At 37.1% G+C, this 72,089-nt stretch overlaps 3 protein-coding genes across 5 annotated transcripts; 1 reads left to right on the plus strand and 2 right to left on the minus strand.

Moving 5' to 3' along the window:
* Positions 1–2,225: 2,225 nt before the first annotated feature.
* Positions 2,226–5,672, minus strand: ptges3l (prostaglandin E synthase 3 like). Its single transcript, XM_079594476.1, has 7 exons — positions 5,297–5,672; positions 4,981–5,094; positions 4,148–4,214; positions 3,061–3,159; positions 2,880–2,969; positions 2,677–2,736; positions 2,226–2,581 (listed from the first exon to the last, which is right to left on the minus strand). The coding sequence occupies exons 1-7, from the start codon at positions 5,323–5,325 to the stop codon at positions 2,573–2,575; spliced, it is 468 nt and encodes a 155-aa protein (XP_079450602.1). The 5' UTR covers positions 5,326–5,672; the 3' UTR covers positions 2,226–2,572.
* Positions 5,673–6,963: 1,291 nt separating this feature from the next.
* kat7b (K(lysine) acetyltransferase 7b) lies at positions 6,964–18,104 on the plus strand. Its single transcript, XM_079594473.1, has 14 exons — positions 6,964–7,208; positions 7,600–7,747; positions 8,973–9,218; positions 9,406–9,488; positions 9,652–9,735; positions 10,036–10,134; positions 10,876–10,986; positions 11,798–11,989; positions 12,074–12,163; positions 13,429–13,569; positions 14,822–14,915; positions 15,155–15,301; positions 15,389–15,495; positions 16,784–18,104. Exons 1-14 carry the CDS (start codon positions 7,194–7,196, stop codon positions 16,883–16,885), a joined length of 1,659 nt encoding a protein of 552 aa, XP_079450599.1. The 5' UTR covers positions 6,964–7,193; the 3' UTR covers positions 16,886–18,104.
* Positions 17,408–21,676, minus strand: LOC306989121 (uncharacterized protein; the record flags this gene model as incomplete). 3 transcript variants are annotated; one of them, XM_079594479.1, is made up of 6 exons in its annotated part: positions 18,546–18,788; positions 18,246–18,330; positions 17,965–17,997; positions 17,805–17,855; positions 17,619–17,690; positions 17,408–17,530 (listed from the first exon to the last, which is right to left on the minus strand). In XM_079594479.1, exons 1-6 carry the CDS (start codon positions 18,657–18,659, stop codon positions 17,490–17,492), a joined length of 396 nt encoding a protein of 131 aa, XP_079450605.1. In that variant the 5' UTR covers positions 18,660–18,788. The 3 variants fall into 3 exon arrangements, with proteins under 3 accessions (XP_079450605.1, XP_079450604.1, XP_079450603.1); XM_079594478.1 differs by lacking the exon at positions 17,408–17,530 and adding an exon at positions 21,588–21,676 and having other exon boundaries at positions 17,545–17,690; positions 18,546–18,603; XM_079594477.1 differs by lacking the exon at positions 17,408–17,530 and having other exon boundaries at positions 17,545–17,690.
* Positions 21,677–72,089: the final 50,413 nt, after the last annotated feature.

A 72,089-nucleotide genomic window follows, 5' to 3' on the forward strand; every position in this document is an offset into this window, starting at 1 on the left:
AAAGATTTGATAATGAAACTCCAGTCATGTGGTGGTGATTAAGTGTCCTATTGCGTAAACAAAAATCTTAAAACACTTGCTGTCGTCATGCCCACTTGAACACTTTGGACAATCTCTGGAAATATGTCATATAAGTGGTCAAGTGTGAAAAACTGCAAGTGTGGGTATTTGGCCAGACCCATAGTCATGAAAGTGGTCCCACTTTTAGTACACTTAAGCCTTTTCTTCTATAAATGTTATATTATCTGAAAGTACAGTGCACTATTTTACTTGAAGTAAACAAGTGCACATTCATTACAATTAAGCACACTTCTTTTTCACAGGGGCAAGTACTGTAGTAGTGTCGTTTCTAAGCTTCAATCTAATTTTGGTTCTGTTTACCGTTTGAATTCAGGTGACTTGAAATATAGTGCACAAGTCCGATTCACTAAATGTATGATACTTTTATTTTGGTTTTGTGACCTTAAAAGATTCGGTCCTCATTCATTGTAAAAGCAACGTTCTTCGAAATATCTTCTTTTGCATTCTTTAGAGGAATGAAGGCCATACAAGTTTGGAACATTATAAGGGTGAGTAAATTAATTTAAAAATGTTGCAAGAAATCACGATACAATAGCACTGTAATCATGGGATATTTTCCTTCCACCTAAGCAATCATTCTCTCCTTATCGTTCTTTATCGCTGTGGTTCAGAGTCTTGAGTGGGTCTCTTCCTCTTTGTAAGCAGTGATAAACAAGATTTGGCCAATGGACTCCTGCTTGTAGAATGATACAAAGAGTAAGTTAAGAAAAAGGTAAGGTTAACGACTACTTGACCTGTTTTCCGGTCCATTGCATGAATGATCTGCAATACAATAGCAAAGGCTTTTCCTCCACACACACATGCTGTATACTTACAGACTTACTGGTCAAGTTTGCCTAAGTCGAGGGGTCACCTTTGTCGCCTGACGTATTTAATGAAAGATGGCACAATCCTGCGTAAGAGTTGAGCAACAGTTGTCCATGCGTAACAGTGAACGCCTGAGCTCACAGACCTGCTGTGCTTGCAGGAGAACAGGCTGTTCAATGAACAAAAGGTGAACCTTAAAAGCCTTCAATGGAAAAAAAAAGTCTAAAAAAAGTATAAAACAACTTATTTAAAACAATAAATTGCATATTTTGAGAATGTATGATCATTTATTAGCATCAATGCCCCAAAAAATATCTGGACAATTATACAAATATATTTGCAATTATACAAAAGAATAATGTTAAATTTTACATAATAAAACAATGAACACTGGTAATAATTAAGACCAATGTTTTTGGAGACTTGGTAGTTTTCAAACTGGTTGAGACTGGTTGAATAGTGTTTTTTGTTTGGTTGGTTGGTTGGTTGGTTGGTTGCTTGTGAAAGAATACATATAAAATTTAATTAATTATTTTGTATTTAAAAATATTTTTAAGAGGGACCAATTACTTCTATACATATCAAAATGCTAAAGCGTTGGGAGTACATCCTTTGCGAAAGGTTATTCTTCCAACTGATAATTGTGCTTCCTCTGCTTCAAGTATTTACTCTTTCTCTTCAAAAACTCATACAAGCCACTCTCTGTTGAAACTATCTGGTCTAAGGACATCAATAGTGACATACAAATGTTCTTTATTGATCAAATTTGGGAGACAGTAACATTATCCCCAAATCCACCATGATCCGTTGGAAACATATGCATTCACTCTATACCCTTTTCAAACGGTTCTATCACCTTCTCTGCATTGTAATTTATGTCTGCAAAGAACACTTGGCACACATTTTTCTATTTTTTTCTGGGAATGCCCTGCACTGTTTTCCTTCTGGTCCCAGCTTGCCCACGACATATCATTCTTGTTAAAGAGGGATATGGTTTTGATGGTTATGGAACTTTTCTTCCTAAATAACTTCTCTGAATTGGCATTATATTTACAACAGAAAAAACATACTTTTAGCTACTTTCGGCAAGAACTAGACCTGGAGTGCTGCTTTTGATATTGTTAAATCCTTTGTTTCTTCTTTTTAATGTAAAATGTATTTATATTTTCTATTTATCTGCTGATTATTATTTAATTTTTGCTTTCTCCTCAGCAATGTCTTTCAATTCCTCAGAACAGTCTATCTGGGGGGTGGGGGATGCATATTTTATTGTAATGTATGTTGTATCATTTTTATATTGAACTGATTATTCAATAAAAAACAATTATTCACAAAAATACTAAAAGCATGAAGTCTTTAATGTAGAAAACATATATTACATTTTATAGCTTATGAATACACGTAATCTATTTCCTTATATAACAACACAAATAGAAAATAAATACACATCTAATTTTGTTTCACACAAAGCAACAATGATTTGTTTTGTAAGGAATTCAAGAAAATCAAAGGTAAACATGTCACAGTTATATATTACATAAGTCTAGTTCACAATGCCAATGCGAGAGTTTATGCACTGATCCAAAAAAAAAAATTTTTTATTTGGGCAATGTGAATTGGCTTTTACTGCGTTCATAACATTTTGAAAAACTGAACTAGATTAATCTTGACAATGCGTTTCCACTCAGTCACTCTGTGGAGAGAAAAAAAAAGTGTTGTGACGACCTCTAAACTGAAATGAAATGACTAAAGACTACATAACCATTTGATACAGTTTCTGGCACTTACAAGGTCGTCCAGATCATCCATGGCAGGTGGCTCTCCTTTGTTCTTCATGTCATTAAGCATCTGCATTACAAAAGAGTCATTACATTTCATAAAAAATTTAGGAATTTATAATGATCTCAACAAACTGCAACGTCGTGACAATAAGTGAAATGATAACAATTCATCCAGAAGGATAATTGCATTACCAAGGTTAAGAGACTTACATCTACATACTGCTCATATTCTGCCATGCCATCTTCCTCCTCATTTTCCCAGTCCCTCCAGTTATCAAAGTCTACTAACAGCCATGCTGGCTGAAAGGGCAAGGAGAGAAAACTCAGAGGAATGCAATAGATAGATGGATTAAATGACAGACAGACAGACAGAGATGATGGAGATGGATACCTTTGCTAGATCTTTCTGGAGTCGAGGCCATGCCACATGTTCCTTTACTTTCCTTATTAATACAGTAATTGTTCGGTCAAAGACCTTCTCCGTTGAATCCTAAAAGAGCATCATCCACAAAGTTGTTTGGGAAAGCTACAGAAAACTGGTTGTCATGGATGTAATTTAAAGCTGCAGTCCGTCGTTTTTCCTCTTTGTCGCCATCTCTGTTCGAAATCTGCAATTGCAGTTATTCGCGGAATTATTAACTGTGCGTGGGTAGTAAATCGGCATGAAACAGCGCGGATGAACACAATGTATTGAGGAGAACCTGTCGCTGCCGCGTCGCTGTGGATACTGTACTGTCATCAGCAATCTCAGAGTATACTTTTTGAAAGTGTCAACATTAGAATTTTCATCGAAAAATGTCACCTGAACAAGTAAGTAACATTCACTTTTGTTCTGACCAAATTCGGGGGGTGGGGGGAAGCATTGCAGTAGGCTATAGCATGCTGATTAAATCTAACGATTGCTTATATCACGTCAAAACGTGAAAAATATATTTTTTCTGAAGTCCGAAGTCTTTAGGTTTTACAACTGGTGAATCTCCAGTTGTCACTGGTGATTGTCGCTTTAAACTTTCGGGATCCGCCATACCAAGTGCTAAGCTAAATCTCCACCATCATCCACACACGCTATAATAGCCGACTAGCCGAGACTCCTCCTCTATGTGTACAGAAGTGACGTAATGACGCAAAGACATGCTCGAAATTCCCGCGGAAATCCACCAGTACCACTAGAATTAAAATCATTATTACAAGCTTACCGTTTTGAATCGAGGTAAGGCAAGCAGATCGTTTTGAACACTGTCTGGTTACGTTTTTTTTTCAAAAATGTATTTTTTTATATTTTTAAACCCAAAAAAGTGCCGGACTGCAGCTTTAAAATTTCATTTACATATTTCACTTATTTCATGCACTGAGGGTCAACAAAACCTTTACTTTAAATAAAACAGAATAATATGTTTAAATGTCCATGTATGCTATCCTGAATTACATATACTATAGCTTCAGGGTTTATGTCACAAAAAGGATGGTAAACTACTTACAGATTTAAATACGCGGTCATAAAATTCAATCTCATTGTAGATGTCGTTGTCTTCCACATCTTTACAGCTGAAAAGTAGTGAAATATTATTATTATTATTTTAGACATTTTCTTACTTTTAAATAGTGAAATACATTATGTACCTGAAAGTTTCAGGGCCCCAAAAAACATATATATATATATATCACTATATAGCTCAGATGTTGCTCTTTTTAAGCTCAGGAGACTTAATGGAGTTAAGTTCAGATGTTTCTCCTAAAATTATTTTGGATAAATGCTAAGTTTGTGTTTAGCAAGAGTAGAGCTATACAATTTGATCTTTTGATCTATAAAATTAAGTCATTTGATTTTGTTCCAATGTGATGAGTCATGTTTGCATCCATATTGAGCACAATTTGAGACATTGTTGAGATCTCCTCTGAACTCCAGAGGAGACGCATATGAGATTATAGTATATCTCAAGAGAAATTTTGTTGATAAGCAGGATACACATAAAAATAAAGGTTCTTAGCATTGAGGGTTCCAACCTTTAACATGCATGGACACTTTTCAATGCACAAAAGGTTCTTTACACTTCGGGGGGAAAGTTCTTTAGATTGTAAATTGCTCTTCACACTAAGAGAAAAAAATAAAACAGTTCTTTGCAGCACTTGTATGTAAGCCAAATTCAGAATTTGCTTTGTACTTAATCTCATTGCTGTGTCTGAGAATCATTTCAGTCCGAATTTCATAGGGTATTACTGAGAAAAACTGAGAAACTCAAAAACAATCATACAAATAAATAAATATTTGATATACCGGTAATAGATATTGGAAATAAGATAATTTTCTTACCTCATAATAATTTTTGTGTCCTGAATATCTACCAGAACATCTTTTGGGTTTTGAACCACAAAGTTGATAGTAATGTACTTTTTCCGGTCATACCACAGTGTTCTGGCTGGTTGACTATAAAGAAACGAAAAGAACCAATTTAAGCAAAGTATTTCTCATTTGGTTACTCTTTAAAAACAAATCTTTCTGATCTAACATGATGAAACCATTTTAAGTTCAGAGATCATTGTGACAATCACATGTACCCTTCGTAGAAGACATGAGCATGCGGTTTCTACCATTTCAAATAAACATCCGTGTTCAACTTCACACCTACCAGTTCTCTGGCCTCACAATCTTTGGCATCTTGATTCTCGTAGATTTGACGTAGTTTGTGTAAATGTTTTGACTGATTTTCCTTACACGTGTAGAAAAGACTTGACTGGAGAGAGTTCTGTGTGTGGCTTGCTGGCTGAGTGATTGACTCTATTTTTAGGATTGATGGTATCAGCTGCTGGGAGAGGAACATACCACTTCACCCCCACCCCCCTTTGCTCTTCCCATTTAAAGGAGGTGGTGGAACACTCGGGAAAATCACTGAAGCTTCTACCCTCACCCAGACATTAATATTCCCTTTACACAAGCCCTCCCCCGGGTGAGAATCTGCCAGAGCAACATGCAAACCTCAACCAATGTTTATTTGAGTCTGATGCAAACATCACAGTAGCTTAAGGGCTGTTTTCAACTAAAAACAGAAAACTTGCTGCCGTTCATGCAAGCGAAAAATGAAAATGAAAAACGTCTTTGTTTATAGTGCAGCATTGTCGCATAAACACCCTTAAAGAAAAATAAAGAGTTAAAACACAATTCAGCTCAATAAACTTTACACATATTTTGCCTATATCTGTTTTCTTTTATTCGTGATCAGAATCGTGCAGATATGAAGCAGAAAGAGATGAAAGGCAGAGGGTGTAAATGCCTTTGAGGAAAGAGAATCCAGAAGGAAAAAATGTATGTATAAAATCATTAATTTATTTGCATTTAGTTTTATTCTTGTCACAATCAATCAAGTGTTTTGTTTGTATGTTTGCTTGTTTTTCACATGGACTGGAGAGGATATGCAGGGCTCTTTTAAAATAAAATCAATTATACCCCATACATAAAATCATTCTCTCATTTTAGTGATCCCCTAGCTACTTTTTTTTGTTGTTGTTGTTATTTACGTTCTTAGGCTACTTGTCCGGTAGGGCAAGTAAAATTATTTTTCCACTTGTCCCATAGGCTACAAGCGTTAATGTCGAGCCCTGGGGATATGTAGCTTATTAAGAGATTCCTGTGTTTCCCCTCGAAATGCTAATGAATCCAGTCATAAATGTCATTGATAATGATCTCAAAGTGGGGGTCCTACAGCGCCATCTGTAGAGATTGTGTGCATTAAGTCAATATTTTGCAATGTTAAATGTAGGATATATAATTTTTAACTTAGGCTACATTTTTCAGTAGAGTGACGGTAGCTTAGCAAGTAGCCTAACTAAAAGTAGCGGCACTAAATATATATATATAAATATATAAATAAATAAATATATATATATATATATATATATATATATATATATATATATTTATTTATTATTTTGATTTTTTTTCAGCAGCATGTCAATAACTTATTATTTATTAACTTATTAAATATATTGACTTTACTAACTTAACTACATTCAAATAGTGAGACAGAGAAGCTGCTCTTTTCAAAACAGTGTTCCTGTACCAGAGCTATTTTATTTATTAAGGCTCGTAGTTGATCTGTGAAGGGATTCCTTGATTAATTTAAGAATGTTATGTTTTTGACATATTCCTAAATGTGAAAAATGGGATTTTACCTCAGTAGAATGAATCCAAAATTTAGATGAAATTTACCTAGAAGTCAAAGCTACAATAAAATACAGCTAATACAATAAAATATTTAACACCAATTTGTTAAAACATAAAAATAAAATAAAAAAAATTGACATTCCCCACATTGGTCGGCGCTTCAGCATCGCCATATTTTTAGTTTCTACGTCACTTCCGCTGTGATCCTGTGTGGCGCGAGTCGCGAGAGAGTGAACAATTGGCGAGAACAGAAACACACAAACTTATGAACACACTGCTGCTGTATTATATCAGATAGCACAGAAGAAATATACCCGTTTGACAAACCTGTAAAAAGGACAGAGTTTGGATTTATTAGACGCAACATGCCGCGGAGAAAGGTGAGAGAAGATGCGAGAATTGCCCAGTCGCCTCAGCGCGTGCTAAATGCTAGCTCAATGTTTATTTACATTCTCGGGCAAAAATAGTGTGTTTTCAATTACTTTATTGAAACTTTTTATCAACGCTATTAGCGGCTAACATTTTATCCCGTGAGAATTGAAAAATGCCGAAATGGTGTGTTTTAAACTGATAATGAAGCTAACTTAATTAGCAATTTCGCTTTGAAACACAACCCAGACTGTAACGTTACAATAGTAAAATATTTCCGTTTGACTTTTGTGCTATATGCATGTTGTGAGTGTGTTGTTGTTGGTATCTATATTTATTATTTTTATTCTGACCTGTTTACACGTGCATGTTGATATAACTGTGTTGACACCATGTTTGCAGAGAACAGCAGGCAGTAGTTCAGACGGGACTGCTGATTCTGATGACTCTGGAGATCATGAGAAGACCGACAGCTCTCACAGTGAAGCCAATCAGCGCAATAACACCCGTATGACCCGAGCATCACTGCGCCTGAGCCAGAGCTCTCAAGGTATAAACACACAGCTGGTGATACATTGGTTTCTTATACAGTGTGTGTCAGTTTATGGGCTATCAAATTTGAGTGTAAACTTAATAAGTGTGAGCCTTGCCATTCAAACCCTGGTACGCATCAAACAAGTGGACTCTGGTGTGGTTTGACTGAAATAAAAATGCAACATGGACCAAAGACATCTAAACAAACCAACAACAGGACGTGGTGTCTCAAGATGTGCCCCTAAAAAAGAAAGTACTCAAGGATACCTGTTTTTTCCTCATCATAGTTGCGAAGTTGCCGGTGTCGGAACTGCATCTTCTTGCTGCAGATCTTCATTTGTGTGTGACGGAGGAATTCCTGGTGCTGTTTTGACTCCTTTACACATTTTCTAAGATGGTTGTGAGTTCTCAGTTGGTAAAAAATACAGCCATATGTACACGCATACAACGAGCATTTAGTCCAGCACACAGTATCATTTTGGTTCTGTTGCAAAATATTTGTTTCTTGTTTTGTATCTTTAGGTTTGGTGTTAAAAATGACAGCGTGAATGTTAAGTGAACCTGGACTAAATGCATGATTTTCTTTTTTGGTCCGAAATCAAAAAAACCAAGAGAACCGAACTACAAGTGTGAACACCCTTTGAGTCACTTTGGATAAACATAATGTATGTGTTTGTTTAATAGATGCAATTACAAATGTATTGTTTAAAGTTACTTTAGAAAGTACTAGTGTTGTTTGGTGAATTTTTGCTGGGGAAATCCAGGCATTTCACTAGGAATCCACGTAATCGGAAATTTAGCATGACAGCAAAATATTTCCCAACACACATTTTGCATGTAGATTTGCTGCGTTGACCAACAGAAAACTGCTCGATTATTCTTCAATTAATCCGAAATCCTGTAATTTATTCCCAATAATAAATAAAAAATATAATTATAAACATCACAATATAAATTGCAGACAGTTTTTCAATTTTCTTTTGAATAAGAAAAATTAAATCAAATGATCAAAAAAGAGACCACTCAAATCACGATCATAGGTGAAAATACATTAAGAAAAACAAAGCACAAACTAAGTGTTAAATGGTATGACACTATATTCTTCAAGGACATTTTTCTTCTAAATATATTCAATTATAATTATTAAAAGTGACTGTTTTTATTATTCCCTGCTGCAAAGCTTTATGTATTATATTTTCACCTATACATATGTTTATAAGTTAATTGTGTTCCTGATCTAGATGCTCCTCCGGATGTGAAGCAAGCAGCAGAGAGAGACGAGTCTCCCCCCAGGACGCCCACAGGAAACGCACCCTCGTCCGAATCAGACATCGACATATCCAGCCCCAATGCATCCCACGATGAGAGCGTGACTAAAGACCAGAAAGACTCAGGCAGCGATCCCTCTCATCGCCCAAAACGCCGCCGCTTTCATGAGAGCTACAACTTCAATATGAAGTGCCCCACACCTGGGTGCAATTCTCTGGGTAATTGCTCTTCAAATTAATTTCCTTTTGCATTTGCTTAATAATCAAATTCAGTGCAAATGGTTTACAAGGGCTTAATTGAAAAAAAAAAAACAATGTTCGCCGTGTTTTAAAACATTTCACTGGATTGTTTATAGTTAAATTTAAAGCTAAAATCTGTATATTTTTCTGAATTTCTTTTATACAGGACATTTAACAGGGAAGCATGAGCGACATTTCTCCATATCAGGATGCCCTCTCTACCATAACTTGTCAGCAGATGAGTGCAAGGTGCGTTTAGCCCAAAGTATACTTTATTTGCTATTATTAAATTGTATCTTTTGGTTGACTGCTATATTGCAATGATTTTGCTATATTGCAATGCTTTATCCTTTTCTAAATTGTTTAGCAATTTTTCTGTTGTTTATCTTTGTGTGCTTTTCATCTCGATCAGGTGAAAGCCATCGAACGTGAGAAACAAGAGGAGGAGCGCAGTCAGGGGCAGAACGAGGAGAACAGACACGCTACTCGACATCAGGTTCTCACCAAACAGATGTTCGCTCAACACTAAACAAACATCACACCAGTGTGTTAATGCCTCTTAAGTGCATGCATGCTTTTGTACAAAAAAAGAGACACTTGCATGAAGTCCTCACGTCAGCAGCGTGTTGCCTTCCATTTTTAAGATGAGATGTGATTGTTTGCAAGCCATAAATTCTGTGGTTACCACAGTGAAGTTATGCCTGATGAGCTATGCATGAAGAGCTTTATCTGGATGAGACACAAAGTACCTTTTAATAAAAGTGGTATGTAATTAATTTGCATTGCTTTTCTACAGGCTCCAACTCCAAGGCAGGTTCGATATAAAGAGAAGGTCATGGAAATTAGGAAGAGGAGGGATTCTGGCCTGACAAAAGACCAAAAAGAAAAGTACATGGTAATAATGTTCTCTCAGCGTTTTTCTAAAATATCTGTATGTTAATGTGTTTGTGTAGTCATGTAAGCTAAAAAGCGCTGCAGTGATGACTTTTTTTTTTGTTAGCCCAGCCCGGAAGTTAAAATTAACCTGGTTCCTTTGGCAAAAAACTAATAGTTTTTCCATTGGCTTTTAGATAATTACAGGAATTAGCTCTGGGACCAACAATAGTTTGATTTTTACCCATTCTGTTTTCATGATCATTTTCAACAATGAATACAACTTTTTTGAATTTATATTGTGTATAATTTCAGGCATCAGGGAGTCGCTATCGATATGCAGTGTAATATCATCACCTTTGAATGCGCGCTTGCTTTTTTCTTTCGCTCTCAATTTCATGATCACAAGTAATCTGTACAGAGAGTGGCAGTACTGACTACACATTTTACAAGATAAGATGTTTTTCAATGATGTTAAGGATCTGTTGCACACATAATCTTGGGCATCATCCTGTCAGTCATCTCTTCTTACTCTGGTCATAGAGCAGAGCAGACGCTTTGTTTATAATTGTGTTGTCCAACTGAACTAAATGGTTTTTATATCTATAAAAATGCTAAATGACAGTGGGGGGTAGAGCCACAGTGGGCAAGTAATTGAATTGGTGTTCGGCCAAACACTGTCTGTAACACACTACTGCAATAAGCCTATGGGGTATAATTGTTTATGTGATTCAACTACATCTGTTCATATTTTATGTATCAGGAGCACAGACAGATACATGGCACCACTCGAGAACCACTGCTGGAGAACATCACCAGTGATTATGATCTGGAACTCTTCAGAAAAGCTCAGGCCCGCGCATCAGAGGATCTGGTATGATTACACATGCCTCGCAATTCACACTTGACACTGCAAACTCAACTCAACTGACAACGGGAACACAATTTACCCTTTGGCTTGCAACACCTCAAAAATTGTAAAGAAAAAGAAAATAATCATTTGAGATGTAATTTTCAAAGTATCTAATTCACTGACATTACAATGTGATTATGTAATATGTGACCCTGGATCACAAAACCAGTCACAAGTCACACGGTATATTTGTGGCAATAGCCAACAATACATTGTACGGGTCAAAATTATCGATTTTTCTTTTATGCCAAAAATCATTAGGATATTAAGTAAAGATCATGTTCCATGAAGATATTTTGTAAATTTCCTACCGCAAATATATAAAACATTTAATTTTATGAGTGAATGCAGCACAATCGCGAACATAAATGGACAACTTTCAAGATGATTTTCTCAATGTTTAGATTTTTTTGCACCCTCAGATTCCAGATTTTCAAATAGTTGTATCTCGGCCAAATATTGTCCTATCCTAACAAACCATACATCAATGGAAAGCTTATTTATTCAGGTTTCAGATGATGTATAAATCTATCAATTTCAAATAGACCCATCTGACTGGTTTTGTGGTCCAGGTTCACATATATAAAACACTTTTTGTTGAATTTAGCAAAAATAACTATATGATGGTATACTGTAACTGTGATATAAAATGACTCTCTAAATTTACTGTGATTTTTGGCTTTACTGCCAAAGTTATTCTTTACTTTAATTTACTTTAGCTGAATTGTCTGTATGTATATATTTGATATCTAATGTTTTTTGGTGTTTGCAGGAGAAACTGCGTCTGCAGGGTCAGATCACAGAGGGCAGTAACATGATCAAGACCATCTTGTTTGGCCGTTATGAGCTTGACACTTGGTACCACTCTCCCTACCCTGAGGAGTACGCTCGTCTGGGGCGTCTGTACGTCTGTGAGTTCTGCCTCAAGTACATGAAGAGCCAGACCATCCTGCGCAGACATATGGTATGAAATCTACCTTCCTACTTGTTAAATATATTTGGAAGGAAAGTTAAGTCTGACATTTTCATTCCTCTGTGGTATATGCAGGCCAAATGTGTGTGGAAACACCCTCCTGGTGATGAGGTCTATCGAAAAGGTGCCATCTCTGTGTTTGAGGTTGATGGGAAAAAGAACAAGGTGAGGAATTTGGTAATTAAGGCTGGGCAAAATGGCCAAAAAAAATGTATCACGATAAAATGTTCATATTAGTCGACATCGATAATTATCACGATAAATGTCATCTTTATTTCTTTCAATTTAAAGGTAGATTTTTGCTCCTAAGTGAAAGTTGTAGAAACCAGACCATTATTTGTGGTTTTAAACTACTCTTTATTGTCAGAAGATGACAGACATTTGCAAAACTGGTGAACATTTCACAAATCTAAGGTAGAACATTCAAATTTTTGAATTCTTTAAATTTTTCCAGTAATTTTTCCCTCACAAAATAAATGTTGTAATAGAAAAATGTTTTTCTTAGTCTCTGCATGTTCAAACAGCTTTTATATTAGGCTACATGTTTTGTCTCTTAGAAATGCACAGTTGACAGTAGCTTGAGTTGGGATGCAGATGTAAATTTGTTCATTAACAAAAACAGTAACATCTGTAAAAAATGTAACAACCTCATATTACCAAACCTATAATTTAAATAAAACTCTGAGTTTTATTAAAATTAACTGTCATCCAGTATCATGCATTTAGATCATGATAACCACAGTAACATTGAACTATATGGTTTCTATGGTATTTGTATAAAAAACAGTAGCTTAAATGCATTTAGTTAAATGCAAATACTAAAGCTAAATCACAGAAATACTGTTATCAACTCCTTTAATACATGTCTACATTAATAATATAACAAAATTCGATTTGTATATCACATTTCATGGTGCAGTTAGTATTAGTACAGTAAATCCATGGTAAATGATGGGAATTTGCAGATTGAAAAGCCTTTTGACTGTATCTTTGAGCACAATGTTTATCCTGTTTGTCAGCACTGTTTCATCTGGCTTTAAGCTAGTTTAAATCACAGAGACTTGTGTTCTGCGCTGAATTTAAGCTCTTCTGAGCGGGATCTCACAGCGCTGTTCTAGTGGCTACTCTAGTAAGCGCTGCACTGATAAATGGTCTGTGTGGCGCATTTCAAATGAGTTTTGGCGCATAAACATTATCGAATATTTATCGAACTCTTGATGTCGTTTTATCGAGAGAAATGATATTGCGATAATTATCTTTATCGCCCAGCCGTAATACGCTCAATGCTTGTTGTATGTATGCAAATGGGTTCTGGATGTGTTTGTTGCTTTGTGAAATAGACCATATCCCCTCTTATATGAAATTCTAGTCTGTTGATTAGTGTTGTTTGCTACGTATGAAACTGATATTTTCTATACCTGTCTTAACAGATCTATTGCCAGAACCTCTGTTTGCTGGCTAAGCTGTTCCTGGACCATAAAACACTGTACTATGATGTGGAGCCTTTCCTTTTTTATGTCATGACTGAAGCTGATAACACAGGCTGTCACCTCGTGGGATATTTCTCAAAGGTAATGTGGTGCTGGAGTCAGCGTATAGTGACTTGCATGATCTAAAATGCACAATAACATAATCGCTTATCAACACATTTGCATTTATGGCCAGTGTCCCACTAGCCAATATATATATTTTTTTTACTGATTTTCAGTCATGAGCCTCATTCACACAGACTGAAGTCTTTGCTGAGGTAAAGGTCCACTGCTCTTAGAACATCAGAATAGCTTGAAATGAGTTAAAGCCAGTTAAAGTGAGATGTACTCTTGTGGCGTTGGCCGCGACCAGTGATCTGCTTCACATTTAATAACTGACTAGTCAAGGGTTTAAAACCTCCAATCTGAGCTTTTCTGGCTTTTTCAGCTTTGAAAGTTTTACGGTTTTACCAGATTTCATAATATAAAAAGTGTGTTAATACATATGACAAATATCAAATCAGGTAACTGGATGAGGTAAAATAAACCCTGCGTACGAGTTGACATTCTCTTGCTTTGTGCTTGTGTGAAAGTGCAATAATTCTCAAAGTTCTCAAATGAGAACAATTGTGATTTATCTCAAATTATAATTTGAGCAAAATAATCATGAATATCTCTATTTAAAATTAGAAATTATAATTAAATTATAGGGCTAACCGATATTGATAATTATCGGTTAGCCCTATAATTTATATACACATAAATTAAAGCAGAGGCAAAAACAAGTTTACTAATGTCCTTTTTTCCTCAATGTAATGGTGGATGAACTTTCCACAACCATGAAGGGACAAACACACAGAACACGCATTCAAGTCTGAAGTCTGTAATCCCTCGTCCATTCTTAATCTGTTAGTTTTACAGATTTATGAATGGATTCAGCAAAAACTGTTGGTTGCTGTAACAAATTTGATTAAACTAAAGTGGTTAGTGGGATGCTGCATTAAACTAGGGAAGGAACAATTGATAACATTTCTCTGTTTTGATCTGTATGTTTTGTTCTAAATATGGGAGTAAGGATCAACTGGTTGAGAGTGCCAATCTACGGGGGTTAATTATTTGAAGTTTTATTTTTAAAGAAATACAAATCTGAACCAGGCTTAAGTGTTTTGTGGGGGTACTAACCTGAAGAGCACTTCACCCTAATTGTGTGCTGAAAGTCTCATAAATCAGCAGAACATGCAAATATAATGCTACGTTTATTGAAAAATGTTAGCCTCTAGTGTCTTTGAAGCCTTTTCCTGGATCGTAACATTGTCAGGAGAGTTTTCATAATTGCTTCTTTTTGTTTCCGTAGGAGAAGAACTCGTTCCTGAATTACAATGTGTCTTGTATCCTGACTATGCCACAGTACATGAGACAGGGCTATGGCAAGATGCTGATTGATTTTAGTGAGTACCTGTGATACATCCCTGTTTTTAGGGCTGGGCGAAATGGCCAAAAAATCCTGACTTTGTATTTTTGGGCTGAATGGTAACTGGTAGTGGTATATATATATATATATATATATATATATATATATATATATATATATATATATAGTGGTGTGTATATATATATATATATATATATATATAGGATGCTGTTATTCCTCATCACTGGTGCATCACATTGTTTGTCATGGCTCTAGGTTACCTGCTGTCGAAGGTTGAAGAGAAGGTTGGTTCTCCTGAGCGCCCTCTCTCGGATTTGGGCCTCATCAGTTATCGCAGTTATTGGAAGGAAGTTCTGCTGCGATACATGTGCAACTTTAAGGGCAAAGAGATCTCCATTAAGGGTAAGATAGGTCTTTAGGCATGTTCGCTATGACATCCCTGTAAAATCCATGCAGGTTTAGCATTGTTTCTTGTTCTCTCCTGTTCAGAGATCAGTCAAGAGACCGCAGTGAACCCTGTGGACATTGTCAGTACGCTGCAGTCACTTCAGATGCTCAAGTACTGGAAGGGGAAGCATTTGGTCTTGAAGCGACAGGTATCATTTTTTTCTTTTTCCTTTTTTTAAAAGCCCACATTTACTGCCTACATGCTTTTATAAGTTTGTTTATGATAGAGCTGCTATTTTCATAGAAGGTTGATGATGATTATTCTTTCAATTATTTCTATTCAATTTAAAAAAGTTGTATTTTTATTTGTTATATATAAATATATATTTTCAATTAAAAACAGCAAATTACACTGGTTTCTGTTCTTGCAGATATATCATTGCTCTAAAATACATTTTAATTACTTTTTTTTGTTCAACAAATAATTTATCGAAAGGAATATTTTAGCCTAAATTATTGTTCGCATGTAAGTAGAGATGAACCGCAATGAAAAGTTTCATATCACTATTAAAGTGACCAAAATTATCATGGTTATTAATATTATCACAGTATTGTTAAAATGTGCTGGAAAAGTTGTCGAAAACCAACAAATAATATTAGCTATGCACTTTTTTTTTAAATGCACTTTTTTTTAAATAATTAAGAACGATGGACAGATTTTTAATGTACTAAAAATGTTAGTTGGGTGACTTACAATTTAACATGTTATCTACTAATTTAACACGTACTAAATGTTCAAATAAAGTTTTGGCAGAATTTGGCAGCCCATTTCATCAGGCATTACACTATAAAATAGATAATATAAAAAACAGTCGGTTCCCCTTTCCTACATTCATTCATTCATTCATATGTTCTTCTCCGCGCTCTGCCTTCCGTCATGTTTTCACAAAAGGAAACCTACGCAGCATGAGACGGTTGCTCTACTTTTACTTAATGATTAACCGTATTCACTGAGTTTTTCAAATCGCCATAATCAAATACGGTTTTAATGACAATTAAAATATGAAATGGTGTTACTAACTGTCTGGAATTTTTATCGTGGTTTATAATTAAATCGGTAACCCTTTCATCCCTAATTGGAATTCAATGGCATTTCTCTTGCTTTTAGAACGAGCTTTTTTCCTAAATGGAAATGGTTGAGTGATTTTGAAAGGGTCATTTTACAGGAAGATTACTTACTGTATGTGCAGAGGGAAAACACCTCAAGCTCACAAAACCACACAATCTGTCAAAACACCTGGCAATGCAAGTTACTAAGTTAAAATCAGTCCAATGCAGATGTATCTTAACTTTTTATAACAATTAAATATATGGTTATAAGATTTGTTATAAGTAAATTATGTATCCACAGCTGCCTTTCCCCCCACAAGTTTAACAGATTTTTTTTTTTTATGTGACAAACACTGATTATTTGTTTGTTGTTTCTGAATGGCACAGGACCTGATTGACGAGTGGAAGGCCAAAGAGACCAAAAGAGGCAACAACAACAAGACCATTGATCCCAGCTCTCTGAAATGGACCCCTCCCAAAGGAACCTAATGGACTTACATGTTACATTTCATACTTAACTGCCGTTAAATATTTGTATGACTCCATCAGCAATGGCTTTTGCAATGGCTTCTGCTGTTATTGTCATTTTTGTCTCTTTTTATGTGCTCTTTGTAACTCTGGAATCTCTTACTTTTGTTTTATACAGTGCTATTTATTTTTTTGATGTCTCTGGCCAAAGTATTTTTTTTTGCCCCAACATATATTTTAAAATTAGAAGTATTTTGAGTTTTTTTAAAAGCAAAAAAAAGTTTATCATCAATAGAATGTAAAAAGAAAATGGGGCCTTACAAAAAAAAAAAAACTTTAGATTTACATTGATTACACATCCTTGATTTTCTTCAAACATTGTTTCTTAGTTTATTTGGGAAAATGTTTTCATGTAAATCAGAACCGGGGGAAAAAAGAACTGTCATTTTTGATAAATACTTTTATTATGTCACATTTGATATCCTAAGCAAGACATTTATCTGCTTAAAAATGCTCATAGATGATGTTCTCATTAAGTATAATGTTGGTGCCAGTGAAGAGTCAAGAATAGATGTATACCGATACACCGAGGCCAGTGAAGTCTGTAATACAGCGTTGGGAAATGTCAGTAGTACTGCAGTCTGTCCCATTCCTCTTGAAGATCTGCTGTGTGAAGAACATTATTTCAGATTTATAAACTGCTGGTTCTTTTTATCATTTTTGCATAAATGCAGTTCTGATAACAGTGTTGTACCGGTTTGTTTGTTCAAATCTGCAGATTTGTCCATTGCTGTGCTGGTCTCTGGGATTGTTCTTGTGACATCACCTACAGATTAATATAATCAATTTTACACCAGGTATAAACCTATGCAGCATAGCACCAACAGTACTAGAATAAACATTATATTGCTGGTGTAAGCAGAGCTATGTAAAGCCATACCTCCTAAAGATCTCTTGCCCATGAGTCCCACAAACATGTCCCCCTTATGCCCTTTGAGGAAACAATGCAAGTTTCTTTAAAAACAAGTTTAGACAATGGCCAAAATGAATCTTTTGAGATGTAAATATGCGATTTAGCAGTTTTATGTGCGTTTACTCACTTCTTCGTTCCATTTTCACAGGCTGGAGAACTCCTAGAACAAGAAGGGAAATAAGATTATGTAAATATAATTAGGTCAAAAATGCAATCTAATTTTTTGTCTGTTTTTATTTATTTATTTCATTATAAATTGTTACCAGCATAACTTGGGTAAAAAACGAATTTGACAAAGCCTAAAATACTGCATTCGAATGTTAAATATTCAAAACCTAATTTAAAAATGCTAAAATTTGAGTAAAACATTTAATCCCAGAGCCTACAAAAGCAAATCTGAAGTCTTACCGGAGCGTTTTCCCATTAACCCATAAAACGGATGAGATTTGGATCTCTTTAGTAGACTGGCTAGTGTCTCCACCACTGGTTCATCCTGTGTTAACAACCAAACCATTTCAATAGAGCATATGTGGAAGGAACATTGCATATCCGTTTAGTTTTAGATGAAAAATAAAACATTATTCTTCATTCTTTTTAGTACCAACATTTGTAATGGATAGAAATACAGATTCATTTATTCATCATAACTAATGATTACTTAAATGAACAATCTGCTTTAAATAAATGTATGCAGAAATCAGTACTCACCTCCCAGTTATCTGAAATCCAGTGGTCTCTGTTTAGAGTGAAAGACAATCCTTCAACACTGTAGGCAAGAGCAAGTATGGTGAGCATTAATGCTGAGAGTTTACAAATCTCCATAAGGACCAAAAATGTGGAATTATTATATATGCTTAAAAACACAAAAGAAAACTTTCTCAAATAATAGATTTGTTCCCCGTCGCTATAGTCTGTCCAGCTGGCAGGAGGGTCTGCTGAAATCTGAGGTCTTTTCTGTTAGTGGTGGCTGCATTTATATCCATACGCCTGCCAACCCCCTCCCAAATCACGTCACCACCATCTCTCTGCCATAATTCAATACCACTTTTAAAAAAATTATCAAAAATAAATACCACTTAACTTAAGTGATAAGTGACTCCATTTTTTGATCCAGGATTAATCGACGCATCACACGTCAATGAAAATGCAAAATAATTCATTAAAAATCAAACATTGTTTCATGTTATTTAATCCATTATTAGGTCCTTTTGTAGAGGTATCAAGGATATAAGATGTACAATATTGCATTACTCCCTTAAAATTTTATGTTTATGGAAAGTAATGAGTTGCGTTACTTTTCCATTACTTTTTCTCACCTGGGCTGGGCTTGTTTTTGTGTTTTAATAACAAAAATGTTTTGGCAAATGTAAAGGCCCTTTTGCGCCAGAAATGAATAAGCCTCAGGCTGAAGGAAATGCAAATTCACTCCTGTACAGTAGAGGGCACCACTCAAACAAACATTCCAGCTGGACAGCAGAAGAATAAAATGCAGGAAAAGCAATAAAAAACAAAAAAATAAACACAAATGTGATTTTTATTGGTTAATAAAGTGAGACTAAATACATAAAGTACATTTGTGTTATTTTACATTCAATTATTGCAGGTTTGTGTAATATTCTGACTTTGCATTTCATTGTTTTTATTCATTTTGAGGAATACTGAATCTGCTTTTGTGCAAGAGAGATGCCTGCTCACATTTAGCCTAGTCGATACAATAACCGTCATGTTTACACGGCGCACACGACTGCGCTTAGTCCCGATTTCTCAAAATGCGGACAGGAGAGCTGTCAGTCAATAAATGGGAAAACAAAGAAAGGGTTACTTATTTGAAAAGTAATCCAGATATTTTGTTGTAATTTTGAAAGTAATACGTTACTATACTATACTTACCCCCAACACTTAAGACTTCGTAATTAATAAGTGCACTGTGGGATAAACATACAAAGCAGTAATGCATTAATTTATCGGTACGGTCATATGTTTGAAAAGGCATTAGCCATTATTTGACCTCCTTTTTCTTTGTTTGTACAACATACATAAAGAGGAGCTTGTAATTATATTTCTGACATTTTGTTTTCTGAGCTAAACAAATTGACTAAGGTGCCTATTATACTGTAACAGGGCTTGGCAAACAATCCCTTCTGTTGCGCAAGTAGTGTTGACTAAATCACTAAGTACTTAATCGTTCAGTAAGCTCGTTTCACATATAAGATCCCTGTAAGCAAAAGCCCATTGCTTTCAAATGAGCCCGGGTTTACAAAATCTGTAAACTCAAATTGTTCAAGGAATTGTTTGAGGAACCACTGCTTACTGTAACTTGTTAGTAGTTGAAAAGTGATTTAAATGAAGTATTCTTCTGGAAAGTGATTCAAATGGTTTAAAGTGTCAGTATGCATCATCATTTGGCTTTGTTTAAATGATTCAGGTTCATGTGCACGTGGAATAATATCTTCTGGACAGTGTCTGTGATGAAACTCACTTTTTGATTGCAAACCACTATCATGGATTCATGCTGAGGGTTGACCTTTTCTCTTCACCCATTTCTTCATACGTATGTCTCTATACACTGAATATAATGGTATCAAAAAAAAAAAAAAGGATTTGATCAAGTCATGGCTGAACGGCATCCTTCCAGAACACATTGTTTCTTTGAAGCAATTTAAATGTACTTATTAAGTACTTCACAAGATTGATGCATTGTTTGTGTTCGTCTGACAATTAGATTTGAAAACTGTTTTTTAAATTCCAAATGACTAACATATCAAGCATCGCAAAAACACCTCTCACTGAAACCTAGATGACACACCGGATTTGTGCTCTTTGATCTCACCACAGGTGCTTAACAAAGCAAGAAACCAATTTTCGATAATTTCACCTGAACGCCACTCATGCGCTTCCAAGCCCACAGAGGTCTAACATTGAGTGCTGAATCAAAAAGAATCAGAGGCTCTTCATTTGCATATGAAAACTGCTTCATTCAATGGGGTCCGACAATGCTGACACCATATTACCATGTTATACTCAACTGTTTGCCATATCAGGCAGAGTTATAGGACGGAATAAACCATCGAAACGGTCACCATTACGACATGCTCACTCAAAAGAATTAGCCTAGGCCTAATTTTAAGATTAAGGATTTGAACCGCATATAAAACTGCCATCCATTGCATGTTTTAACATAAACTAATGTTAGTTTAGTAAGTTGATCAACTTGATAATGAAATGGGTAAGATTTCTGTAATAGTGCCATGTTTTAAATACACAATAACCAGGTTTATGTTTATCATCAGTATCAATCCAGTTGATTTCAATATACATTTTGACTAATTGCATATTGCTTGTTCCACAGCAAGCCATATTTCTACCATGTTAATACTTTTTAACGGAATCATTTTAATTGATTTCACAAAGATTTAAGCAGATTCTAAGCAATTTTGAATAAACGCCTTTTGTAAATAAATAAATAAATGAATGAATTGCATGGTATTTTCGAGTGCAGAAATCTTACCAGTTTCATTTATGTAGTCTATGACTAACAAATATATACATCACATTAAAGGTTATTTGTAGAATTTAGAAACCTTGTTATTAGCGACACCGGTGGCCGACAAGTGAACTGCTCGCACTCGTGCACGCCGCCTACACTGAACGTCAACGTGCTTCAATGCCCCGCCCCGATGTATTCACAGCAGTGGCAGTTTCTTTTTCGTTCTTTGCTTAGAAGTAAAAAATACTTTGAAAATAGCCTACCTTTGATTTTGCTGTGATATAGGCCTACTTTCAACGAACATCCCGATGCCGACGCTGCAGAGGGTGACGTTTTGATGAGTGCTGTGGCTTTCCTCTCAATAACAAAATAAACACACAACAAATCTGCAGCAGCAAAAAAGCAGCAGTTAAGAAAGCATCTGATCATAGCGACCTGGATATGTTTGCACCACCGCTGCAATTCACCGGCTTCTATCAACAGATGAGGTAAATTACACTGTTTGATTACAAAGTAGCCTAGGCCTAGATATTTGAGAATATATAGACTAGATAGATTATATATGTGAGAGTTTGAATTAATCCCTTTTATTTACATGCAAATTGACATTACTTTCGCTGAAAGCCTTTCAGCATCCTGAATATTTTATAAGCGTCCATTTCATGTGTCATAGAACAAGAAGCTCTCAGGAGCGCGCCTCAACTTTTGATTTTCCCTCCAAAACCGTCCCGAATCCTTCACATAAACATCAGTCTACAGGCTTTAGTTTACAGGCTCCATTCGAAAATTGCATAGTGGAGCGCGGGGCTAGTTGTAACACACTTGTTTTAAATACTTCCACACATGCCAGCATGACGAAACGTGGTGTATTAGTAGTTGCCATATCAACACTATAGAGAAGAAATTGCGCCAAAATTCAGACATCTTTGTAAGATATCACTCAACATTTATTTAACCATAGCAAAAGTAGGCTACATTTCTTACTTCAGTTAATTTTTCATCTCTAATTTTTGTGTTTATTTAAAATAAGACAAATCTAATATTATTTTAATCTCAAATATGTTATTTAACAGTTGAGATGGTCATTTAATTCTTCGCTAACCAGTTGAAGACACTAGCAGGGTTTAAATCCCAGTTGTGCAGCTGGGGAATGTTGTAACACTGCGTTACAATGTGCCCCTATTAGAAATATGCTATTATATTCTATACTTTTATGAATTCTATTGAGAAAGCATGAGAAACATGTAAAGACTGAGACTAAATCAAAGTTCAGAAATTATTAATTATTATTTTGTTTTGAACTATGCTGTATAGCTGTGTTTTCCGGTGTTTTTTGCCAAACTCAAATTATTATTATTTTTTAATTATTAAAAAATGCCATTATTTTATATGGAAATTTTAATAATTGTATTTTATTGAGAAAATATTTTGGTTTGACTTGTATATTTCTTTGATTAGATCAGAGAGCATTTTAAGCTGTCATATGGTGATGTTACAATGTGCCCCTCACATGTTACAATGTACCCCACCTATGGGCCATGTTGTCACATTTCACTTCCATTCTTTCGGGGTAAATCAAGAAAAAAGTATACACTGTATTAATAAAACAAAACCACATAATTGTACTAGACATGTGGGAAATGAATGTGGGGTAAAATAAATACTCTAAACCCTAAGTAGATTTACACAAACTGAGAAAGTCAAAAAGCATTACGTTGTGCGTACAATTTTCCCATGAGGCCACTGGAGAGGATTTGTGAATGGGAGTTACTGGACCGTTTTTTTACATTTCCTTGTTTCTCAGAAGCGGAAGTCGTCAGTTGGGTAAACTTCTAGCGGTGAATGAGACTAAATATATTTTTTGGTGTTCCCATTTGCTCAAACATGACGAATGTAGCACGTCCAGATTACATTCATACTACATAGAACATACTTTTTAGCAGTCATGAAATAATTACTTATTCAAAATAAGTATTTACTCAAGAGAGTATGCGATTTCGGACACAGATATCCGACAACGTAGGGAGTCGGATAAGGTCTCGTTTTTAAGTTTCGCACATTGGCAATAAAATGTGATTAATACTTGCATAGCCCCTTTAAGTTTACTATTTTGTGTTAAAAAATGTGTGTAATTAAATGGATGGATACTTTATATGCACTTCAAATACTGTATAAATCATACATTAGCATTCAATTTTTTTGAGTGCATTAACCTGTACATTTATAATTGTATAATACTGTTAAATGCTTTATGCTGTAGTAATCCAATACGTTTTGAGGTCAGCTTTTCTGCTCTCTTGATGAGTTGTGTGCTCTTGGTGGGAAATCGTGACTGGGAATATGTCTTGATTGCATCTACTTTGACCCCATGACATTTCCTGGAGGTCTTTCAATTTCTTTTGTACATCATCTGATTGGCGATATTGTTGCTTTTAATAGATGTGAGGAGACATTCTTTGCCTTTGTAGCTGTAGTTCAACTTGTCCTGTAATTTCCAAGTCTTTCCCCCCCCAAATCAGGCAGTTGTATCTGAGTGCATTGCAGGTCTAGGTTTGCATTGATAGGAGTGGAACAGTGTGTGCTGGAACAGGTTTTTATCAACCTTTAAAATGGATCATGTTCAATTTCTATGAGATTGAAAGTTGTCCAAAACTTTAAGAATGTACCAGCACAGTTCAATCAGAATATCTTCTGTTAACTCAATCATTTGAGTGTCGACTTGCAAACGTAATTCAAATTTCTTTGAAATATGACGTTTGATCATTACCGTTCATGGGGTTTTCAGGGAAATAATCAGCTAAACAATCCAATAGGAAAATAAAATCACAAATGAAAAAGATAAAAACTATTTTATCATATTTGATAAATCATATCTGATTGATTAGTTTATTTTAGCAAGTAAAAAGTCTTTTATTATAATTGTAAAAATGTCCACCTTCATTTCGTGGTACACGACACGTGTCTTTTTGCTGTGGATTTTTTACTGATTTCTATAAAGTAAATGTTAGAGTATACATTTTATACTGATAGTATTTCAAGGTGAACACTTATTGGACTGGGTTTACTTGATTACCCATACATCCTTTTTTCTTTTTTGTAAAATCATGTTAAAATGTGAGTATCAGATATGATGCATCAGGCTTTTGAGGAAGGTTTTTTTTTTTTTTTTTCATCTCTGTCATCATTGAATTGCATTGCATTATAAGTTTTGCCTCCATAATTAAAATGACAGAGCTGCCTTTAATCATAAAACTAAGCATTTAAATAACATCTTACTAAGACATTATTGGGAGGGAGACAGAGTGCATTTTATAAAAATAGCCTGCTATACTGTTAAGAAGATCTCATTGATTTATATTACAAGATATCATAATTTCATCTTACTTTTTGGCCATATAAATGTCAGCAAACAACATCAATGTTTATATATATTTTTATCTTCAAGTATACGCTCCATATGTTCTCCTATGTCATATTATTATACACCATACAAGTCTGAAGAATCAAATATGATACACATAGGATAGGCTGTATGTGATGGCATATTAAAAAAGAAAAAGGAAAAAAAAGAGGATGGACGTGTTAGACATGTTTACAGGCTGTGTCTATGCAGAATAAAGACAGCGACTCTGTGGGCAGGCTCTCGGCTCTCCAAACGTCTCCTTTCTTGTTAAAGGACTCGGTGTTAAATCATTGTTCTTTAATCCTGTGATGACAGATTCACCGTCAGATTGGCTAAATGCCAGTCTGCGTATGTGTGTGAGATCATTGAGAACACTCCATTTAATGTCCTTTTAAATTTCAAGTCCTATTACTTTAATTGTAGCAAATTAAGTCTGCGATCACAGGCCTAGATGTTGTTGTTTTACTAGCTATTGGAGTGTTGCAGAACATAAATCAGAATGGATGATCTTTTTGATCAATTTGACAGGCTCATAAAGATGATCACTTATATACCATAAATCCAATTCAATCCATATAAACAGTTTATGTTTTAAATCACAGTCATTAGAATGACAAGGACTAATCATTCTGAATTACAAAATGATGTATCAATAGAATACATAAAGGGAAGCCGCTATTTACATAGTGCTACTAATCGAAAATTAATTTGAATAAATATTTTTTTGTATTAATTTCAATTATATTAATTAATTTTTTTATTTTTTATTAGCGTTATTACCCACTTAGAACCTTTGATAAACATTTTCTATAGTTTAGTTTGTGAAAAACAGTATATTTAACAGAAACAAACAAACAAAAACACATGTAATGTAAACAAACACAATTCACACAATATTTAGAACAGACCTGATGAACAGTAAACACATGATTTGCATATACTTTCCATTAGATCTACTAAACTGGTTGGTAAATCGCTTTTTGTTTTGCTGTTAGAATGACGAGTACTTCAGCTTGGGTGTGTGTTTTATGGAGGTAGGTTTGCTTTTATTTGTTTGAATTGAGCAGATGGTATTGTTCACAAGATTTTTTGTGCCTTTCATGGAAATTAGACACCACTCAGATGCAGCTGCTGTGTACGAAGGCAGGATTGTAAACCCTTGCTTGGGGACAATTCCTGTCTGACAAGTTTATTTAGTCCTTGACCTTCCAAGATTCCTGAGGTCTCCTCCCTTGGAGTCATCACATAACCAGGCTGAACGGTCTGAGCAGCTTCAACCAATACCTTTTATATGAGGTGTGATCCTACCAGGGTGAGGCCAGCATCTCTTCAGAGATGACACTTAGTTTAGTCACGCTATTCGCTATTGTCTTGACTTGTGCTTCAATAATAGCAACAGAATTTATCAGTCAAACACAAACTACTGATGTCCATACTGATGGCCATCTTTGGATCTGCATATTCTTGGGTATTGTGACCCTTGGATTATATTAAGTCAGATAGAAAGGTTGGATTTCTGCATTTTACAAAATTGCTACTGGAATCCCACAGGGTTCTGTTCTAGGCCCAATTGGATTTTTTTATTTGCACCAGATTGCATGTTTTTTCCAGCTGGCAGTATAGTAGCTAGTTAATTCTCTTTAGTTGGCAGTTTAAAGGTAACCCATAAACTGTAGATCCACATTTTCAATATTTACAGTGGGGAGAACAAGTATTTGATACACTGTCGATTTTGCAGGTTTTCCTACTTACAAAGCATGTAGAGGTCTGTAATTTTTGATCATAGGTACACTTCAACTGTGAGATACTGAATCTAAAACAAAAATCCAGAAAATCACATTGTATGATTTTTAAATAATTAATTTGCATTTTATTGCATGACATAAGTATTTGATCACCTACCAACCAGTAAGAATTCCAGCTCTCACAGACCTGTTAGTTTTTCTTTAAGAAGCCCTACTGTTCTCCACTCATTACCTGTATTAACTGCACCTGTTTGAACTCGTTACCTGTATAAAAGACACCTGTCCACACACTCAATCAAACAGACTCCAATCTCTCCACAATGGCCAAGACCAGAGAGCTGTGTAAGGACATCAGGGATAAAATTGTAGACCTGCACAAGGCTGGGATGGGCTACAGCACAATTAGGCAAGCCGCTTAGTGAGAAGGCAACAACTGTTGGCGCAATTATTAGAAAATGGAAGAAGTTCAAGATGACGGTCAATCTCCCTCGGTCTGGGGCACCATGCAAGATCTCACCTCGTGGGGCATCAATGATCATGAGGAAGGTGAGGGATCAGCCCAGAACTACACGGCAGGACCTGGTCAATGACCTGAAGAGAGCTGGGACCACAGTCTCAAAGAAAACCATTAGTAACACACTACGCCGTCATGGATTAAAATCCTGCAGCGCACGCAAGGTCCCCCTGCTCAAGCCAGTGCATGTCCAGGCCCGTCTGAAGTTTGCCAATGACCATCTGGATGATCCAGAGGAGGAATGGGAGAAGTTCATATCATGTGGTCTGATGATGAGACAAAAATAGAGCTTTTTGGTCTAAACTCCACTCGCCGTGTTTGGAGAAAGAAGGATGAGTACAACCCCAAGAACACCATCCCAACCGTGAAGCATGAAGGTGGAAACATCATTCTTTGGGGATGCTTTTCTGCAAAGGGGACAGGACGACTGCACCGTATTGAGGGGAGGATGGATGGGGCCATGTATCGCGAGATCTTGGCCAACAACCTCCTTCCCTCAGTAAGAGTATTTAAGATGGGTCGTGGCTGGGTCTTCCAGCATGACGACGACCCGAAACACAAAGCCAGGGCAACTAAGGAGTGGCTCCATAAGAAGCATCTCAAGGTCCTGGTGTGGCCTAGCCAGTCTCCAGACCTGAACAGAATAGAAAAGTCCGTATTGCCCAGCGACAGCCCCGAAACCTGAAGGATCTGGAGAAGGTCTGTATGGATGAGTGGGCCAAAATCCCTGCTGCTGCAGTGTGTGCAAACCTGGTCAAGAACTGCAGGAAACGTATGATCTCTGTAATTGCAAACAAAGGTTTCTGTACCAAATATTAAGGTTTGCTTTTCTGATGTATCAAATACTTATGTCATGCAATAAAATGCTAATTAATTACTTCAAAATCATACAATGTGATTTTCTGGATTTTTGTTTGGATTCCGTGACTCACAGTTGAAGAGTACCTATAGCACTCTATTGTCCCATGTGTTTGGTGGGTAAATCACGCCTCTGCTGTTGTTTAATGACAGTTTGTCAGGGGTCTGTCACTTCTGTCTGATTTATATCTGGTTTGGTGACAGAGCTCTGACATTTCCCGGTTTGTCAAGTGTTTGTGTTAGTCTGGTTTGTTGTGAACACATGGCTTGTCTTGTAATTCCTTGTGCCATGTGCTCTCCTGTCAACTGTCTAGCGCCTCCCATCTTGTTATCTGATTATTGATTAATTTGCCCCACCTGCCTTCCTCGTTACTCTCTTTTGTTTGCTTCCTATCTAGTCTCCCTGTGTTTGCAGTCCTGTGCTGGTTCGTTGTTCTATGTTCTCTTGTGTTTCCTGTTATGCCAGATGCCTGTCTTGTATTCCCTTACGGGAAGATTTTGTTTCCTTTTTATTATTAAAGATCCTTCATTTCTTGCACTTGAATCCTCGCTTCACCATTATTCCACCCGTGACACAGTTTTCTTATATCAGTGTTATAATTTTGCATTTTGTTACATAGTTGCGTTCAGTGTTTAAAAAAAAATAAAAATAAAATTATGCATTTTGGTATGATACATTTTTATACTTTTGGATTTTATACATGAGTATGTAAAAGAAAAGGTGGCATTTTGGTCACCTCTTGATTTCTAAAGTGTAAAACAACACAAAATGTTAACCACTGGTTTAAATTTGAACTAATTAAAATATAACTGCAGTAGTCTTCCAAATGGCAGTGCATTTCAGGCCACCAGATGCAAATAAACCCCTCCATTCTGAAACCCTTAGCTGTATGCAAATCTCCCTCGTTGCATCCATCATGAAATGATCAGAAACTAAAATGAACACATTATATTTGCCTCTCAAACATGCCTACAAATTTGCCCTTTAAAACCGGAGCTGCTCTGAGGTGACAGATTCTTATTCTGTCGTTAGAGGGCAGTCTTGTTTCATTTATGAAACATTGAAAATACAGTGACAGATCCCTGTTCACTTCTTTTTTTCTTGGCAAGTCTCCTCTGTTTACCAACATTAACTTGACTTTAATCCCACGTTTACCATTTCCTTTATATCTGCAGTTTCCAAGTAATAACCAATCATTATCGTGCATAAAAGTGTGATTACCAGTATAAATGCTGTTGTAATTCCCAGTCAAGCTTATTCTGTGACAACAGTGGCACCAACCTAACATTGTGATATATTGGACGTTCACGTTTGGACTATCTCCTTACCTGTAACTTTTAAACGACATGTAGAAATATACAACAATGCTTTCATAAGAAAATGAGTAGACAATGGCATTTCGACTGCTTAGTTGTATACCAGTACCCCTATGTGTTTGGCTTTTGTATGGGAGTCATATATGTTTGTGATTTTACTGACTTGATAGTGTCTTTATCCTCTCACATTCACATTCACACAAATACACTTGGCAAGACACTAAAATGTGATGACTGAGCATAAATCTAGTCCATCCACACTTGTAACAAGCAACTGTTATCCTGCAGTTATTCTTATTCATTGGATCGTTTTGTTTTTTTAAAAACAATAAAAGCTGTTTCTCACGTTTATGTAATTTCACACCAAAAAACTGCTTTTTGTGTTTAACCCCCATTAATAAAACGAACTACATGATGTTATGTCAGATAATAGTGGCAAAATCCTCTCAGCACTGTGTTATATAACATTCTGGGTTGCTAGCATGGAGCAGACAGACTCCTGAAATAAAGTCTTAGTAAGTCACAATAGCGGGCGTAACATCCAGACTTGCACAGAGCTATAAATTGTCCGAGAGACAGCGTGTTCTATTGCATATTTGATCCCAAAGGCCTGATTCTCATGTTCCTCCTCGAGTCTATTTTCTTTGATTTCGTGACCCATGGCATTGTGGGTCCCATTATGCGGCCTATATGAGAAAGCAGAAGGGAGGCAGTAACGCTTGTTTTTATTTCAATTTTATTTGAATCTCTTCTCGCTCACTTTTCACCAGGACAGCCCAGCAAACCTCCAGATCCTTTGAGACGGCATTCTTTTTTTTATTATTTGAATTTTTGTCGTCACATGAGAATACAACTTATTAAAGCTGAAAAGCACCGAAATACATACAGCCTGAGAAACATTTGACTTGCAGGAAGCAAATCCAAGAGAAGCAAACATTTTCTTTTTTAGGTTTCTATTTTTTAAGTGATAATAAATGTTTTGTAGTAAATACTTTGTATATAGTATATATGCTATACTGTATTCTTAGTGTAATATAATATATATAAATTATTTTAATATACAGTTCTTACAAAATATATATTTAATTAAATAATTGTATATATAATTAAGAATTGTAATAATATAACAGTTCTGGTTTATTGCCGATTCACTCCTAAGACCGACGTGTAGAAACGGACCTATTTTGGTCATTTCACATAATGTATGTATTTATTTATATGCCTACCACTTTATTAGGTGCCAACCAGCATTTTTTGCAGTTAACGGTTGCCAATTCAAACAAACATCAGTCATGGACACAATGACATTTTCTCACAGACATTGTGTGTTGATGTGGGTCCCTTATAAACAATAACCCAGATGCTCTGATATACACACTCGTAATTAAGGTTGAGCTCTTTTGCCAAAAACATAACGGTCATCACAAGCAACTATTTACCATTTTTAACAGGATCACTCTTAGTGGTGTATTGTGTTTGCCTGTTAGACAGCTGATCATATGGCTACACACAGAAACCAAATCTGCAAGTGTGTTATCATGGTTATGTCCTAACTTTTTTTCCTTTCAACAGTTTGAAATTGAAATCAGTTTTTTTGTGTGCAATTTTGTGTGCTCCGAACACCCTACAATGATCTGCTTTGCATGGTCAAATGTGCTTACTTTGTCTTCCAGCCAATAGCTAGCAACTTTGGTGAACCACAGAGGTGCAAAAGCCAAGAGCATAATGGTTAGACTGGGAGTGTTTTACAACTGGATCTGCAAATGTCTGTGAGGAAAAATGGCAATCAATTTACAATGTGGCATTGTGTCAGTCACGTCAGAATAGATTATGATTTGACATATCCCTAATGTCTATTGGACCTCCTCTATAATTATCAGATGTAGTGTGCTTTAATGCATTCCTACTGTTACTGGATGTATGTCACTGATTATACAAGTGAAGATGTTTAACAATATGTTATAGATAGCCTATGTATATGTTTAATGTCATTTATATTGAAACTTGTCATGTTTTTTTAAATATATTTGTATAATTATAAAGCTGCAATTCAGTACATTTAAAATATATTAACTTTAAATATAATATCAAATACAGACTAGAGTAAACATGATAATCCGTTACCTTTCTTGTGCTTTAGTATGTTAGTCAACCCATCAAAATATGTAATTTGACATTACAAAGTACACTTTTTGCACTTAAAAAGTTAAGAAGCATAATCCTGAAAGTGTACTCTCTCGAAGTACACTTAAGTAGCCTTTTATTTCATTAATATATGATCTGCATGTACAGTTTAAAATATATATAATTATATGATTTGAAGTATATTTAAAGTGCACATTCAATAGAATTAAGCACTTCTTTTTCATAAGGGTTCTCACATCAATATAAATTGGAGGAGCTAATTAGATAGCTTATTAAGTACTGCTAACTTGTGGTTGAAAACAGTTATGGACTTCAGTATTAATAGTAACTGTTTACATTATACTGTTGCAGTGTTTGTCTTGCTGCTAGGCGGTGTTGCTATGGACTATTTAGCCTATTATAATAAGCCTAGATGTATATGAGAGATTAACATTCGGTTCACATGCTGTCATTTAACTTATATATGTCAGTTGAAAAATTCACTATGGTAAGCAAGCATATTTTGAGCGTATGTTTTAGACCTGTCGGGATGGTTTTCGCAGTATTTTGCACACGTCACTCGCCTGTGCATGTCTTATCATAAGTTAGTTGTCAAGTGAGAAAGGTTGACATGAAGCCCACAAAATCTCAAACCTCTGGGGAATCACTTCTTTAAAAAAAAGAAGAAGAGAGAACGCGACAGAGCTCGTAATAAAACAAGAATCACCATTGGCTTGGCTTTTCAGATATTTCACGAGTTCACACGTATACATGAAATCAGATGTAGTAATTTATGCGTATTTGGCATGCTGTCCGAGGCGTGCTGAGCTCGAAATTTGGCCCGAACCCAGAGTACTCCCCCCTTTACTGGGATAGAAACCAGCCGAGAGTGAGGTAGTGAGGTGATGGGCTGGTGGAGGGATGCTGTGAAACTGTCATGGGACAGAGGTGAGGGAAGGCTATATTTATAACGGCTTCCTCTTGTGCTGATTGGTTGATTACCTGAACGTGGTCCTCCCGAACTTTGTTACATAAAACTTAATATCGAGAACTGTTGGATTTGAAATGTTGTATTAGCGATGCAGAGATGGTGTTTTTATTACGCAGCAGGATGAGTTAGGTATTTTATTCAACACATAAAGTGCCATATGTAGCACTAGCAGAGTTCACTGTAAAGCATTATCTATTGTGAAGGGTCGTTTCATTATTTTGTTACGGTTGTTGTAGTGCTGTGCTGTGCCGGAATTCATTTTCAAGGAAGTGCCGTGTCTATTAATGGTATAGTGGTATATGGTAGACTATTTTAATGGCGTTTGTTCAAAAAATCCTTTAGAAATCATTCTGATTTGTTGCTCAATAAAAATGTCTAATTATTATCGATGTTAAAAACAATTGTCCTGCTTAATATTATACAGGATTCTAGGATTTTCAAGGTTCTTTAAAGGAACCATTTGTTCAAAATATAAATCAAAATTTTGATCAAAACTGTCCATTTTTATCACTTTAAAACTTGGTAGATTACTTTAATTTCCTCAAAAATATGAAGAGGCAAAAACTGTTTTCAACATTGATGATAATAAGAAATGTTTTTTTATTGAAGCAGATAAGCATTATAGAATGACATTTCCCAATTTTTGACTGTTTTTGGTGAGCATAAGAGACAACGTAATTAGGCTATTCCAAACTTTTGACCGGTTGTGTAGAATTAGATTATTGACTCATCTTCCCAGAATAATGTTAAGGGTCCAAATGATATTATACTTGGTTCTCATACAGACATTTGACTTGTTTACAACTAGTTAATCTTCACGCTGTGTTAATGGTATGTTTGAGAATAGATTATTTAGCATACTGTATGTGATAGTCCTCACAATTAAAAAAAAAATTAAAGTAGGGCACCCAAATGTACTGCAGAAACCGACCTGATAGCTAGCTATTGCTCACACGCACACAAATTCACAGAGTTTGATGCCATTGACTTTACGAGGCTTGTTTAATACATACGGTACATTTCTTCCCCTCCTCCGCTGTATTTGCAGGCGGCTTTAGCGCCAGACACCCTGAGGCAGCGGTAGCGCCAGTGAGTCTTCCCACCTCTGTTTTTGTGGTGGGAGATGACATGTCGAAGCTTTGAAGAGCAGCAGAGGGAGGGAGGGAAGGACTGAACACATCACTCTGCGAGAGTACAGAAATGTCATGTGGCCAGCAGTCCGCCCAGATTCCCTCACTGTCTAAGTGGGCCGGAGAAATATAGACAGGAAGTAGAACTCTCTCTCAAACACACATACACGCACAATTAAAAACCCCTGAACACTGTAGTGCCATATTTCCGTCATACTTGCCCTGTCTGAGTTGTGCTGTTCGTCAGCTTTGCCGTGTGATACTACAGTCAGCTCAAAGCTATGCCAAAACCCACACCTAACTTCCAGAACTGCTGCAACACAGCACAGCTCCTTTAAGAGAAAGAGGAAAAAAGAAAAACTTGGAATGTTGAGTCTCTTTAAATACACCAAACAAAAAAGGGAGACAGCACAAACAGACCCAGACGATCCACCCACCCGCAACACCTACACCAAAATAAATAAAGACACCAGGACAAACACACAATCTTCTTAAGTATAGCACAATGCTTTCTGTGTGTGTGCACAAACGTGTCTGTTTGTCTTCACAGTTGTGATGTCATTGTTTCAATTTGGGTATTTCTGGCGTTTGCTGGCATTCTTGTGGTTATGAACTGCCCCGACACTCTGAAAAATGATATATAAGTACAGTCTGAGTATAAGTTTGTATGTTTAATGTAGCTCTCTGGAATACTTCATTCTGATTGGCCAATGGGTATTCTGCAGTCAAATATTTTTCTAGATTGATGCTCATCTGACTGTAGTCTCATGCAAATAATTGATCAAAGTAGGTTAATTAGCTAGCACTCTAAGTAGAGACTGAAACGACTAGTTAATACATCTAGTAAAAATGGCCTTGGAGGACTTCAGTAAATGTTTTGTTTGTGGCATAACCACAGCACACTCTTATAATAAATAGTACATTATCGTGCGTTGGTGTGGACGCTAATGAACCCTTTTCACATTTCCAGGGTTCTCAGAAGCGGACGTCATCATAGTTGGGTAAACTTCTATGAACGGGTGAGAGTAGACAGAAAATATAATTTTTGTATTTCCACATTTGCTCCAAAAAACAAAATATATATTTTTTTGTCATTTACTGATGTAACCGGTCCTATTCGACCCGTTCTGAGCGGTATTCGAACCTGCGTCTCCGGCATTTGAGATGAGAACGCTAACAAGGACACTAAAGACAGCAGTCTCCCGTGTCAGTCGCTAGCGGGCCTCTTCAGGCCAGGGAAGTGAGATTTACTCACAGACCTCTTACTAGCTTGCCTCTGTTACCCTTATCCCCCTAAACCTCTCTCCCACCCGGGTCACGGCACCAAATGTAATCGGTCCTACTCGACTCACTACGTGCAGGATTCAAACCTGCTAGCATGGGAGGCAAGTGCGCTAAACACTAATGACAACAGTGTGCGCACCTCTTGAGGCCAGGGGAGTGAGGTTTACTTGCACAGCTCTTACAAGCTTACAATATTTTATGGACATGTTAACTCTTTCCCTACCATTGACGAGTTATCTCGTCATTCATGATACAACGATTCCCTGCCAATGACGAGTTTCTACGGCTTTCCGTGTTATCACTGTTATAAGGTAGGGTGCGCCATTACGCATCTCCTGAATGAGTACAGTATCTCCAGATCAAAACGCATGCTAAGAAGAAGCAGAAACGAGCAATCTCATTTGTAAGCTGATGCATATGAAAAATAATGTGATCATCATCATCAATAAACAGCACAAAAATCTAAATGGCCTGATGTTTTTGAATGAAATGAGCTATAGGACTGTGAAGCTTTGGTGGTGTTGGACTCAATCTACTCCATCTATTTGTTGATCATCGTCAATGTGCAGTATATGCTGTCCTTTTTCATATTGCTACAGCGGAAAAAGGAAGAAATAAAATTATCAGGAGGAAAAGAATGTAGCGACTGATGAGAGCTCTTATTATATAGATATTCTTGTTATACCATGTCAAAGTAAAATAGAATAAATTAAGTTATTCTCTTAAAGTCTGACTCTGAACATGAGAACACCAAGGACATTTTTCAGCTCACTCAGTCAAACTGATGGATAAAGATTGTTTGTAGCACAACCTTATGATTCGAAAAGATGTGTTTCCGTTTTTGTGAGTGAAACCGGAAGTGCCTTCCATAGGCTTGTTAGAAAAAAGTGGATAGTTTTTGTTTTTAGTGGAAACATCCCTTTATACTGACACCTAGTGGTGTGGATGTCAAACCATGCATTCAGTAATCAATGCCATTAAATAAATGCTCTATTCCAGTGGTTCTCAACTAGGACCCATCAGTGAGCCTCAGCAAATTTCCGCAGAATGAATCAAAAGCATTAAAGGTTTAAGCTTTCAACCTCTTTCAACAGTACTGGGTCTTCTTAGGGTCTTACATCAATGTTTGCTTGTGGTGAGTGGGATGGATGTGTGGGTACACCTGTACACTGAGACACTAGACAGAGGCCACCAGCGCACCTCCTGCAGGGTTTAAGTCTGCTTGGATCTCCTGTCTTCATTTAGAGACAGAGATTAGAGAGGAAGCCCTCTGCATCCCTCCTATAGAGATCAAACCGTGCCAAACCCACGTCTCCAATGCACCGCTGCAATCTAGGTTAAGAACCGCACACTCCTAGACAAACAAGCCGCCAGACCTCTGTACACGGAGCAGCAGAAGCTCACGCTGCGTTTGGAAGACGGTAGCATAAAGTATATATGCATCTTTATCTACGTTTCTGCTTTTCGTTTAGCTTGCACTTGTGGTTGAAATGATCAATTGTTTGCAGCGTTGCTCATTTGTAAGTCACTTTGGTTAAACAGGTGAAACAACACACTATGCAAAATACAAGTTTTAAACCGTAGTTTGCTACACTATTGTCACATGACCTTGTCACTTTGCATTTCTTCATTTTGCAAATGGCAGGTTTTTTTTTATCTTGAAAATGTATTCATTTGAATTTTAAGTCCATTTCTGTGTTAAAATGTCACAGAAACCAACCAAAAAAGTTGGTTGATATTGCTTCCGGTTCATTTATCACACAGAACGTAAATAAATACACTGTATATCGCAGTGTACATATACAGTGTACTGCAGAAATAGTAAGTAAGAGTATGGTATGCTATTCAATTGTGTTGGTATTTGCATTCTGCTACATATTGTTTCAAAGAAGTTTTACTGAAAATCATGATGTTTAATGTTCTTAGTATCTTAATATCTTCATGCCGTATAGCCACATTTAGCAGATTAGAGCTGAATGATAATCAAGATTTGCTGGATGTGACTCTGGACCACAAAACCAGTCACATTAGTGAGATTTATACATCATATAAATAAGCTTTCCATTGATGTATGCTTTGTTAGGATATAGGACAATATTTGGCCGAGATACAATTATTTGAACATCTGGAATCTGAGGGTGCAAAAAAAATCAAAACATTGAGGAAATCGCCTTTAAAGTTGTCCATTTATGTTCGCGATTGTGCTTCATTCACTCACAAAAATATATGTTTATATATATTTACTGTTGTACATTTACAAAATATCTTCATGGATCATGATCTTTACTTAATATCCTAATGATTTTTGGCAAAAATATTTTTTTTAAATTTTGACCCATACAATGTATTGTTGGCTATTGCCACAAATATACCCGTGCGACTTATGACTGGTTTTGTTATCCAGGGTCACATATAGTATATTCCAACACACTCTCATGGAAATTAGTATACTATTTTATGTTTAGACTTCTTTGCTTACGGGTAAGTTTTAGGGGTGGGCCTTCATGCTTCCTTTTTCTTTTCTTTTTTTATAAATGTTTCCATAAAAATCACATCGTACAAATTCATCGGAAATCACCACCTTGCAAAATAGTTACATTTTCTCATGAGATTGGGCTGGCTGATCCTAACACTCGCATTCAGTGTCAGTGCCAACAGAACAGCAGGGAAACCTCTGTGGAATGATGTTGTAGTTGGTTTCTGATCGTCTTCAGATACCTGTTTGATTAGCTGTGGTTTCTGATGCTTTAATGTTGATTTGGCAGTGACTCTGTTGGATGAGCTCCAAGCTGTTGATTAGCTTTTGATTTCCACCGCTGCCAAACGTTTTGATAACCCGCCCAGTGTAGGTTTCATAACTCTTGCTGTAGGATTTGGCGTGATGGCTCAGAATGCAGGAAGTGCACAGAGTTTGTTATCTGGCTGAATCACTCTTGAACCGGCCACAGACTCCCAGACGGCTCCGTCTGCACTGCAGTTACTGCGAGTCTGAAGGTTCTTTAATCAGGATTCTGGAGTGACCTCATCAGTAACCTCCATCAAAAACAAGCCTCATATTTAAATGGCTGCTTCATAAGTTTACTTTTCTTCCAACGTATGCCTACGCAAGAAGCTCAGACGCTTCATATGGATGTAAAATCATTAACCGCATAGACCTTCGGCGGTTTGGTCATGTTGAAACAAGTCCGAGTTACACAAGCAAACCAAATAGAGACAATGCATCAATCAGTATTTAGCTTTCTTTCTTTACTTATTTATTTATTTACTTACTTATTTATTATATATTATTACCATTGTTTATTTATTATAAATTGCTAGATTTCTTTTTCTTTCTTTACATATTTGAAGTTGTTATCAGCATTTATTTGTTTATTAATTCATTATAAATTATTACCATTGTTTATTTATTATAGATTATTAGATTCGATTATTAATATATATTATTTATTTATAAATTACTAGCTTTCTTTCTTTACTTATTTATTTATTTATTTATTTATTTATTTATTTATTCTAAGTTGGTGGTGGTTGAGGAGATTTCCCCTTCTATGTAAAGCGCTTTGAGTGTCCAGAAAAGTGCTATATAAATGTAATGAATTATTATTATTATTATTATCAGTATTTATTTATTTATTGTATTTATTTATTTGAAATCATTAGATTTATTTATTTCAAAGTTCTTATTAGTATTAGTATCTTTCTTTCTTTCTTTCTTTCTTTCTTTCTTTCTTTCTTTCTTAAGTTGTTATCAGTATATTGTTATTTATTGATGATAAATTATTAGCTTTGTTTATTTATTATAAATTATTAGTTCTTTCTTTTTTCTTGTTATCAGTTGTTATCAGTGTTTATTTGTTTATTTATTATTAGCATTTATTAATTCTAAGTTGTTTTAAGTGTTTATTTCTGTTTATTTATTATAAATTGTTACCATTGTTTATTTATTTATAAATGACTAGCTTTCTTTCTTTGTGTACTTATTTATTTATTCTAAGTTGTTATCAGTATATTGTTATTTATTGATGATAAATTATTCGCTTTGTTTATTAATTCTAAGTAACTTGTCACAAGTGTTTATTTATTTATTTATTTACCTCTTTTGACTTGAGCTAGTAAGCAAGCAACCAACCAAAACAAGGATTAACAACAGCCTAGTGTCATTTTGGTTAGTTTTGCACAGACAAATGCAAAGTCTACTTTTATATTGTCTTTCCATTCTTCAGATTAAATCTTAGTATTGTTGTGGTATTGCTCGATTATGTCATTGAAGTGAAAGGGCTGTAGTAAATAAACATGTTACACACATCATTAGTGCAAAAGGCTGTCATTATACTAGAGTCAGGTGAGGTGTCAAAATCTAACTCACGCACTCTGCCAGATCAGCAGTATGTCATTTCATTAGATAATTATAGCACTCAACAGCTTAACTATGACATACAACATCAGTCATACCGAAAGTCATGATATACTTTACGTGTTGCCCGACATGACGGCGTGCTGCGTTCGGTTTGGCTTTGGCTCGGTTAGTGAATGGAGCACCTGGACAAATGCCTCGGCTTTAACTGCAAACAAAGAGACGCCGAAGAAACCAAATAAGCAGAAACGACAGTTATAGATTCCTCGAGGGATGAGGGCCGTTAGACTTTAACAATGTGTTAAAACCTTTAAGAAAATCACAAGCTGTCAGAAATGCTTATGAGCACATGAAAATAACCCCTCACAAGGGGGGTTTAAAAACCTCAGAAAACAAAATAACACCTCCACACCTCCCTCTTCCTGCTCTTTCTCATTGCGTCTACATTTTCCATGGCTGCTGGCCCAGATGCTGAGAGAGCTGTTCCTCGAAGCCACAGTGTATTTTTGAGGGAGAGCGCCAGGCAAACACAGGCCTCTCAGTTCTGGGCTGAGGCTTGGAAACAGACCTGACCAGTGAGCCAGGCCAGCCAACACTCCCCACAGCATGTGAGAGCAGGCCAAAGAATGAGCCGTGTGTGTGTGTGTGTGTGTGAGGGTGAGGGACTACCTCAGGGCAAGAGCTTCGTAAGGTGTGCCAAACTGCAGAATCTCTCTGTCCTCGATTTATGCGTATGTGTTTGCATGCATTACTTGTCCGGCTGATCTGCATTCGGAAAGAGTGACTGAAATAATTGTTTAATTGTTCTTTGACCAGCACACTAAGAATCATAATTGTTCGAAAGTGCAATCTGACGTGTGCGTGAACGCATGCCTGGGATTTTCGTCCAGTTGCGAGGCGTTCCTGCACGTGTTTTTTAGTGGAGACTTTAATATTTGCTGCCTGTGTCAGGCTGTTGTGATATCTCAGTTTTAGACTCATTCATTCATTCATTCATTCATTAACATTATTTATTTATTGTTTATTATAAATAATTACTATTCCTTTTTTCTGGAAAGGAAAAAAATTCCATTTTATTTATTCATTTGTTTATTCTAAGTTTATGTCCATATTTATTTGTTTGTTTATTTGTTATTAATTATTAGCATTCTTTCTTTCTGTCTCTTGGTTTATTTATTTAAGTTGTTGTTTTCAGTATTTATATTTATTTATTTATTAAAATATTAACATTCTTTCTTTTTTGTCCAGCATTTATTTATTTATTTGAAGTCGTAATTCTTATTTATTTATTCTAAGGTGATCTGTATTTATTTATTTGTTGTTATAAACTAATTACTATTCTTTTTTTCTGCATAGCTTTATATATTTATTCATTTATTCTAAGTTGTTATCATATTTATTTCAATTATTGACATTCTTTCTTTCTGTCCAGCTTTTATTTATTTATTTATTTGAAGTCGTTATTTATATTTTGTGTGTTTTTTGTTTAATTTAAATTATTTATTTATTTATTCTATGTTATCTGTATTTATTTATTTGTGTTATAAATTATTGCTATTCTCTCTTTCTCAGCTTTATTTATGTATTCTAAGTTGTTTTCAGTATTTGTTTGTTTCTTTCTTTCTTTCTTTCTTTCTTTCTTTCTTTCTTTCTTTCTTTCTTTCTTTCTTTCTTTCTTTCTTTCTTTCTTTCTTTCTTTCTTTCTTTCTTTCTTTCTTTCTTTCTTTCTTTCTTTCTTTCTTTCTTATATAATTATAGTAAAATACAGGTTGTTGACCTGCAAACGTTACTGTAAAATAGTCAGAATTGTCCAAAAGCTCAATCTGACGTGTGTGTAAAAGCATGCCCGGGATGTTGGTTCAGTCGCGAGGCGTTCCTGCTCATGTTTTTTAGCAGAGCTCTCGTATTTGCCGCCTGCGTTAGGCTGTTGTGGTTTCTCAGTTTTTGTTGTTTCATCTCCGCTCGTCTTGATATGCAGGGGTCTGGTTGTTGTAAAGCTGGAGGAGGGCCCAGATGTGCACAGATCTGACCCATCCGCACAGGAAGAGGAATAGGGAGTGTGTTAAATTGGTTCCATACGTTCAGCTGACAGTGAGGTCATTGCAGTGTGTTACGGGTGACAGTGTGTCAGAGTCGGGGTGGTGGGGGAATATCCGCCTTCAATACTAGAGCTGTTGGGTGGTTGCCAGGGCATTGCTACTCAGTTGCTAAGGTGTTCTAAATGGTTGCTTGGTGATTCATTACTGGTTCAATTAAAAAGAGCCAACTGATATCTGGGGCCCTTGATATCATTGCTTAAGGGTCAATGATGTAAAAAAGTGCCTGTGTGATTTATAATCTATATATAAAAATATATATAAATATATATATATATATATATTAATTAATATTAATTATATACATCTTTATCATTACTTTTGCAAAAGTTTTAAAATATTTCTATTTAGTTTTGGTGATATAAATGATATCTAAAAAAAATATAATAAAAGATTATGCCAAGTCATAGGTAATTTTAATAAGTTTTTTTTTTTTTTTTTTTACAAATTAAAAAAAACTTTGATACAGAAATTAAACTGTATGTGTGATATGCTTTTTAATTAAATAAAAAAATACAAAATAGGACAAAAATTGCATTGTAAGTCTGACTAGATATTTAGCACAATATCATTTGCCTGGTGAAAAACAAAAGTCTGATTGCTTAGAAAAGTAACAAATTACATTTGTCCATAATATTACATGTTGCACTTTAAAAAAGACTATTACATGAATTCACTGTATTGAAATCGTTGAAATTGTATGACTCTTTAGACACTTTGGAATGACATTAGTGCTCTTTACTTTCCCCACAATGACAGTCAGAATTTTCTTTTTAAATTCAATTGTCTTGTAGGAATATCCTCCCCGGGGTCTGTATGTCTGGGCCACAAAATACAAAACCACTGAGAAATAAAAATGCATAGAACTAAACGGGCTTGATTTGTCTTCTGTGCCCTTGTCTGTCCGGCACGCTCGAGTCATCAGTGTGCCAAGCTGAGAATCTACATTTGGGTTTGGCTGTTCTTGTCTGCGAAAACCGCAGGAAAAGGAAACGTAAAGCCCTCTGAAAGCTCGAAAAATATTGGCCGGAGTAAAAAAGGCTGTAAAAATGGAAACCGAGTTTATACTAACATTTAAAATTTTAACATTCAGGCACACTGCCTTTGTTTGTGTGTGTGTCCTCTTTTTTTGACTTTGGTTAATGTCTTAACTTACGCTTAACTGTGTTCAAAAGAAAAATTGTCATCATTTACTCACTTTTTTGAGTATGTATAACTTCTTTCCATGGAACAGAAAAACTGTTATTTATAACTGAAGTACAAGCAACTTGAAAGTACAAGCTACGGAAGGCCTAAGAGACCATGGACTATTTCTTTTTTCTATCTTGCTTATCACAACTTAATTTTCTTGTGATCTTGACACAACAAAAGTTGTTGTTTGTGCAACACTGCACCGGGATTCAATTTTTTCTATTGTAACGAACGCAAGTTCCACACAAATCTGATCGAATGATAAACCGTGCACTCGTAATGTTGTGGATATTTCAGCAAAAAGTTTGCTTCGCTTAATAATAAAGTCTTCAATAAATAAATAAATATAGGCTAATCAATCACTGTTCAATCAATGTTCGCTAAGCATTTTATTAGTGTAATTACACGTTTAAATGATTCATTCAACACCTCAAGCGCAGGCAGATTGCCTTCAGAAGGATGCCAGATTTCATTTACAATCTTTTAGAGCTGTTTGGATTCAACTTTATTTTCCTCATTAGTTTGAAATAAAATTTATATTACATCATTTGTTTGTGATTTTTATTCGTCATGTAGGATAGGCTGTGATGATATCATGTGCGTTACACTGGCTTTCTCCTTCTAGCCATGCTCTCCCATTAAAAAGAGGTGCAATACTCCAAATTTACCAAAAACTTTAATTGTTGATATAAGTACAGTTTTGGGATGCTGTTTATGTGTGTTAAATTATACACATCTTTACATATAGGCCTATAAATCACATTTCTTATCAATAGACATTGAGTGACACACTGAGGTAAACTTGAAAATGCTTGGTTGTTAAAAAACTAATTGTTATACAAACTGTAATTGATCACAAAACAATGATTAATTTTCCTAAGGGGTGGTGAACAGCCTTAAAAAAGCAAGAGCTACAAAGGTACAGTAAACACTACATCAACGAGGTTAATGTTGGCTAGCAGGCGAGCATAGCATAGAACTGTTAATAGAACACGCAACTACAAATAATAAGACATACTTATAAGTTGTTATTCGACGAGCACTGATACTAAAGCGTGTTCAGAAAGCTCGTAATGCTATACAATTAGACGATGCGGACATTGACCCTGAGATGGCTGGGACGAACGCGCAGAAAATTTCCTGTTACACAAATACGCTTAATAAAGCCTGAACCTCGTCGTCGGTCCAGCTGTGCGTTTTTTATTTATTTATTAGATTCCATATTTGCAGACAGACAACTCTTACTGCATGAAGCCACGAACCGCAATAGATTTTTAAAAATGCCGGTTAAAATAGAATGCTGCGAAGTCATCCAATCAAAATGCGGCGTGAACAACCAGTCAGCATGTTCAGCGCGCAAGTCCCACCCCCGAAAGTTCCTGAATTTTGAAAAAGTACTACCTCGCCAGCAGGGACTTTCGGAGGGGGAAATATTTACCCGGAACTTCATTTAGACCCTGGTTCCTGCGGTGTAAACACACCGAGTACCAGCCCAAAGTTCCTAGTTCCTGGGGAAAGTTCCCGCGGTGGAAACGCGGCTTCTTTGTACTATCACAGTAAGGTGGATATATGCCACTCCCCATCATTTGTATTCAGTTCTATACTGCCACCTGCTGAAGTATAGCAGTTGTGTAACTTGAAAAACAACTTTAATGTTGAGATCACGAGAAAATATTAAGTCGTGATAATGAGAAAACTACTTTACACTTGGTATTAAGAAGCATTTTTTATACTTACTAAATACGGGTGTAAACGTGGGTCTAAAACGTTTTGAGCTTGTCCACTTTGGACCAATTCAATCACTACCGGATTGCTTTCGTAGTGTAAACACTCATGTGGTCGAATGTGTTCGAACAGCCACAAATGACTGCCTGCTCTCCGCCTTCTGATCTAACGCGTAAGCATTATGGGAAGCGCGGTAGCCAGACGGGATTTAAACTTTAAACTGAAGGCAAAAAACATACCATGCACAATGTTCTCTCTCCATTCCAGATTTCTAACTTGCACTCACAGCGTCCGGCGTGGTCTTGCAAGTTGCAACTATCACTGCAAAAATGAAAGCTGCTTGCTTATTTCGTCCATTATATTGAAAGATCTGAAAAAGCCTGTACATTTACCCGTCCATAGACCCTCCCCTCAAAGAAATCACGACATAATTGGTTGAAGTCTTAATCATTCTTTCTTTTGTCTTTCACACTTATTTAAGCTTGTTTCTGCCAAGAATCTCACTATTCTGACCTTTTTTTCCCCTCAAAAAAAAGTTTAAATCTCGCAATTCTGACTTTTTTCTTTAAATTTTGAGTTTACATGTCGCAATTTTGGCTTTTTTCCTCTGAATTCTAATTTTACATGTCGCAATTTTGGCTTTTTTCCTCTGAATTCTAATTTTACATCTCGCAATTCTGTTTTTGTGGTTCCCACCACAGAATACAATAAATTAAAAAGGTAATTGCAATATTTTGCGAGTTTATATCTCAAAATTCAGACTTTTCTTCTCGGAAGTTTATATCCCTCAATTCTGAGTTTTTAATCTCGTAATTCTCAGAATTGCGAGAAATTAAGTGAATCGTGAAATATAAAGTAACAAAAAAAAGATAAAAAGTCACAATTACATTTTTTTTTTTTTTTTTTTTTCTGTGGCAGAAAATTCCATTTCCTCTCTCGCTAGCCTGGCTCTGTGTTCCTAGCTATATTGAGTGTGTCTAACAGTCTCTGTGAATGAGTGTAGACTCTACGAGATGCTCCAGTGAGGTGGGCCATCTGGTCACTGCCGCCGGGCCCTTGAAGTGCTGTGAGAGAAGCCGCTGCGGTCGGCCATGGCGACTGGAGGTTTGCAGCACAGCACTTCCAGCCCTTGTGCTGACCTCAGAAAAGGAAATCTGGGTTGGAGAAACAGAGGGGTTGCTCCGGAGCTATTTCCAGAGCGCTCTGCCTATCCAGTGCCACCCACGAGATTCCATATGACAGAGAGAGAGTCTGAATGTGTGTGTGTGTGAGTGTGTGTCGAGTCCCTCAGTTTGTACTATTATGGCATTTTGTTTTAAGTGCACTTGCAAATGTACTTCAGCAGAATACTTGAATCATGTTTGATTTTTTTGCTTTGTTTTAAACAGAATTTACCCAATGTGGTTTATAGAGTGCATTAGTTGCCGCCCACTTTTTCATCATCGTTAGTTCCAGAAGTAGGGATTTACAAAAAGTATTTGTTAAAGTGTTATATAGAATGACAACCAAACTTTGTTAAAAATCCATTTGGCAATGGAGAAAAAAAAGTTTTATTTAAAAAAAAAAAAGTTTTTACCTATGAAACCAGACTTGTTGATGTTTAGACATTGCGCCAGTTGGTGGCGACGACGTTTAATGAGCGAGTCATTGAATCATGAGTGATTTTTTGAATCGTCTAGGCAACCGATATGTTCAAAAACTTTCGATTACTGTTTTATGAGCGAGTCATTGAATCATCAGTCCACCGATTTGTTCAAAGGCACTGATTCACTTATGGACAAAAGCAGAGTAGGTTTTTGAATCGGTTAGCCAAACCGATTTGTTCAAAAACATTAATTGGCTGTGTGTCCCAATTCAAAGGCTGCATCCTACGAAAGACTCGAACTTCAAAGGCCGCGAAGGTCGGACTGTCTACGGAGGATTGTTCTTGTCGTCTAGCAACTGTGACAGTTGCCTTTGATGAGTGACAGTAACGTTTGCACTTGACTTTTTGAAAGTCTAATTAAGTTGCCTGAAAACAAAACAGGGTTCACAAACTGTCTAAATATGTTCACCATGGTCCATTTCAAGAGAATAAACTATATATAATCGCATCTTAAGCCAACTTTTGAACCTTTTATTTTTTACATTTGTATAATCAGATATTTGAGTAAGTTGATCCCAATACAATGAAGTCTGGGGTACGCACTGCCATGAAGGATTCATCTGTTGTATTCTTCATTTCAGGATGCATTTGTAGGCCGCATTTGAAGGATCCTTCGAATTGAGACAACCTTCGTTGTGTAGACACAACTGACGCAATCGGACTTCAAATCCGTCCTTCGAAGGATGTAGTCTTTGAACTGGGACGCAGCAATTCAGTATCGAAACAAGTATGTGTGAATCATTCACTCAAAGTGTTGCTCTTAGTGTTACTGCTGTGGCTTCATTAGGAACTATATTCATGAGAGGAGCAACAGCGCTCTTGCTTTTTGATGGGGGCTCATAAGGACTGGAAAACATTGCTTTTCTCTGATGTAAGGACATTCCAATTGCACAATCGAACATGACCGCATTTTCCGAGTTGAAAAAAAAAAAAAAGATGCGTTCAATATTTTATGCATATATCCCTATTTTTAACCTTTCCGTGACTTTAAGTTTTGCTAAGTTTACTAAAGGTTGTCATGCTCTTCATACTGAATATACTGAGACTCTGTCCTTTGTCGTTTCACTCAGTTACAACATGCACATACTGTAACAACAAAACCACAAAGGGAGTCTCAGTAACCATAAATCATAAATCAGCCTTTTTTTGATGCCACGTTTTAGTCTGCATACCTTAACCAAAATTTGTAGGTTTGTATTTTCTTTTCCACGACTGTATAAGCAGTCACTAGTCACTACTGTTGATGGATATACAGAAGGGAAGATCATGAAGAGAAATATGAGGTTTGTGTTACAGAGCACGAGCTCACGATTCAGAGAGGCAGAACGTTTGGTTCAAATGAGCTCATGGGCATCTCTGTTTCAACAGACATCAATCGTAGTCTGTGGTTTTGGGGTTTTACTTCTAAGAACTACCTTTTTATAATCAGTGGGAGTCTGACTGGGAAGCTGTAGTTACTGTAGAGAGGCTGAGTATGCTTTTTGACATCAACTTGGACTGGAGTGACATTTGAACACAGCTATATAGCTATTAGCATTCGGGCTGGGTTGACAATACTGGATTTTAATATCTCGTCATTTTGAAGAATTGATATTGGTTGTTAAATCCCATGGTCAATATTTTTCAGTCTACCAGCCATAATGTGCAACAAACCAATGGCAATGAACATGGAAGTCATGGAAACCAGAGGCTTTTTTGGTTTCTAAGCATCTGTCTAATCAATCAGGAGCCACCTCGCTGCTCAAAGTCCTGTGCGAATGAAGCAGGCAAGCCACCCAGGAGGACCTCCAGGAAGTCCTGTAAGTCTCCGGATGGAGAATTTTAGGTTAAAGTTATTTTAGGTAGCTTTGCTTTAGAGGAAATTATAGCAGCAGTGGTAAAACGGAGAGCGAGAGAGGGGGAGAAAAGGACAGGCGGTCAGTAAAGTGTATAATTTTCTCATTTCTCTCATGGAGGATGAGGTATTCCTCGAGAAGGCTTCATTAGATTTATGAAGCCTCTGACCCCAGATAAACAACGTCGGCCTTCTTTAGGCTGTGGAGACCGCAGTGGAGGCCTCGGTGTCTCCTACTGTAACCCTTTCTGCACGCTTGCATACGTTATCTAAACTTCATCTCGTATTGTAAAACTGTCAACACTATTCGCCGTTTCCATGGAAAGCTTAGAGGCCACAAATTATCAGTTAGCAACTGTTAGCACGTTGGGTCGTTTTATCATTGTACTTTCATTTTATGCAATGCTACCTGCTAACTACTCTCAAGGGAGGTGGAAATGCATTTTGAATTGTGGCATAATATCAGTTACCACCAAAACATTATTTAGTATCTTTAAAGCGAAATCACTGTTACAGTAACATAACAAAAACTCAATGCATATTTCTGCTTTTCAGCCGTGCAGGGGTCGGGGTGCTTCCATTCTAAGTGCCTTACTGACAAGTAGAAATAACGTCATTATGCCCCAAATGTTGTTGCTAGTGCTTAAGTTATATTGAACCTGGAACATTCCTTGATCACTTAGCATCATAATGCTGTCTCTGTGTCTCTTTAAGCTTTAATCATGGACTTTAGAGGATTTACGTTCTGTCTCTGTTACAGCAATGTTATGCAAAAGCGGCTTCTTTTTGGAGATTTTCTCCAATTTTTATTCAGATTTAGCTTTGATCTCCATGACAGCTGGAATCAAGCTCTTCAGTCTCTCAAACGCCGCTGAAAGAAGCGTAAATTTCACCATTAATGAGGTGTGGCCCACCTTAACAAACATGTTCAGAAACACAGAGCCTCGGTTCTCATGCAGGCGACATTAGTTTGAATCTGGCTCGCCACAATTCCTCCTCTTCTCCTTATGAATTTACACTAATAGATGTTGGGAAAAGATATTGTGTTTTATCTATCCTTCTAAAAAAAATGTTTATTACATATCTGATTTTATGGTTTGCTGCATTTTACTATGAGCATTTAGCATAATTTTGTTTTTCAGAACAAACCTGTGACACATTTTTTTTTTTATCAGTTTAGAACTATTGCTTTTTTATGAGATCATTTGTGCTGCCGAACACATTCCACCCTATCTCTACAATGTAGAGCGATGTTTTGGCAAACAGAAACGTAAAAGCAGTTACTTTAACGACTCTTTTCTCCATCCCACCACACACTGTGCTATGCGATTCCCAGTGGCACATCTATAAAACAGCAGTGAGTGACATTAATAATGAGTACTGATGAATGATGAGTCTTTGGCTCTGTCCCAAACCTAGCGAGCTGCCTTTGACTGATTTAGAATGTTCTATAGGCAACAACTCAAATAGTGGCACACAAACAGTGCTCTGCAGTTGAGACTTGACTAACAGGATGTTGCAGGGATGGTGAATTTTTGTAGGCCAAAAAACTAGAACGATTTTGGCCCCACCGTCCTGAAGTCAATGGGTTGTGCCTGAAGTGCCTGAAATAATGTCTGTTGCTTACATAAGTGCAAGATATTTTCAAGTTTTTTATTATTCTATTACATAAAATGCATCAGTAATACTCCCCGGTAATTAAAAAAATATATTTTACTTGTCTTTAAAAAGGCACTTGTTAACAAGTGGCTAATTGACACTTCGCAGGGAGCTTGATTGACAGATGATCTGACCAATCATACTTCGCCATCCACCATTTTGTCCGACAAAGCAGTCAGGAGAGTTAGTAGATTAACATGGGAGGATTTGAACTTGAGAAACAGAGTGTACTGACGCCTTTCCACGGTTAAAACAACATTCCTTCTTATGTTCATTCATGTTTATTTGATGCTATAAATTAACTAGAAGGAAGAGATGATCGGTTCACGAGCAGCTTTAACTGATGCTCTACAGCGATCTGTCACGACACATTAAAGATCCACAAAACGGTATTTATTGTTTACATTTCTTTTAATAAATGACCAAATTTGAAAGGTGAGACTTTGTTTAATATGTTTAATATCAAAAGTAACCTGGTCTGTCCTGTCTGTCAGCGTGTTGTCAGTGTCCTCTCTGCTCCGCGATGTATTTTTCACTGCCTGAGAACATGGTGTACAGTAAATAAGGGGGGCGGGTCTTTGCGAACGGTCAATTGACCACGCCCCTTAGTTATTGTTACTACGCCCGTCAAACAATTGAGAACTATAGCCATGGCTGGGTTGAGATCCATACATTAAGTGATTGGTTTTGGAGTAATGCAGCAGACATATCCTCCAGGGCACGACAGAAAGTATAGACAATAGCGCACGGGAGCACATGCACAAAACAGTTTTGTAAAATTATATATCAATCATTTTTATTTGATCTGATCATATATCATTTTACAAAACTGTTTTGCACATGTGCTCCTGCGCGCGCTATTTCAGTCACAACAGAGGACGCGCTGAAACCATCAACTCTCGATGCTGTTCTCTTCATTCATAACTCGTAGCCGACTGAGAAGGATATATTTGTGTAAATAGTTGTGCAACTGCGCGAACTTTGTTTTGAAGTTTAATGTTTGAGTTCCAGAGGAATTTGTGACTGTGTTCCTGTTCAACCACATCAAAGTTTCGTAATCGGAATGTTTGACGGAGGTCCTTCTCCTTAGTTACAGTTGCCGAGCTAGGATTGGACGAGAACCGTTCGAGGGCGGGGTTTTGCGAACGGTCAATTGGGACTACAAAGGTTGCCAAACAGATAAACTCACTAAACTCATCATCTCAGTAGTCTGCTTTTACAGCCTCATTGTGTTAATAATCACGCTCGGGTGATGTCGTAACGGTAGTGTAGTTCGTTTATCGCCTATGTTTAGATTTTTACTTCTGCTGATTGTATTTAGGCTTCAAAATCCTTACAAGTTGTTTATTTGTGAAGATTATGATGAACAAAACGTGTAAGAATCATAAACTTTTGTTGGTCACAGAGCTTATTTTCTGCAATAATCCAAAAGCCAATAGGAAAAATTCTATTGGGTTTATGTCGACGGAAACAGGGTGACGCTAAAGTCATCACAACACTAGTAGAAGTTGATATTAAAATGTTCCTAAGCTAATGCTGCAATATTTTACCATTAACCAGAGGCAATGCAATAAACATGTTTTTGTCCTAATTTAACCTTCAGTTTCTATGTCAGTTGCATTGTTCTAGCCCCACCCACTTTGAATTGTCATTGGTCCAAAATTCCAATACTTATACTTTTGCATTAAACATTAAACATTGAATATTGAATTGGCTGTCAAAAATATACTTTTTAAAAATGTACAAACCTTTTCCAGCATTTAGTTAATTCCCAATATTTATATTATTAGATTGCATTTCACTTGACAATTTTTTTTTCACTGCTTGTTGCAATACATAATGGAATTAGCTTCTCTATAAAGGTTACATGCAAAATTGCCTTAGAAATTTGACTAAAAGGGCCCAAATCTTAGGAGTGGGGGAGTACTTGAATGATGCCTTAAAATGCTGCCTATGTAGGCAGCTCACTAGGTTTTGAAACCGAGATGAATGAGCCCCTGCTGTAGGGATTGTGGAGAGAGAGAGGGAGAGAGAGAGAGAGAGTAGGGGGTAGAGCTGGGTAATTATGGGCCCTGTGCTGCAGCTAAACTGGCCTGGGCGGTCTCTGGAGCCAGTGGGTCTGGCACAGGGAGGTCTGGCCACAGACCCCAGCGGTGACGGCACAGAGTCTGGGACGAGTCGCAACACCAGCCCGGGTTTGGAGCATTCCACACATAACCCTCCTCTTTCCTCTTCTCTCATCCCGGCCCTTCCCAGCTGTACCAGACAGGGAATTCTGATGCGTGTGCGTGTTCTTTTTTATGAACATTTATGTGCGTGTTTTGGGATGCAGGTGTGTGGATGTTTTTATGCATGTGTAGATTGTTTTTTTGCATGTCTGTTTTTGAAGACTGTGTGTCATTATGTTTCTTGGGATTTAGATCTAGACGCTTGCATTTTATTGAGCCTTTTCTGGGACAGTGGCAGCTCAGAACCATACAAATGGATCAATGTGAAATTGCATTCGCAAAACATTAGTAACATTCAATAATGTGTCATTTCTGAGGATATTTAATGCATATAATAGAAGGGACCTGGAATTGTTTGAATGGTGAAAATGATGGTATAGAAGAAGAGGGATTTAAAATTAAAGGCCTTGGTGACATCAGCTGAAAAGGAAAGTTGTTTCAGATGATTGTTCAAAACAATAATTTTGACAGGCAAAAAGTATCCGAATAACCTGCTACGGCAGGCGATATTCTGAATTGCGCATCCAATGGACACTTTACTATCCCGTGAGGCCAATAAGCAGTGTTCGGAGAAAATGCATAACAGGTAACACCAGTTACGTATTCAGATATTTTCTTGCAAATTTAAAGGTAATCCTTTACTTGGAAAAAAGTAATCCGAGTTACTTTTTTCAAATAATTAACGCAAGAGACTTTGTTCTCCTATTTATTGACAGTATTTATAACCTTGTTGTGCAAGTCTGATGTGTGGAAATGGGCATTAATATGAATATTTCATGTTATTTTTGCAAATTATCAAAAACGTGTGTGTGTGTGTGTGTGTGTGTGTGTGTGTGTGTGTGTGTGTGTGTGTGTGTGTGTGTGTGTGTGTGTGTGTGTGTGTGTGTGTGTGTGTGTGTGTGTGTGTGTGTGTGTTATAAAATGTGCAGTGCAGGAAACCTGTGCAGCAGGTGTGTGGGCCATGAAGCGTAGTTTCATTCTGCTTGTCAAAAGCAAGATCAAACGAGGCAGTCCATCAACAGTTGTCTATGCACGCACAGCTCGGATTCTTATCAACACCTTCTCCATTACATAATACCAGAACACAGACACATTTTTCATCTTATTTTTTAAACGTGTGAGCGTGTGGAAAAGAATACAACTACAAAAAATACTGTTGGTATTCTAAGGTTATCTGAGGCTATGACCACACTAGTACGTGTTTTATTTTAACACTGCATTTTATAATGAAACCGATCCTCGTCCATACATACTGGCATTTCCACTGCGTTTCAGAAAAGATCTCTGTCCACACTACACGACCAAAAACTGAGCAAAAAATGCACACCAGGTATGCGTGTACAAGTGTAAACAGCTGATAGTTGCCGATTTCTCTAATAATAGCTTGCCTCTTGCGTATGTAGACAGTTACGGCATTATAATATGCAGAGTTTTATCTGCACAACTGGCTGCTAGAAAGGACAACAAAGTAAAAAAGCTTGCAAGTTCCGTCTTCATGTTATTGTTTACGGAGTCGTTGAGGCTGGTCTGTTATTGTCGTCTTTAGGTAGCGTAATGGTCATATGATAGGGGCTTGACGAATGAGGGAAGGATACGCAATGATCCAGAAGACCCAATCAGGGAGCGAACGTGGACAGCCAAGCCTTCGTTTCCAAAGGTCTATGATTTTGGTCCATCTACACTGAAACACAACCCCAGAGTTTTCAAACTAAAACCTTTCCCAAAATCTCAGTTTTCGAGGGTCGAAAAATCCAGATTACTGTGGACGCCAGGCAAAACTGTAGCAAAGGTTATGTTTTAAAACCAAAACACGCTAGTATAAACGCAGCCTCAGTTTATTGGCGTTGCTGTTTCTCTCAAACGTAGGATAAACATTAATGTTAAGATCAAAAATCCCGCCCATTCTTTTTCTAAACTTTCTTCTCTGGTGATCTCCTAGACAGGCTTATCATCTTGAATACATGTTCTTTATTGTGGTTGTGGCATCCTGGTGTAGGAAAAGAAAAACGTCACAGCTCATGGCAGATAACATCTTCCAAACTTTCCAACAAAGTGTTTCATACTTGTTGTCAATGGGGGAGAAATTAATAAATAAAGCAAGTGGCAGAAAAATTGTGCGCAGTGCACAGCTCAGATTACACTGTCCTTAGTTCACGGACAAATTTATGCGGGTTACACCAGCATGAGTCAGTGATCCATATCATTTGTTGTGGCAATAGCAGCAACATTTCAGTCCTTTCAGTAATATATTATATTTTGTGGTTCATCGTCAGAAGATCTGATGACTATGAAGATCTATGTGGTATTATGTACATGTAAATATCGTTTTTATTTGTAGCCTAGTACGCACTTGTCACAACACAGAAGGAGACAGACACGTGTTATAGTGAAAACAGTGTTTATTTAGCAGAGTGGTGTGAAACAGTGGGAACCAGTCGATGGTGAGAGAATGGTGACTTGGAAGTGGATTCTCTGTGCAGGTGACGAGTCAACACAAAGACAGGAGATCTGGATCTGGGTCAGGATGGAAGAAGGACAGAAGACTGGAAGCTTGACGAGACGACTTACAGGTAAGTAGACGGGTAAGGAGTCTGACGGTAACTGCGACGAGACCAGACAATGAGTGGATGATGATCTGTGATTATGTATGTTTCTTTTAACAAATACTATACAGAATATAATTGAACTTTATTATCTTTACAATTATCATTGACACCATCATTTTCTTTTAAAGAAGAAAAAGAAAAAATACGTACCAAGTAGCACGTAGATTGATTTATCCATCCCATCCATTTTCCAAACCCCTTGTCCTGTGTAGTGTCATGGGAAGTAGCACATATATTCCAAACAAATATATAAAACTTTACATACATTAGTTTATTTTTCTTTACTTAAAGTGCCGCTATGCTATTTTAAAGTTTCCTCATTTTGTTCAAACTCAACAGGTTTACATGCATCAAAGGTCAAAAAACACTTTAATTTTCTCACAATATACATTGTACATCACCACCTTTTTCAGTGATTCTCAAACGACTTGTTGGATGAATGAGTCTCTCTAAATCCCTCTTTCCGAGAGCTCACTCTGCTCTGATTGGCCAGACGGCCCAGTCTGTTACGATTGGTCTGCCGCTCCGGAGACTTACTCGGTCCTCAGGGATTGTACACACTGTAAAGACAGTAACAATGACGTCGATTTTACCATATCGAGTCCTATGATGAAACATTGGAAGAACTTGTTATTCAACCCGAACCTCCATCGCAAGGATGACTTGAGAAGGACGTTTCTCAGTGATACGAAGATATTTTGAACAATACAAGAAAATGTATACATAAATAATTATTCATACTTACAGGTTGTGATTCTGAGGAGCAAGCTGGTCCAAATAAACTGGATACTGACCCATCTTTTGCGAATCCCGTGTTGAACTCTTTGATCTGAGAAGCAGTCGTCAGTAAAATGACGTGTTTGAAGGCTGGAAATGTTGTTCTTGGACGGCAAAGAACAGGCAAAAGAACCCCTGAAAGCCACTTAAGTAGCCCTGGTTGGGAGTTACTTACTGTAAGACTTCAAATGAAATAAGACTCAGCTGATACCTTTTCGTCTCTCGGCACATTGTGTGGTCCCACTGATATAGAAAAAGGTTGGCTGTGGAAAAGGCACAAGGCCGTTGGTAAAATAGATTCCTTACCGCGGCCGCCTATGCAGAGGAACAAATCTGTTGCCTTCTTGAAAACAACACTGGAAGAACTGCATTGCACTGAATCGCATTAGCACACTGGCTGCTTTCCCCTACAGTCATGGTCAAAAGATCATCTATTGTGAATGAGTAAACCGTTCAATGTGTTTGTAAAATATCAGACAACATGTATTTTGATTTCATCAAGTCATGAAAATTTATTAAAAGATGCTGGAAGCTGTTTGTGGAAGAAAAAAAAAAGGTCACTGCTTGCCAAACTATTTCACTACCAGAAAAAAAAGAAAAATAATTGTATTGCAATATTTATTCTAATGTCTTTAATATATGCTTGCTGATATGTAAATATTGTAGTATAAAGAGGTTAGACAAATTGGAATTATTATAATAAACATCCATATGCATCATGGTAATTTGGAGTGAAATGTGCTCAATAGTCATGAAAATAATTCTTAAAAACAGGCCTAATTTACTTTTATGCAAAAAATAATTGCTTTTGTCTTGTGACCTTGGCATGTTGTCAAGGGTTTGAATCCCGGACAAATTAACCCTTAAAAAAAGTCTAAAAGTCTCCCGATAAACTTTCATTTCTTTGTATGTGGACATCTCTTGGCAACCAAGTGCATCTTTTTAAGGAAACCAGTTTGAGGATGCTGTAGGTACACAGTGCTCATAAGCACCCAAAATAAACTCTTAAACTGGCAGGCGGATGCCACAAAAAAAAGAGTCCTTGTTTCTTTTTTCATAAGGTTCTTTATTTTGACAGGAACAGGAGAAATGGGTATTTATATCCCTGGCTGTGTGCTGTGGCCTCTCCACAATTACAGACCGTTCATCCCAGACTCTGAAGAGGGAGGGATAGAGGGATGGAGGGAGGTTTAGCAAGATGAAGGGAGGGGGACAGCGGGAATGCTGTGGGGACATTAAGGGAAGTCTCCCATACTTTCTACATTGATGTATATTATATATATTATTTTCAACCTTAATTCTGCCCCTCTTTCTAAAATGATCCGTTTTTAAGGGACGGCTCTTATGGCTTGTCAGTAAAGGCCGCTGTTATGATTGGCTAACGTCATTGCATTGGAAACAGTATCCGCGCCCACCTGCTATTGTACACGAGTAAGAGTAAACCGTAATTTACAGACAAAGCATTATGAAATAATTTACTTAGGGTTTGTGATGCAGCTGTCAGATCCAATACAGTTGCTGCTTCATCTTTCAACAAGTTTCTTTGGAAACTCTCCATTACACTGTGCCTAGTTTACTAAACAAAATGCTCTGAACAAACATAATCTGGATGAGAGATTAGGGGTCCATTTTTCGTACCTCGCTTAATACATCTAATATGTTTTGACAGATGCCAGATCTTCTAATCATGATAGATGATCTCTGGCTAATTTGGTTCTTCAAACGAATTTGCAGATTTGATTCAAATATCTGGATTACGCTAGAGGCCTATGGTGCGCTGATTTATAATATTTGTCAATGTCTTGCTCTGGAGGCAGTCATATATTTCAAAATATTTGCCCATGTGACATCACAGATCCTGCAATATCAAAACGAGCCGTTTTCGGAGCTTGATTAAATAAATGCTTTGTTTAAGGAGGACGTTTTAAGCTATGAAACTTGCAGGATGTTTTAATCATACAAAGACCATATGGGCCCTATTTTAACGATCTGAAACGCAAGTATCAAACGCGAAACGCAAGTAACTTTGTGGGCGCATCTCGGGCGTTGTTGCTATTATACCGGCAGGATAAATTACTCTTGCGCCCGACGCAAATCTAAAATGGGTTGGTCTGAAGTAGCTTCATTATTCATGGGTGTGGTTTGGGCGTAACGTGAAATAAACCAATCAGAGCGTCCTCTCACATTCCCTTTAAGAGCAGGCACGCTTGTTCCATGGCGGATTGCTATAACGGCGGGTTTGCCAGACGCACGCCAGGAGCGGTTCACAGCCGAGGAGACCGACGTTCTCGTCGGGGCCGTAAAATACAGAGAAGTGACATTGTAAGGGGATGATGGGAGAAACCCACCCAAATTAGCTTTGTTTAAACAGGCATATAATAATTTGGGTAAATGTGTAAGCTAGATTTATGCCTTTTTTTCACATCTTCATGGACACAATGATTTCCCTCGTGTGTTAATATTTTTCCTTGTAATAATGTATGATTTGCAAAAATGAAAACTGCTGCGTCTGTGTAGATTAGAGAATCAAAGTGTATGCGCGTTGTATACACGGTACATTATGGCCAAGTATGCGCGCTTAAACGTATATGAATAACGCGCCACTGTCTTTAGACTAGGTTTTTCTTGGTCAGTGGCGAAATTGTTTTCTGAAACTGCAAAATAGCACCAGGGAACGTTTGTGCCGGAACATGCCTCCTCTTTTCGCTGAACCGCCCCGGGAGTGCAAGTTCATTCCCTAATTTACCGACGTGCGTCTGTGGAGGGAAAAGTCCACTGTGCGCGGGTGCAAAATAGGAATGATATATGCGTCAGTGTACAAAGTCATTTGCGCTGGGTGCAAGGGCCCTATATGTCAAAAGATCCAGGCTAATTTGATTGCTCATGTCATGATCCCTTTAAATCTGTGATGCACAAAATGGCAAATTTTGAAAGATCTGGTTACTCTATTTAATGTAATTACAAATTACTGGAGCTTTTGATTACTTACTTGATTACTTTGATTTGATTAATTACTGGAAAACTGGAGCTTTTGAACTTTGAAAAGGACACATCTCTTATCTAGCTCAAATTATAACAAAATATAGTCTTATGACAGCTTTGTGTGAAGAACTTCTTTATACTGATAAGCTGTCAGCGATGTCAACCGAATCAGCTCAAAAACATTAACTAATTAATCAGACATGTTTTATGAACTGTGCCAACTTTGTCAAAACAACACTTCATTCAACACTTCATTGTAACATTGTCAATATTTTTCACACTGTTCTTTTAACAAAGCTGTCATTTTATTTCAGAAGACTGTTCCCTAGAGCTCTTTATGACACTTTTTTTATGATGATTTTACACCCGTTTTTGAAGATTGAAACCAGGCCACAATCATTGAAGTTACATAGAAAGGAGTGCAATCCTTTACCATTGTATTCTTTTGTATCCTATGGAAGAAAGAAAGTTATTTGGGGTTTGTAATGAAAGGTCTGTATTATATGATTTGCTATGCTGTTTATTTATAGCAAACAATTCTTTACTAGGCCTTGTTTACGACTGCTTAAACCTCATATAGGCCTAGGCTACAATACAGACTGAAGACTCGTTTTACAAGAATCTGCTTTACAAGCATGTTTTCCACCAAAAAAATGTACTTGTAAAACTGGGTACACCTGTGTGGTTAGCATCTGACCGATCAGCACACCTCTGCCAATGCCAATAGGATGTTTGTAGAATACAATGGTAACTCTAATAGAAAAGGTATATACCGAAGTTTGGAATAATTATGATTATTTTGATTATTTATTAATTATGATTATTTTGATATTATGATTATCATTTATTTGATGAAAAATATAGTAAAATTAGTAATAGGCCCTTTTATGAAATACTATTACAATTTAAAATGACTATTTTCTATTTGAATACATTTTAAATTGTAAATCATGGTGTCAAATTATGATGGCAAAGCTGAATTTTCAGCATCATTACTCCAGTCTTCAGTGTCACATGATCCTTGAAAATGATGCTAATATGATGATATGGTGCTCAAGAATTATTATTATTTTTTTTTTAATCAATGTTGAAAACAGTAATATCTTTGAGGAAACATCATTGCGATTCGAATGTTTGGGGTAAGATCTTTAAAAAAAAATAGAAATTAATACTTTTATTCAACAAGGACACATTAAATGGAAAAAAGTCACGTTCAGTGACACCGAAGACATATGGTAAAGATGTATATTTCAAATAAATGCTGTTCTTTTGAAATTTCTATTCATCAAAGATTCCTGAAAAATATGTATCCGTTTTTCAACATTGATAATAATAAGAATCATCAATAATAATTGATGATAATTGAGCACCAAATCAGCAGAATGATTTCTGAAGGATCATGTGACACTGAAGATTGGAGTAATGATGCTGAAAATTTAGGTTTGCCATCAAAGGAATAAATTGCATAAATATATAAAAAAAAGAAGAAGGGTTCTTTCAAAAACATTAAAACAACTTTATTACAAACTTTTGGCCGCCAGTGTAAATGTACAAAGAAGATTGCAGGATACACTTTTTTCTTTATCTATCATGAAGTATCTACTGTATATGAGGATTTTTTAAAGGATGATTGACTTACAGTAGAAATACATTTTATTAGATATTACTTTAGTATTTTCTTTTTTAGTATTTTTTATTTTTTTTGAAGAAAATTATTGATGTTGTGCATTTCTTTTATTACATTATGAGAATTACCTCATGGCTGAGGATTCCCTCAGGCTTGCACTGTGAGGACGGGTGTACGTCTTGGACTTTGGAATCCTGCCTTGGTTTTGTAAGATGGTTTTGGGGGCGTCGAGGAGGGCTGACGTATCCAGTATGCCTGATGTTTTTTCAGGGGGCTGCGGTTTTGCTGTGCCTGAAGCCAGGGTGGTGTCTGAACCACCTTCTCTCCACTGGCCATGTGCCCAGTGTCCCAGCGCTCCACCTCAACTATGTCACTGCAGCCAAGCCCGTCTAGGGCAGCCAAGAAGATGGCGTGCAAAGCAACAGGAAATACAAGACAGCCTTGTTTATGAGTACAGTGTGTGATACAATGCTGCCTGCACTGGACCGACTGGTGCCTTTGAGCTGACATCTTTCAGTGCTCCCTGTAGCGTCTGTGCTCGCAGGATTAGAGAAGACCCAAATTTCCCCAGTAAAAGTTTTAAATGTCCTTAAAGGGCCATATTGTGTTTTATATAGAGCTGTTCGGTTTGTAGTCATAAAACCCAGAAAAGAATTAGCGTTTTTTAGCCAAGGGTTCCCTAGGGAGTTTCTAATGGGTTTTAATGGTAGTTTTCAATTTATGGAAAGAGAAAAAAGGTCAGTGTTGAACATAACTTGAAGAGACATTTTTGGTTTGCTTGAGTTTACCATTTCATTTCCTGTGCTTCAAAAAGTTTGCTAAAACAAGGATTTCAACTACAAGGATGTGAGTTCATGTGCTCAATGAGTCGTCCTTGTAACATGTAGGAACGTGTTGGAAACTTAAATGTTTTTGAAGCACACAATGGTTTCAAAACAAACATTTGTATGGAACTTATATATCAATGTGACTTCTCACTAGCAAAGTAGGCATGGAACGGAAATTGTGGTAATATTTTCTTCTATATTGTGAGTTGTGACGTATATATCCAAATGAAACAGCTTCTATAATGAGAATTGTAGAACAAGACTTTGTTTTGTCCATCAGGAATTTAAAGTATAATTTATAATAAACAATGCAATAATCCATAAAAGAATAAGAATTGTTCATTTTGATTCCACAATGACTTTAATATCTCACAATTTTTGAAAATAGCAAACACTTTTTTGTCATAATTGCGACTTTATATTTATCAGTTTGACTTCATATATCCACAATGTGAATTTTCTTATTTTAAACTACCTTTTTTATTTGTGTGTTAATGGGCTTATATACTATATGCTTGGGATATGAGATTGTGTAATTTGTTTCTTTAAGTAATGTTAACAAAATACCTTATTTTACTTAAAAAATGTAAAACTAATATTTTACAAACCCTTTTAAAATGACAGAGAAAGTGAATTGTCCTAGTCTACATTATAAACACCACTGAGCTATGTTGCATTGTGGTAAAATGATCACGACTTTAATTTAATTGAGCTGAAGGTAAATCATGTATCCTGTAACACTCAAGGAAAGCCTCAGAAGTCTCACTATAATCTCGTGTAATGGTAATCTTCTTCATTATTCCTGAATTATCTGAAACCGATATAGAACGACTCTATTGAGAGTCTGTCAAAGGCTTAATGGGGAGTCAGGTTGCTTTTGATATCACTTTCTGTTTGTGAGACGGACGGATCGCACTTTGTGGAACATGTGCTTATGTCTCAGCAGTCTGTAACCTAACGGTGAAGTGTTGGCACAGCAACTCGGACTATTTGCTTTTTGGCTCTTTTGCAATGCTAATACTTCATCATGTGACACTTACAACTTTGTTTGCTCATCTTTCTTCGCAGATATGGTTGCCATAGCTGCATAACAAATGATTTTAATATGTCAAGATAGGTGTCACACATTGTTTGAAGGCTACTCATCATAGTTATAGATCAGAATGAAAACATAGCCTATTTGTTTCTAAATTGAAATATCATTTGGAATTTCAAGTTTGGAACTTTTAATATAGAAGTTCTAATATAGTATACTGGAAAACAATGACAAGTATTTCATGTTTTAAAGACTTTTATTGGCAAAAACATTCAATATATGCTAAGGCCACGTGTTTTTAGCCAGCTGAAAACGCTATGCACTCTGCTGAAAACACCTAGCTGTGGGCGCTTGAGAGCATTTTCAAAGACGCTTTGCTTGTTATGATACGGAATATCCGGAAAAGTGTTACTAGTTTTTAATTTCACAGATAGTTTGTTTCTGTGTTGTTTCTATATTAAAATGTCGATTCACTGTAAAGTATTTAGTCTGGCTCTTGTTTTAAATTATTTTGTTCCGTTATTATGCTTGTTGTTGTCATCTGTTGATGTTTTACAAGCAGAATATGCCGGTTGGTCGGCGTGGTATTTGTCCCGCCCCTCCTCCACTGTGATTGGACGGTTGGGTAAAAAAGTGACAGTGATGAGCGCCGCTTTTTACCCAAAGTTGTACATTCTTTAACTCTCTGAAAAACGCTTTGGTGGACACAGGGCCTAAGAGGCAATATTTACAGTGTTAACCCTTTACCTCTACAATTCACTCTGGCATGCTTGATATCAGCTTCTGAGCCAAATCCTGACTTATGGCGATCCATTCTTGCCTTATTATTAGTGCTCAGAGTTGATCACAATTTTGTGGACTTCTGCTTGTTCACTTGTCTTTTGAGGATTGACCATAGGTTCTCTATTGGATTAAAATCCAGGGACTTGCCTGGCCACGGATCCAAAATTTCAACCTAATAATTTTTAATGATCTTCAAGCCACTTCACTATCCCTCTTGTGACATAGTGCTCCATCATGCTGAAAAATGCACGGATCATCACCAAATTGGTCCTGGATCCCTGGGAGAAGTTGCTTTTGCAGAACGTTTTGATACCATTCTTTATTCATGGCACTGTATCTGGGCAGAATTGTGAGAGAGCCCAGACCCTTGGACGAAAAGCGATCCCACACATGGATGGTCTTAGAATGTTTCACTGTTGGCATGACATGCCTCGTGGTAGCATTAACCTTTTCTTCACCGGAAAATCGGTTTTCCAGATGTCCCAAACAGTTGGAAAGGGGCTTCATCAGAGAAAATAACAGATTGCTGCCCAATCCAATCCTTGTACTGGCAAAATTTCAGTCTCTCTTTGATTTTCTCCACAGAGAGGAAGCTCTGCACTGGTGGTGACACAATTCCATAACTGACACCTCAGGAGGAGACAGTCCTGTCGCTGGACACTCTGGGACGCCCTGTAGTCTTCACTGCAGTTGAACCTCTCTCCTTGAAGTTCTTGATGATTCAGTTAATGATTCTTTTAGGTGCAATATTCTTTGCAGCAATTCTTTCCTTGGATGTGAGGCCGTTTTGATGCACAGTGATGATGGCTGCACATCTTTCTTCGGAGGTAACCATTGCTAACAAAAGAACACAATGATTGGAAGAACTTCTTCCCTCCTTTTATAGCAATCAGTCTGCCCATATAATCCAATGAGTATGATAGTGATTTTAACTGACTGGAACTTATGATACAATGATTAATAAAATTAGGTTAACTGGTCATGACGAATGTAAAACTGCTTATTCCACGTCTATGCGTCACTACGAATATCTGGTTATGCCTTTCGGGCTGGTTAATAGTCCCTCCGTCTTCCAGGTTTTCATGAATTATGTCTTGCGGGACATGCTTTACAGATGGGTCATCGTCTACATTGACGACATTCTAATCTATTCCGACTCTCATGAAGAATACGTCAGGCATGTTTGCTCTGTTCTGCAAAGTCTAATCGACCATCAACTTTACGCTAAGGTTGAGAAATGTTTCACCAAACTTCTGTGTCCTTCCTGTTAAGTTATCATGGTCTTCAGCAGCTTTACAATCTTTTCAAAACCTGAAGGATCGTTTCACCTCTGCTCCCATCCTACACCATCCTGACCCTGAACGAGAATTCATCGTTAAAGTGGACCCATCCAACACTGGTATCGGAGCCATTCTCTCTCAACGCCATGGTACCTCTCCTAAACCTTTTCCTTGTGCATTTTTCTTGTGCAGAACTATGATGTCGGAAACCGTGAACTCTTGACGATGAAAGCGGCCTTTGAAGAATGGAGACACTGATTGGAGGGATCCAGATTTCCATTCCTTTTCTTGACTGATCACCGTAATCTTGAATATCTATGCACTGCAAAAAGGCTTAATCCCAGACAAGCAAGATGTGCATTATTCTTTACACGCTTTAATTTCACTGTTACCTATCGACCTGGATCAAAGAATGCCAAGGCTTATGCTCTATCTTTGCAGCATGAATACATGCCTCTACCTCAACCCGATGAACCCATTATCTCTCCAACACTCATTCTGGCCCCAGATCAATGGGACATCATGACCGAAGTGAGGGAGGCCCAGAGTTCAGATCCACCTCCGCCAAACTGTCCACCGAGAGTTATACAATGGGTTCATTCATCTCCCAGTTCTGGCCATCCTGGTATCACAGCCACAATTCAAATGTTAACAAATCGCTTTTGGTGGCCATCTATGCAGTCAGACACAATCTCTCTGTCCAGAATTGTTCCACTTGCAATATCAACAAATCCTCCAAGCAATTACCAGCCTCCTTGGTCCCACATCGCTATGTCCTCTGCCATGGAAACTGCCGAACATTTATGTAATTATGTATTCAGATTCTACGGCCTACCCGAAGACATTGTCTCAGACAGGTCCTCAGTTCACATCTCGAGTATGGTCAGCCTTTTTCCAGCAACTCAACATCAATGTCAGTCTTGCCTCTGGTTACCACCCACAGTTCAACGGTCAAATAGAACGGCTTAATCAAGAACTCACCAAATTTCTCAGATCTTACTGCCACCACAATCCATCAGACTGGAGTCGTTACTTACTCTGGGTAGAGTACGCCCAAATTTATCTTTGCAAATCCTCAACTTGCTTAACTCCTTTCCAGTGCATCCTTGGTTTTTAATCCCCTCTCTTCCTCTGATCAGGAGAACCCACAGATCTCCCAGCAGTAAACGATTATAGAGAAGAGGTTCGAGAAAAGCAAGGCTACCTGGAATGAACTGCATGTGCACTTAAAGTCGGCATGAAATCAAAATTGACCCTATTTACTTTGTTAGCGGATATTACTAGTCTTGTGGTGAACAATTAATCCGTGCAAGTTAATACATGGAAAAAAATTGTTTGCCGAAGTTATCTTTAATCAAAGTCTGAAAAGTTACTTCCGGGTCTGGAATGGGTCTTTTTCTGATGACATAGGCTTGACGGCTTGGGTTGGTTAAACGCTTAACCACTCCCCTCGAACCGTTAGTCTGCTATGGGCGAGAGATGGAGAGGAGGAGCGCTAAAGTAAAACCCTGCCCTCTGTTCAATATTCCCTTTCACTCGGAAATGCGTCACAACACTTGAGAATAGTCGTTTGCAACTTCCGGTTCACGCGGACTTTAAATCGAGCTGTCAGGAGACTTGATGACTTAACTACTTCTATCACGAATCAGTCTCCCATGGTTTTCCCCATTCACCACGAGGGCTCCCTCTCCTGAATATTGAGTTTCCCCTGTAAACTCCATTTCCCATAATCCCGTACCTGGTACTGATTTCCTGCACACCTGAAGCTCGTTCCCTCAACTATTTATAGAGCTCCGTTTCTCTAGCCCTTCGGGAAGTCTTGTTTTGCCCTGCTGACAATTCTGAGCGTTTATATCTTGTTTTCCTGATTGCCTTGTATTGACCCTGGACTTTTTCTCTTGTTCTGACTCTTGTTTGCTGCCTGCCTCTGTGAGTTTGCCTGGATTTACTGTGTACCATCTGCTACCTGCCTCTTGTCTACGTTATTGTGATACCTCTGATATATCTGTTGCTGGTTATTGACCTGTTCTGTTTCACTGTTACTCTTTTAATAAACCGCACATGGATCCTCACTCCGCTGACTCTTTGTTACAGTGTGTGTGTGTGTATATATATATATATATGTATTAGGGATGCACGATATATCGGCCACCATATCGGTATAGGCTGATATATGTTAATTTCTAATGTTATCGTTATTGATCCAATAAGAAAATCTGGCTGATATATTAAAGCTGATAAATAATATTTCCTTCAGCTGAGACACTTCAGAATGCGTACTGTTCACCATGATGGTTTTGAATTCCTTTAAATATGATTGGAATCACTTAAAACAAGAATAATTCAGTTAATTGCAACAGTTAAGTTAATTGTGTGCTTGGAACATGGCTTTTAATTATGAGACTTGTTTTTGTAATCAGGCTCTCAAAGATTATGTCAGATTTATCGTTATCGGTATTGGCCAAAATTTGCATATCGGTGCGTTGGACTGTTTTCTATAGGCCTATATTATATATATAAATTATTTTTAATAATCTAATTATAAAAATAAAGACAAATATATTTATCCTGTAAGAGCTTTACTCTGAAACATGTATCACATCAAAGTACACAGTTATTTAATAAAAGCCCTTGATTTGATAATCACACTAAGCTATATTTCGCAGTTATCATGCAGGTCCAATTTTTTTATTTTCATTTTACATTCGATATAATTAATAAACTCTGCAAACCCCCCATTTGGGAAACGCTGCTGTATATCATGCAATAACAGCCAAATGCATCTCTTAAGGCCACCATATTTGGAGGGCAACAGATCGCTCCTCAACCACTTGACATGATGACAAAGTGTGTCTGACCTTTGAGATGTGCGTTGTCACTTGTTTTTTTCTCTCTCTTCCTGCTCGCTCTACACTTGAAACAGATCAAAGGTGGCACCTCCTTCACCTGCCCCTGGAATCCACCTCCTCCTTCATCTATCACCATGTCTTTTCTCCCAGTGCATGGCAGCGGCCCAGGCCGGATCAGGCCTCAGGGGAACGCGCCGTGATGGACAGGTGGCATCGCTGATGCCATTAGAGCTGTGCATGTGTGTGTTTTTGGGATGGGGCTGGTTGGGAATGGGAAGGGGGTGAAGTGAGAGAGACCAGGGTGTGAGCCTGTGCAATCAAACAAGTCACAGCTTCGCTCAGGTGGTTTTTCTGATGTCTGCGGTTTAGACAGGGCGTTACGCGATGTTCACCAGAACTTTGAGTTGAAAAAAAAACAGAAGAAAAGAGAGGGATTCAGCATGTGTCAACACGCATACCTGTTGCCGTGCAGAGAAGGCCCTGAAGGCAGGATGGGAGTTTCTCATGAGTGTGACGAGCCAAGCCCAGACAACAGACCTGCGAGAGCACTATGCTCACCTGAGCCACACTGGCTTAGAGTGGCGTCAACCACCAACACCTTCACATTCTTCTACGTTTTTTTCCCCTCTGCATCATGTTTGTGTGGGCCGCCGCTGACTGTGGCTCGCTCTAGAGGTCTTGTTTTTCTCATGAGTTTGTGGGTGGTAGTTAGAGAGCCAGTTCTTAATGCTCTATGATGTCTGTGTGACTATACAGTATTGTGCACGTCACAAAAGAGTGGATAATGCGACTGGCACCAAGCACTCACCATGATTGTCACCTTCATAATAGAATATGAGATGAAGGCTTAGAATACTTCGCAGTCAAATGTCTGTGTTGGCTATTGGGTCAATGACGAGATTTTTTTTTTTTTTGTGCAGATCTTTTTTACGTTCTGTACAATTTTCTTTTCAATCTGTTTAGTCATTCAACAACACATAAAAGTATTATTGATTTATTTATTTTATTTGTATGGGGGGGGGGGGGGGGTGCAATAACAACAAAAAAGTCTAGGTTTAAAAAAAAAAGGCTGGAAAAAAAATCAAGTTTGGTTTAAAAAATATTATTAAAAACATTTAATTGTGCAAAATTGTAATACAAAATATACAAATTGTTAACATCTTATATATGTATTTACTAATTTGGACTGTAAATTTATTGACATAAATTAAACCCCCTTTTCATATACCCCACCCCACAGCGAAAGTAATATTTAATAATACTTGAAAACGTTTGTCAGTGTGGTATAACCGATATGCAGGAAGCCATTTCAAGAAAAAAATGGAAAGTTGTATCAGTACTTTTTTTATTATTATTAGATATTTATATGCATTTATCAAAGTGACTTATAATTGTATTCAAGGTCTATAATTACAAGGTAAAAAGGCATTCACCGAAACCATATGCTGTTGCTAGTGCCATACTCTACTTTTTAAGCTACAGGAATGCCCAATCAGCATTTTTTGTTAAATAGATCACTGTGATTGTGATCATATGTTGATTTATAGTCAATGTTATGTTTCTGTTAATTCTTTGTTTTCTGTACTGTCTTGAACTGACACTGCAGTATAACTGTTATTTGAATTAGAATCCTTTCTCACCCATTTATTATTGTGCACTGTGCACAGAAAAATGAAACAAACTGTGATTAGTCACTTTGGACGAACCGGTCTAAGTGGGCGGCTCTTTTGGCCAGTCTGCAAACTGGACCAGAATTTATGGCATACTTAACTGCCATATTAACAAATGACTGCATGTACTACGGTTTAAGAGGTCAGATTTGCCAATAGAGCACTGTGCTGGCAGACATTCTAAAGACATATGAAAATTATTAGAGGCCTAAATTAGATCTGGCAAGAGCTCAGCATTTGTTATGTAGTTTTTACCAATAAAATTTCCCATAATTCATACCAAAGCTAAGCACATAAAATACTCTAGTAAAATGCTGGTGCAAACCCACCGCAGCTTACACCCTTACAGCCACATCTGCGATGAAGAGGGAATATTCGGTACCATTTCCGCATCCCGACTGACATCAAAGTATCCTCGCTCTGTGAAAGGTGAAGCTTTTGAGTCTGATGTTGCACAGCACAATGGGAATGATTGCAGCTGTCTGTCATGACAAAGAACGTGAAGAGGTTGCACAAGACAGACCTGAGATAGAAGGAAGAGGCTGTTTGCACATTCCTGTACCTCTCCTTACCTGCTCCGTTACGTCAGGACGGTCTTTTACTCCACCGACAGCTAATAGACACTGAAGGACACATTCCTCAATGCTGTGATACCGATCTAACAAATTAGAAAAAGGAAATGAGAGCCAGTACAGTAGGTAGGCAAAAGTGTCTGGAGGGGAGGGGAGGGGGGGTAGACAATAATTAGTTTTAGGTTACAGGTCCCATTTACCAGTTTTGTCATTTGAATCACAAAAGCTGTAATTAGGTTGTAATTGCCTCGCCGCGAGTTGTCAATAATTTACATTAGTCTGTGCTTTGGCCCATGTGCATGAATGCAATGGATGCATCCATTAAAGTAAGCCCTAATTGAAGGACAGCTGATATGATAATTAAGATAAGCTTGTCGCGGGCCCCAGGTGCCAGTTTCTGTGTTAGCACTGTGATACAGCAGGTTCTTCCAGAGCTGAATCAGTAGAAGTATCTCCATTGAGCATAATTGCTGACATTATCATTTCGGGGGTTTCTCCTATTCAAAACAGTGGCATGCTGTTGAGTGATAGTGTTGTATACAAAGATATAGCTTGCTTAGGGCACTTGATGCTAAATAGCTCTTAAGATGAGACCTGTGTGCACTTACGTGGCATTGATATTTGAAAATGAGTTGTTCTAAAGAATAAATGCGTTTGACTGATAAAGTGAGTCAATGGATTTAATAAGTTGATTCAAGCAAGAATTCAAGCATTTTTCAGGATTTTAATTCAAAATAAACTTAAGCCTGGTGCATGCATGCTGTACAATTTTGCTGTCTGAGACAAATCTTAAAAGATGGATTTTGATGTAAAATCGACAATTTTCCGCTTAGTGAGACTTTCCAAACCGATCTCATGAGAGTACGCAAATAATGCACTAGTTTGCCATTTTGTATCAACTTGTACAATCAAACTCGTATGAAAATCTACGATTTGTAGATCCACCTCAGACCTAACCCTGACAGGGTCAAATGTACGAATGAGATTTGCAACTAAGTCACCCAAATCGTAAAATACTAAATACGTAAAAATTGGGCTTGCTTAAAGACAACATTTAAATGGGCTTCTCCATTAAATTTTCAGTCCCGAAGTTTGAATACTTCAGTGAGGTTTGTCTTCTGGAGAACCAATAGACCACTTTTCAGTTAGTAAACATTGTGACATGTTTGTGGGCGGAGCTTAGGTAGAGGCAGAACGATTCCACTGACCGCTTCACTAATGCTCGTTAACAAGTTTTGTTAGCTTGTTTTTTTAACAATGACTGGAGAAAATCCGATTTTATCTTAATATGTAAGGACGCTCACTGTCCGGGACTGCAATTTTATTATTTGAAAAGGTTAATTTTAAAAGACTGAACCAGATTGGCCAACCCGAACACGCTCACTCAATGGACGGACGATCTGACAGGATTACCTCCGGTTGAGTGGCCTGACATCTACACCTGATAGAGAAACTGAGGGCGTATAAATCTTTAGATGCCTATAACTATGTGCTGAATGGTCACGTAGAAGGCGTGATTTTTTTCCCAAACCAGTTCAGTGGAAATCCCGCCCTGCAGCTGATTCTAAAGATTTCATTGGTCATGTAAATCACTGTACTACTGATTGCCTACACCAAACACTAATCCCTAAACCTACCCGTCACTGTAACCTTAACCAATGAAATTAGCTGCAGGGCGGGATTTCTGCTGAACTGGTTTGGGGGGAAAATCACGCTCGTGGTACAATCCAAAGTTCTGCCTAGCCAGCTCTAAGGCCAGAAGACGACCATGTAAAGACTGACATTAGTGCAATTTTAAAGATGTGAATATTTTCTAGAAATAAAAATTCTAGATACAGCAAATACATTTTTGACCTTTATGTATTTGATTATTCTTTCTTACCAGGTTCTTCAAAAAGTCTAGTCACAATCAATCACAACAATGTATATACAATCTCATGATTTACAAATAATCACATTAGTTTAGATAATAATGCAATATAATCTGTGCTGGTTTATATAGACCCCTTTTCAGTTAGTAAATATGGTGATGTTTTTTGTGGGCGGAGCTTAGTTGGTTGCAGAAAGATCCCTCTGGTCGTTTCACTAACGTTAGTTTGCCAGTTTTGTTAGCTTGTTTTTTTAACAATGACTGGAGAAAATCTGATTTTATCTTAATGTCCATGCAAGGTCACTCACTGTCCAGGACCGCGATTGTTATTTGCAAAAGTCAATTTTAACGGACGGAACCAGATTGGCTGACCCGTACACGCTCAGTCAATGGATGGACGATCTGACGGGATTAACATTAACGCTACCTCCGGTTGAGAAGCTGACTTCTACACCTACCCGATAGAGAAACCGAGCGTAAAGAGAAACTGACCCTAACATCTTCAGATGGCTATAACTATGTGTTGAAAGGCCACGTAGGCTACAAGACGTTATGTGGTACGATCCGAAGTTCTGCCTAGCCAGCGCCAAGGCCAGACGACGACAATGTAAAGAATGACATTACGGTGCAATTTTAATTATGTGAATATTTTCTAGAAATAAAAATTCCAGATACAGCATTTTCATTCAACTATGTATTTGATTACCCTTTCTTACCAGGTTCTTCAAAAAGTCTAACAATCAATCAAAACAACAATCATGATTCACAAATAATCACTATAATTTAGAAAACATTATGCGATAAAATGTCAAATTGTAGCCTGTACTCCGTAGATTCTAGAACCCAACAACACAACAAGATGACATTTAATAATAATAATAATAATAGTAATTTAAGCTCCTTATTATGTAGTCGAATCTGTGCTGGTTTAATCTTACAGTTAAATCCGGCCTCTAGTTCATAACCGCCAGAGGAGAACTGGCCCCCAACTGAGCCTGGGTTCTCCCAAGGTTTTTTTTTTTTCTCCATTAGGTCACCTGATAGAGTTTTAGGTCACCACTAGGTCACCTGATGGAGTTTTTCGTTTCCTTGCCACTGTTGCCTTTGGCTTGCTCAGTTGGGGATATTTAATTTAATTAATCAATGAATAATACTATTGATTAGCATTACCAAACATGGACGTTTTATTATTATTTTAATTTAATACTGTGAAGCTGCTTTGACACAATCTGTATTGTGAAAAGCGCTATACAAATATTCTTGACTTGACTTGACTTGACTTGGTTTTTATTGGCCGCCTCCAGTTTTCACTCTGGTTTGCAACCAGCTAGCGCCGTGACGTAATTGTGACATCGGCGTAAAAGGGGGCTATTGGCCGCCTGCAGTTTTCCCTTTGTTTTGCCTCCAGCTAACGCTGTGACGTCGGTGCAAAAAGGTTGGAGTGCAATAACTGGTAAACACCGGCAGCTACGACAATTAATACAAATGTCAGCTGAATAGCTATCATTGTAGAGATGCATGACACGTATTGATGATGTAAAACACTCAGTCAAAGATGTCAGTCATGAGTTATGACTAATGTCTAAGCTATGATGTGTCTGACGTGAAAGATGTTGCACTGTCATCCGAGTCAATATTGTACTAGTCTCTATGATCTGCTTAGGCTTACAACGCAGCCCAATTTTCATGATCTTTTATAACTTCTCACTTTCAGCCCATTTTTCATGATCCAATTCCCAATGGATGAAATATCCCCAAAAAGTCCCAACCTCCACTTTCTCTTGTTGA

This window comes from Phoxinus phoxinus, assembly GCF_949152265.1.
Source record: "Phoxinus phoxinus genome assembly, chromosome: 21".
NCBI classification, from domain to species: Eukaryota; Metazoa; Chordata; class Actinopteri; order Cypriniformes; family Leuciscidae; genus Phoxinus; species Phoxinus phoxinus.

What these genes read in the sequence shown, in the direction of transcription:
- ptges3l (XM_079594476.1), bottom strand. Translation starts at nt 5,325, where the DNA reads ATGCCAAAGATTGTGAGGCCAGAGAACTG. An exon ending in ATTGTGAGGCCAGAGAACTG is followed by an intron (nt 5,095 to 5,296) that starts GTAGGTGTGAAG and finishes GTTTCTTTATAG; the next exon opens with TCAACCAGCCAGAACACTGT. An exon ending in GACACAAAAATTATTATGAG is followed by an intron (nt 4,215 to 4,980) that starts GTAAGAAAATTA and finishes ACTACTTTTCAG; the next exon opens with CTGTAAAGATGTGGAAGACA.
- kat7b (XM_079594473.1), top strand. An exon ending in TGTCAGCAGATGAGTGCAAG is followed by an intron (nt 9,489 to 9,651) that starts GTGCGTTTAGCC and finishes CATCTCGATCAG; the next exon opens with GTGAAAGCCATCGAACGTGA. An exon ending in TTGATGGGAAAAAGAACAAG is followed by an intron (nt 12,164 to 13,428) that starts GTGAGGAATTTG and finishes CTGTCTTAACAG; the next exon opens with ATCTATTGCCAGAACCTCTG.